This window comes from Trichosurus vulpecula, chromosome 1, assembly GCF_011100635.1.
Source record: "Trichosurus vulpecula isolate mTriVul1 chromosome 1, mTriVul1.pri, whole genome shotgun sequence".
Taxonomy (NCBI): domain Eukaryota; kingdom Metazoa; phylum Chordata; class Mammalia; order Diprotodontia; family Phalangeridae; genus Trichosurus; species Trichosurus vulpecula.
In genome coordinates, this window is record NC_050573.1 from 467995360 (window position 1) to 468067448 (window position 72089).

General features: G+C 40.4%; 1 protein-coding gene across 1 annotated transcript; it reads right to left on the minus strand.

Annotated features, from left to right (window-relative positions):
• Positions 1 to 7338: 7338 nt before the first annotated feature.
• On the minus strand, positions 7339 to 21083 carry GLRX (glutaredoxin). Its single transcript, XM_036767885.1, has 3 exons — positions 20791 to 21083; positions 13254 to 13373; positions 7339 to 9735 (listed from the first exon to the last, which is right to left on the minus strand). Exons 1-2 carry the CDS (start codon positions 20995 to 20997, stop codon positions 13260 to 13262), a joined length of 321 nt encoding a protein of 106 aa, XP_036623780.1. The 5' UTR covers positions 20998 to 21083; the 3' UTR covers positions 7339 to 9735; positions 13254 to 13259.
• Positions 21084 to 72089: the final 51006 nt, after the last annotated feature.

Genomic DNA, 72089 nt, shown 5'->3' on the forward strand with positions numbered 1-72089 from the left:
ATCCAGGAGAGATAATTTAAAAATTATTGGACTGCCTGAAAGTCATGATCAAAAAAAGAGCCTTGATATCATCTTTCAAGAAATTATCAAGGAGAACTTCCCCGATATTCTAGAGCCAGAGGGTAAAATAGAAATTGAAAGAATCCATTGATCACCTCCTCAAAAAGATCCCCAAAAGAAAACTCCTAGGAATATTGTTGCCAAATTCCAGAGCTCCCAGATGAAGGAGAAAATATTACAAGCAGCCAGAAAGAAACAATTTGAGTATTGTGGAAACACAATCAGAATAAGCCAAGATCTAGAAGCTTCTACATTAAGGGATCGAAGGGCTTGGAATATGATATTCCAGAGATCAGTGGAGCTAGGATTAAAACCAAGAATCACCAACCCAGCAAAACTGCGTATCATACTCCAAGGCCAAGTATGTATTTTCAACAAAATAGAGGACTTTCAAGCTTTCTCAGTGAAAAGGCCAGAGCTGAATAGAAAATTTGACTTTCAAACAAAAGAATCAAGAGAAGCATGAAAAGGTAAACAAGAAAGAGAAATCACAAGGGACTTACTAAAGTCGAACTGTTTTGTTTACATTCCTACATGGAAAGATGATGTGTATGATTCATGAGACCTCAGTATTAGGGTAGCTCAAGGGAATATACATATATATATAGACAGAGGGCACAGGGTGAGTTGAATATGAAGGAATGATATCTAAAAAAATAAAATCAAATTAAGGAATGAGAGAGGAATATATTGAGAGAGGGAGAACGGGAGAGATAAAATGGGATAAATTATCTCGCATGAAAGTGGCAAGAAAAAGCAATTCGTTGGAAGGGAAGAGGGAGCAGGTGAGGGGGAATGAGGAGGGAATAACATACACACTCAGTTGGGTATCTTACCCCACAGGAAAGAAGGGGAAGGAGATAAAAAAGGGGGGATGATAGAAGGGAGGGCAGATAGGGGGAGGAGATAATCAAAAGCAAACATTTTTCAAAAGGGAGAGGGCCAAGGGAGAAAATTGAATGAAAGGGGATAGGATAGGAAGGAGCAAAATATAGTTATTCTTTCACAATATGAGTATTGTGGAAGGGTTTTGCATAATGATACACATGTGGCCTATATTGAATTGCTTGCCTTCTTAGGGAGGGTAGGTGGGGAGGGAAGAGGGGAGAGAATTTGGAAGTCAAAGTTTTAAAAACAGATGTTCAAAAAAAAAAGTTTTTGCATGCAACTAGAAAATAAGATATGCAGACAATGGGGCATAGAAATCTATCTTGCCCTACAAAAAAGTAAGGGAAAAGGGGATGAGAGGGGAGTGGGGTGACAAAAGTGAGCTGACTGGGGAACGGGGCAATCAGAATATATGCCATCTTGGAGTGTGGGGGAGGGTAGAAATGGGGAGAAATTTTGTAGTTCAAACTCCTGTGAAAATCAATGCTGAAAACTAAAAATATTAAATAAATAATAATTTTAAAAAAGAAGCTATGACATAAGCAATTTTTAAATTCCACAATAACTTCACTCCTTGATCTCCCTATTAAGCTAAAAAAAAAAGTAGGGGACAGAATCTTGGCTCAAAAAAGAAATCCAAGGAAAGCCCTTGCCATCTTAGTGATAATCTAAGACAGTGTAAGAAACGTGCTCACTCTAGAAAGAACAATACTCATTGTGAAACCAGGAAAGTTCTGACTTTATTTTATGTTACTCTGTATTCCTAGTGAACGGGTAGCTCCCTAATGGAGTACACTTGCTCAGACAAATGCAACACTTTGTATTCTGTTCGCAAGTCGAATTTCCCCCCCGCTTGCCCTCCATTGACTAGATGCAACCTCCTGAGCTGACTGCTTCATGTTCTCTTACTTGATCTGTTCCCCCCAGAAACAGCTCATTAAGCATGTGTACAAGTTTCTGACCTTTTACCTGATCAGAAGCCTGGTTCTGCTAGGTCACAGCTCTGATTAGAACCAGTTACCTCTGACTTACATTCTGTTATCACTTAAAGCTGGAAGTAGTTTTAATCCTGTGGAAACAGAATTCCTTCTTTTGTTTCTGACAATAGTGATGAGATACATACACAGGTAACTATAATACACTGTATTATGTGATGAGAGGCTGAGTGGTACAGATACGAAACTACCCTTAAAACCAGGAATATCTGGGTTCAAGTCTTGCTTCTGACCCAACCTGGCTCATTCCTAGCACTGGTAGTCAGCTCTGGGAAAGAGTTACATTAAGATTATTATTAGGGGGTGGAGCCAATATGGTAGACTGAAAACAGGGACTAGCTTAAGCTGTCCCCCAAATACCTCCAAACACCTATAAAAATGACTCTAAACAAATTCTAGAGCTACAGAACCCATGAAATGACAGAGCAAAACAAGTCTCCAGCCCAAGACAGCCTGGATGGTTGCTGGGAAGGGTCTATCGCACTATATTGGGAGCAGAGCGCAGCCCAGCTTGGGCCGCACTAGGACAGACCAGGCCAGAGTAGACCTCACGGAGCAGGCCTCAGGGCCCTGAATCACTGAGCTGTGGCAATTACCAGATTTCTCAACCCACAAACACCAAAGACAACTTAGAAGATCAGTGGGAAAACTCTGCCGGACCTAGGTGAGAGAAGGGCATGGTCCGACCCCAGCCCTGGGGCAGCAGAGGTGGCTGCAGTGGGGCTGCTTCTGGAGCTCCAGGCCTACAGACAGTGGGGGAAATCAAGCTGCTGATCAGAGCAGTAGTGCAGGGATCCCTTTGCTGGCGCTAAGGCAGGATTCTCTTGCTTTGCCTTGCTTGGATCTGGGTCACAGTCCTGGTTGGCAGTCCTTGGGGGAGGAAGAGTGCTAGTGTGGCAGAGCTGTGGCTATGGGGAGGGAATCCTCCTGGTAGTTTCCAGGCAAAAAAGAGTGCTTGAGATCACTCACAGACCAGAGCATAGGCCAGGAGAGGAGTAGAAACCTCTCATTGGACCATACCAACTCAGAAGAACTAAAAATTTATAGGTGCCTAGAAGCAGCTCTGAAAAAACAGCATAGAACCCCTGAAGCTTGGGACAGAACCCACATCTTTTGCCCTTGAATTTCGGGGTTCCCAGCACCCCTAGACTGCAATAATACCATCCCATTACATCACCCTGTCCAAATCCTTATCATCTACTAACCAAGGGGAACTTCTCTTATCTTCCTCAATGTAACCAGATTACAATATTCTGCTCCACACCAACCCCTGTTATCTTTAGCTATTTCAGTATCTATACTGATAACACTTACTACCCAGGTCACCTCCCTCTCCCACTTCCATAGCCTCTGTATTCACTTTGCCTCAGCCAGATAGGGTTGGTTTTATCTTGGAACTCTCCATCACCTGAAACTACTTTTCCTCAAGATTCTGAACTCAGAAATTCCCTTCTTTTATCACACCCTTTTATTCTTCCACCTGTGCCTCTACCTAGAATTTCAGAAGCATATTTATCCTGACCTCTGGTTCCCCCAATTTCTCCCTTTTCTCCCATTCCATCACCTGTGTTCTGGCCTCTCTTCACAGTCTTAACTGTGTTGACCTTTCCAAGAACTTTTCAAATCCCTTGCTTTTTTCATTCTTAATTTCCAACCCTAGTTTAATTACTTACACCACCCTAAGCCAACTGCTCCTACTCGGGACAAGGTCTATTAGGACACAGGTAGGAACAACATCTGCTTTGCATAAACTGAGATGGTTTCCCTTGAAGGAGATAAGGAGGCCATCCAGGGGAATTGGTTGGCTTAGCTAAGGATTAGAGACAGAACCATGACCATTTCTTTCTTGTTGTTGCCAGAGGTATAAATAAAAAGCCCAGCCTATGGGGGGCTGATGAGCCAAAGGATTAGCAGGATTTCCACTGGCCTGTGGAAAATCTTTTTGATTCAGGGCTGTCGCCATGGTGAATGCAGAGGTGGAGGGTAATTGTATTCTTTTCATTTTCTTTGTACTAGCAGCATTTTTTTCTTGATTTTTTTGTCCATGGGTGTTTTATTGTATTTCACCCCGAAGTTCTGAATTATTGGCCCCTGGACCCATTATAAAATCATGCTACTTAGCCTTAAAGCGAGCCTCACAAGTGCACAGTGATCCCTTTATTCATCTCTAATTGACTGCCTTTCAGACTTTCCATAGCAGCTGTTCCAAACATTCTTTTGTTCTTAGACCCCCACTCTATGCCATCTCCTCTCTTTCTGCAGGGAACCTACTTGGTAAGATAAAGGCCACGTGATTGGAGCTTCTGCCACATCTCAAAACTTTCCTATATCTTCTCTGCTTTCCTTTCAAACTTAGAGGATGAGGTAGCCCTCCTTGAAAAAGCTAATCCATCCAGTTGGACCCTTAACTTAATTCTTTCTTGTCTCCTCTCTTACCTTGCTTTAGCAATCAGCTTATCTCATTTTTAATCTCTTTCTCTCCATAGGCCCTTTCTCCTCTGCATACAAATACTTTCAGGTCTCTCCCACTCTTAACAAACCAAGCGTCCTTTTTCCCTACCACCCTCTCAAGCTATTGACCCGTAAATGTCTTTCATTGTTTCACTTCTAGAAAAAAACATTCAATACTTCCTTTTGGGCCCTCTTCCTTAGACTTCTGTTTAGTGATCTCATTTACTTTTCTGACTTCATATGAATTTTTGTGACTAGCCCCAACTTCTCCCTAGAGTCCTGGTTCTTCATTTCTGATTCCCCATGGAAGTCCCCACTTTGGGGTCACATCAGCATCGCAAACTCAGCATTCTTCAAAAAATCCTTTTTATAAAATTTAATTTTTTAAAAAAGTTTTTCTTTATTTGGGGGGAAGGAAGGCAATCAAGGTTAAGTGACTTGCCCAGGGTCACACAGCTAGTGTCTGAGGTCACATTTGAACTCAGGTCCTTCTTGACTCCAGTGCCAGTTCTCTATCCACTGCACCACCTAGCTGCAACCCCCCCCCCCTTTTTTTTAAGGATGCAAAGGTGAACTATCCATATTACTCTCAAAACCTGCCCCTTCGCACAAATCCCCCCCCTCTTTTTTTTCTGTGGAGGGCTCAAATCCTGTCATCCACGTTTGAAATCTGTGAGTTGCCTTTGACCCTTCCCTCTATAGCACTACCCACCTTCAATCACCAAGTTTTTTTGTCCCACCCTCTCATCTCCTCTTTCCAGTTTTAGGCCCTCATTATGTCTTCCCTATACTATTATAATCACTTCCTATATCATTCTCCTGTTTCTAGTCTCTTCTTTCTCCAATCTGTTCTTCACATACTTGCCAAATTAAATTTCCTAAAGTACATATGACGGTCATTCCTCCTCTCAAAAAATTCTAGTCATTTCCTGTTGCTTTTAAGAGAAACTACAAACTCCTTGGGAGTTTAAGGTCTTTCACATTTAAGTCTTTCACAATCAAATTAGCTAGGGGTTATTTTATTAATTTTTTTCCCCTCCTCACATTTTCTTTCAGATAATTATCTTCTAGTGTAATTAACTCACTATATTGTTTGAAACAAAAACCTATGAAACTACTTTTGTCTTTGGGGTTTTTGACTTTGTTGCTTCTAATTTTTAAAGTTATATTCATTGATCTTTCCCTTCTTTTTGTTGATGATTCTTTCAACAATACAGCATTTTCCCTGAGAATTGCTTTGGCTGCATCTCAAGTTAGTATGTTGTCTCATTGAAAAATCTGGTAAATTTTATAAAATCTACCTTACTTTTCTAATATTATCTATAGAATGGAAGCTCCTTGTGGCCAAGAACTGTGACATTTAAAAATATCTTTTGTATTCTCAACGAATGAATGAATAAAAGACACTTTCAAAGGTTGACCAAACACAGTTCTGAGTGACAAAGGGAAAAAGAGAAACAGTTCCGTTCTCAAAAAGCTCTCATCATAATGGGGAAGGTAGCACATACATAAAAGGAAAATGACCTACTGGGCTACTGTTAGCTTTTCCCAGATCTTATCCTGCCCTCCCCCAGCTTCCAGTATTTACCCAGGCCGTTCCCCACACCTGGAAGGCACTCCTTTCACACCTGCCCTTTGAAGTCCCTTTTTCTTCAAGGCTCAATCCAGGTGTCACCATCTCCTTCCACAGCTGAAAGTGATCTCTTTGCTCCTCGAATTTTCTTACTGAACCATTCAGATCTCTCTTTCATCATCACCACAGGCTGCTTTGTTTCATACTTTTTTGTGTCTGTGTTGAAGCTCCCATTAAATAATAAAACTCTTTAAGGCAAGAGTCTATGACATTCTTCGTTAATTAATTATAAGCACTTAGCACATTTAAATACTTAATACATGTTTGCTGAATTGAATTCACACTGTAGTATAAAAACACTAACCAAATTTTTTCTCTTGGGCCACATATGGGGTTAGGGAAGGGAAAGATACCACAAAATAATACAATTCCAACTTCAGTCTGTGTGTCGTTAGTATCTTCCCATGCACTGACTTTATTAGTAGGTTGATTTTTATACCTCTCTCATTTCAGTGTAGAGAATGAGAGGGGAAAGGGGGGGGGGGAGAGAGAGAGACAGACAGAGAGAGACACACAGAGAGATTTTCAAGGCAAAACCTGACTGCAGGAGTTAACCTGGAGCTCACCGACTTGTTTTTTAAAATAATTTGATTACTATATTTCTGTAATACATTTCCTTTGTAAGCCTGTGTATTTTGTTTTATGGTTTTTTTTTTTTAAGTGATCCCTAGACATCATCAGTGTCATGAAAATTTTTACGTTCCTTCTATTCGTTTTTATTAGGTCAGGGCCATTTCTCTTCGGTTACTGAGCTGACTGAAACCAGTTTTCATGGGATGTGAAAATTGACTGAAGGCCTCAAACATTCCTTAAATAAGAAGCCAAAAAGGGAACCAAGGCTTCCTGAAGTAATTTGACTTGCATTACTTGAGGAAGGATTCCAATTGGCCCTGAATCTGTGAATCACGTAAAGTCTTCCCTCTCAACTAGCCCCTGGTGGACCCTTTAAACATAATTTAATTTGTAACCAGACTTAGTTTACCTATAGTCTGTTTAACTATGTCTGTTTCCTTATGATATTGTTTAACTTTTATGGCTTAAGAGGATGTATGAGATTGCTGTATGTCAAATATTATTTTTCTGACATAATTTTTGTCTATAAAATCCTATAGAATCCTAATCTTTCTTTGGGAGGGGTTTCTTCCTCCTGGACCTGTGTTTAATCATAATAAATCTTAGGTTTTTACCTTTGTAATTTCTGCATTGTGATAAGTGGGAGTTATTTTTCCCACAATACCGCAGTGCCGTAGGTGTCCATGTCACAAAAAAGAGAGAAGAATCTTTCTAATAGAGGGAGAGTCAGACAACAGCTTTTACATCGGGTAAAATTTATCATCAGCATTAGGTTATACATCATTTGCGTAGACTGGTTTCTATTATCCATGTAGTATGACACCAATCATAACATCATGCATTTTGTTGTTCATCCTTTGTTCTTGAAGAGCACATCATGAGGGTGATGTCTTAATTGTGAATTGGATTTAAATGAGGCAGAGCTGTGCAAATGCTATAAATACATCAAATACAGAGGAAGGGCTGGTCACAAGGAGGTGGCAGCCAGGGCCTCTTTTGTGGTGTAGCCCTTCATGTCAAGCACTCCATGTCCACTTGATAAAGCTAAATAAATGAAAAATGTTATCCCCAAATTAAACAAACCTGGGGGAAAAAAAGATTCCTGTACACAAAGGATTCCAAGCACCATCATTAGGCAAGAAAGACAGCCAAGCTTTAAAAACACCAGAAGAATGCAAAGCTACTGAGGGGGAAAAGAGTCTTTTCCCCTCCAGAGTTTCCAAATGCAAAGAAACACTTGGCATGACATGTCAGCGTGAGCTGCAACTTTATAAAACTTGCATTTTCATTGGTCTTCCTCTGCTGCCTTTGCTCCCCACCCCCTCAGCTCTGCCCAAAGCACCAGAAGAGTCACTGAAAGCCAGGAAATAACAAATAGTTTTAAAGAAAACTGCTGTTACCTGGCCAGCATTTTATTTTACTTTTTTGAATTTGACTAGTTGGTCTGGAATTTGGCTCAAGTACAATCTGTACCTTCTTCTCTTGGTAAGTTTGCTGTGAAAAGACAACACTTATTTTAGAACTGTGTAGATGATTGCCTTTGAAAATGCCTAATAAGTTGGACTAGTCAAAATACATCCCCAGACCTACTATTAACTATTGTATGTGGCAAGTGCTAGAGGTTTTCAAGTTCCAGACTCCCAGGCATCAAAATAAACCAAAATCAGTGTTAAGAGTCTAGATTTCTGGATGCATATACAAATGGGGTGCAGGGCCCTTAATCACAAGGTGGCTACTATTAGCGTTTGTGTATTCCTTCCAGACAACCTTGTGTTCCGAGCAAAAGCTGCATTGTACATGGTTTGTGAAGGAGGTAAAGGGCTAGTAGAGACTAACTGAAAGGAATAGTGATGAAAGATATTAAAGCCAGGGCACAAATAGCCATCTTAAAGCTATGAGCTCACTGGAGGTTTGGTTATTAATTGTTTTTCACTATTTTTATTCTTACTCCACTATTGAATGAGTTTTCTAAACTCTCTCTGGCCCACAATTCTTTTTCCTCTTCAATGTTGTACTGGTTTTAAGAGGCATTATTCAATAGGATATAACACCAAGGCAACGTTCTCAATGTATTTTATTTCATGATTATCAAAGATAAAACCTACCCCAAAGCTATTATTTTAGTTGGTGCCTACTGAAATTATACATGACTTCATTTATTTATAATTCTAAATTATACATTTCATTCACCCTTCTATATTTTATATTACAGCTGTGATTTTAGGAACCTGATAGGAATTTGACCCAGCAACGGATCACTTCTAGAACAAGAACCGTGATTTTAGGAACCTGATAGGAATTTGACCCAGCAATTGATCACTTCTAGAACAAGAAGTTCTAGGAAATGAAACCACTTCCTGAGAATTGTAACTAGTATCAGTGCTTGTTAATGCTAGAACAAAAGCAAAATTTTAAGTTGAAGGATTCTCAATTTCCCAAAAGACCTATAGTTACTGAAATAAGGTTGTCAGAATGTTAGGCCATTTACAAGACTGATCTGCTCCCAACACTCAGTTCATCTGTGAAATGAGTGGGATAGGTAGAGCAGATGGCCTCTCAGGTCCTTTCTTCCAACCCTAAATCTATGATCTTATGTAAAGATAGCCTAGGAACCCTAGCAGATGGAAAGAAAATGTGAAGAACAGGAGAAAGCACTCTCAAGAATATCCCAGTCTATCATTTAAATCTCCGAGACCTCTTCCAGCTCCCAAACTATAAATCTCTGATTTTAAACTTGTTCAATCCCAAGTCAAAACCTGGTAAAGGCCTTTAGAAGTGGAAGATTAAACCAGAATAAAATCAAGCATGTCTATGCACTGGAGTCAGCAGATGAGGACAGAAGAAAATAGTGGACTGGAGTAAGGTGCTCTGAACTTCTCCCATAGGATTAGGGGTGAGCTGAATGACCTCTTAATATTGAGCTGGCAAAGAAGTTATAAGATACTAGATCATTTGGGAATGTGAAAGATAATAGGAAAAGTAACATCTCCAGAAGGAAAAAAACAACCCTTTTTCTGGTTTAACATTTTAGAAATTAAAATAAAATGTTCTTGCAGGATAGGATGCGTTGAAAGAGAGTCAAAATCGGTGTGTGTTCCAGCACAACATCGTATAAAATTCCATTTTCCAAGTGCCCTGCAGTAGAACAAAGAAATAAGATTATTTTTGAAATGGTAACTTTTCTCCCCTGTCTTTTCCCCCTCCTCTCCTGAACATTAAAGCATGAAATTCAAACATGATCTGTTATAGAAGGTAACTGAATAATATGCTATCCAAACACTGGTGGTGTGATAGCTGAAAAAGAAACGTCAGCTCCTTAGGCCCCTTTCCTCATTTGCAAAATGAGCCAGCTTGATGACCTCTGCAGTCCCCCCCAGCCAGAACATTATATAGCCTCAGAGGAAGGTATAAAAAGCAGAATAGGGAGGATACAGTTCTGTCATTCTCTCTATCTCCTCTCCACACACACACAATATACGTGTGTGTGTATATATATGTACACACATATATACATGTATACACACACGCAAACATACACAACATATATACACACACATATATATCCATTTCTGCAGACATACGTGTGTAAATCTCTATATAGATGAAAGAATATACGTCCTATGATATGTGTGTGTAATATATAGTCTATATATAAACAATATTGTTGTTGTCATTCAGTTGTGTCCGACTCTTCATGACCCTGAGGCTGGATTTGAACTCAGTTCTTCCTGACTCCAGGCCTGGCACTTCATCTACTGTTCCACCTAATTGCCCTATATATAGACAATACATACTGTCTACATGTGTGTATAGGAAAATAGAAAGAGAGTGAGAGACACAGAGAAACAGAGACAAACGGAGACAGAGAGACACAAACTCTTCATCAGATTGGGTGCTTGATCACCGTTCTAATTCAGGAAGATAGAGTAGTGGAAAGTGTGAAAAGAAAAACCAAGTAATACAGGTTTGAATAATCAGAACACTAAAAACAGGGACATGGCTCTGTTCATGTGACTCCTCTATAAATTCAGATTGTCTCTCTGTTGGGGTTCCTAATCTGGGGTTCACAAACTTAAAAAAATCATTTTAATAACTGATTTTAATATAATTGGCTTCTGATTTGTTTTACATCTAGAAACATTAGAGAAGGGGTCCATAGGCTTCTTCATTGGACTGTCAGAGTCCATGACACAACTGAGCTTAAAAGAATGTCCCCGTCCCCCCACCTTGCTCTACAGGTTGGAGTGGGTGTGGGGGTAGGGGGCTGTGAGGGTTGCAGTACAGCAGGAAGAACAGCAGCTTCAAAGTCAGAGAACCTGGATTCAAATTCCTCTTCTAATGCTGACCACCTGTAAGAACTTGGGAACGTAATCAAACAGTTGGTCTCCGGCCTGTAGTTTCTTCAGCTGTAACATAGTGGAGTTGGATCATGCAGTCTCTGAAATGCTTTCCAATTCTATTTCAGTGTTGTTGTGAGGAAACCACTTGGGAGCCTAGATCTAGGTTCAAAGGGCCCTTTCGAGACCTTCTGTTCCAACCCCTGCCCCATTTTACAGATGAAGAAACTGAGGCACAGCAAGGTTAAATGTGACAAGTCCTGAAATAAATCAGTCATAAGTGGAGAAATAAAGTGTCTTTAATTGAGATGACCGGGTAGCAAAACTGCCATCCCACCAGCAGACTCACAGTAAAAAGTTCTTATACTTTTAGGACAAAAGGAGGAGGGAGGCACATTAGACAGCAAATGCTGGTGATTTTTTGCCAGCCAAGCAAGGAAAACCACGTCACTCTGGCTGTTTTGCCCTTCATGACATGAATCCCAAAGGAAGGGGGCACTTTGGAAACTCTTCTAGTTCAGGCTGGCTTTGTTTAGTGGGTAAGATTCCAGGGTGGGACTTAGGTGTGGCTCAGCTCAACCTAGGAATTCGAGGACATTAATGGAATTCTGATATTGCTAGGATTGTTAAGTGTGACAGATCATTAAGAGTGACAGTTAATATTACATTTGCTACTAACAACTTTCTGTCATTATGTTAACAATTCTATTAACAATTTTTTGTCAAGTGACTTGTCTAAGGTTGCATGAGTTCATGTAGGAGCAGATGTAGAATTTGTACCTAGGATCCCTGACTCAGATCCAGGGCTCTTTCTACTCTTATCAGTGCTACGTAAATGAATCACTGTATTATTAATGTTTTCACTCAGTAATATTCTATGGTTATTTTGCAATCCCCTTTAGAAATTCTTGGAATTGCCTTTGTTTTGTTTCTCTCATCTAGTCATCAGTGACTTAATTGGTGTCACTTTTTTTTTTAATTTTTTGGAGACCATCAGCCTTAACCAACTCACCCAGGGTCACACAGCTAGTAAGTGTCTGAGGTTAGATTTGAACTCTAGTCCTGACTCCAGGGCCAGTGCTCTATCCACTTCACTATCTAGCTGCCTCTCACTTTTTCTTCTTCTTTTGTTTATTTTAAATAAAAAACTGTTCAGCTCTATCCCCAGATTACAATGCTTCCATAAGTCTAAGCATAATACTCACATGTTCACCAGCAACTAGCTTCACATCAGAACCCTAGAGTAAAACTGGAGAGTCAGAACATTTAGGGTTTGTTTTTTTTTTTAAATCATGGAAGACTCTTAACAGTCTTATTTGCATAAGAACAATGGAAGAGCCTGGAGCTATGCTGTTTAGCAGGTTATGTGATGGAAACTTCCTTTCTGAGTTCAAACAGGCTTCATATCTGCCTCACTTGGCCACTGCCAACTTCTTCAAGTTGCCTTAGGCCAGAAATAGTCATCATGCCTGGGAAGGTTTCAAGCTAGACACCAGCTACCACCAATAGGCCCTTTGTTTTTGCCCCGAGCTGTCTTTCCAGTTCTGGAATCATAATCAATACGATTATTGCTATTTTCAGGTTGTGCTACTAGTCTACAGGGGCTACACTCTCACCATTCTCTTAACTTCCCAAAGGACACCACTCCCTTATATATCTATTTTCCTCCAATTGGAATATAAACTCCTAGGGGGCAAGAACTGTCTGGCAATTAGTTCTTGGCACAAAAATAAATTCATTCATTCAAGCAGTTTCTATCCACATTGTGGATAGGTGTCTTTTTACAATTCACCTCTGGTATTTAAAAACCACTGGTCTTGGAGTCAACTGAATGGGAGACAGGGCAAATAGATGGCACAGTGGATGGAGTCTCAGGCCTGAAATCAGGAAGACTCAACTTCCCAAGTTCAAATCTGGCCTCAGACACGTACTAGCTGTGTAACCCCAAGGCAAGCCACTTAACCTTATTTGCCTCAGTTTCCTCATCTGCAAAATGAGCTGGAGAAAGAAATGGAAAACCCCAAATGGGGTCATGAAGAATTGGACACAACTGAACAACAACAAAAAATGAGAGACAAAATATAACCCCATTTACTAGGTCCCAGTGTGACTCACTGTCTGTAAAATGGAAAAGTTCCAGATGACTAATATGCCTAGATGTATTTCATACCCAGATGTCTAAACTACTCACAGACGGTTGGCCTTCTTTGCCCCTCAACCAGGAAGATTACAGAAGACACAATAAACAAGACAAAAAATTCCTGTTCTTTTAAACTTTCCCAGGACCTTATCACTTCTCTGATGACTGCCACTTACTGGAAGTTACTGTAACACTCCAATCTGTCGAAGCTTTGGTAGTAACTGGCCATTCTGCTGCAGGGCTATGAGCTCTGAGCAGCCACCAATACAATCTTTACCAATAAATACCCGAGGCACCTGAAGAAAAAAAAAAACACAAATAGAAGATGTGAAGGGGCTTCAATTATGAGTAGGTTAAAAGAAATTACCTTTTTGTTCAGTCCTAATATTTTTCCATGACCAAAGAACTCTTATTGCAGTAAACATCTGTATGTGTGTACACGTACGTACAGATGTATACAAACACACACACACACCCCTTGTGATAGTGGATAGGGTGCTAGGCCTGGAGTCAGGAAGACTCATCTTCCAGAGTTCAAATCTAGCCTCAGATACTTACTAGCTGTGTGACCCTGGGCATGTCATTTAACCCTGTTTGCCTTAGTTTTCTCATATCTGTAAAACGAGCTGGAGAAGGAAATGGCAAACCACACCAAGAAAACCCCAAATGGGGTCACAAAGAATTGGACAAGACTGAAAGACACCCAAACAACAGCAGCATATATGTATAGGCATATGCATGCAAATACACACGTGTCTACAGATAAATAACTATAGTGTGTAGAAAGAACAACTTTCTGCATGTTGCAAACGTGAGAATTTTTGGCTTTTTTTCAAAGTGATTGTATCATGCAAGGGGGAAAAGGTGTTAGGTGTGATGAAGGGCTAATGAAATTGTACTGAATGTAAAGAAGTATCAATGAGGGTTTTTGTTTTCCATGTTTCAAGTTGCCTGTTATTGTTGCTTAGCAACTAATGCAAAACCATAGTAGAGTTTCCCTCTAAAGAGAAATTAAAAAGTAATTTCATTCTAGTAATGTCATACTCTTAGATGTCTGAGCAAAACATGATTAATTTAGCATGTTTTTTCTAACTTTGGGAGGGGGCTGGATTTGCAGAGGGAAGAGAATTCAAGGCCATAGCTTAGCTAGCCCTGTCTTCTCCACATATACATACACATACTGTCTCTCTCTCTGTCTCATAAACAGAGACCTTCCCAGAAAACTCCCTATTTTATATTTATAGCTATTTGAGAACCATTTCTGCAGGAATAAAACAGGGTTAATAATAAACAGTAACATACACTTATCTCAAAGGGCTATGCCTGTGATTCTGCCAGCTTAGGAAACTTCTGGTATGAAAACTCTTTTCCAAGCTAGATGCAAACAACTATGTCTTAGCAGATAAATCCTAAGGATTTGCCTAAACCAACGGGGAGATTAAGAGATTTTCCTATGTGATCTTATGTGTGTTAAGTGTCAGGTCTTCCTCACTTCCAGGCTAGCACTCTACCTTCTATACCAGGTAATCTGTCTGGATAGACACACATACACACCTAGAAAACTGCTCACAATTAGTTGAAGACATCTTCCATCTGAGAAATGCCCTTCAATCTCACATTTAAGCCAATGAAAGTTATATGGTAAAAGCTAATGTAACAGTTAAAATTAGGGCGGACTAAAGCACAAAATTCCAAGCACGATCAATTTACCAATAAATAGGATCTCAGCTTCCTCAGCTAAGCTAAGACCCCCTGAGCAAGGGGGACAGCTCTTTTTAAAAATAATCTTGGGGAGTATAGAACAAAGAATGGCACCTTGTAGCTGGGAAACAAGCTATGATTGGATAAAAGACATCAACATTATGAATGGCAAAATCATATGATTAGTTACAGAGCTGAGATGTGGGAGACAATATGATAGGTTGGAAATTGAGAATGAGGGGCTGTGAACAGCCCCATCTTTCTCTCCTGTCAGTAATAATTGTTCATTGTTTGAATCCATTTCTTTGGATAACAAACCAGACAGAGATGCTAGAAGAATAGCTTGGTGATAAAGATACTAGAATAGACTCCCTGGCGTCCATCTGCATTCCCTCGAAGATAACAGATTTCCCTGAAGCAAGAAAACTAGCAGGAAAATCAGCAGGAAAACTAGATTTCGAAACTTAACTCATTACAGGACATCTGAATTTCTGAACTAAGTTCAGAGACAAAGTTGTGACTTAGGTGGTAACAGGACAAAATCAATTAACTGGAAATAGGATCAATTAAAGAAAAAGAAACACACATTTGGGATAAAGGTCCTTCTCCACTTTAGCTATATACCTGTGGGTAGACAGTACACTTAAGGCCTCAACTCAAACACTAAACCTGTAATGAATGGGAACATCCGTGATTTCATGGTGGCCTCTGAGCTAAGCCACAGTCATGAGTTTCATTTTAAATAGAGAGGGCACTTTAAGTAGTAAAAGAACATGGGAGCTTCCCTAACCTGAGGTGGTAGCAACCTTCCGGTTGGCGGTTGTTAAATACAAAGGAGGTGAACAAGGAAGAAAGAAACAAACACCGCAATGGTAATGTGGTCAGAGGAGAATGACTCCCACACTGGAGACTGGCCCCACAATCTCACAGTTGAAAGAGCCCAAAGTTTTGTTTTGGTTTTTGTTAGAAAAATCTTTTTAAAATACTATAATCAGTTCCCAACATATTTCCCCACAGAATCCTACTTTGTAACAAAAGAAAAAAGTTTATGAAAATCAAACCAAGGAAGGGGTGATGTTGACATCCTGTGTATTAACTACTGTTTATCTCCCAACTGGTGGCTGCCCCCACCCCACCCTGTCCAGAGAAGAGGAAAAATGATGCAATCTCTGGAATAGCATTGGTCCATCAGTGGCCCTTTAGTATCATTTTCATTTACATTGTTAGAATCATCGTGTGTATTTCCAAGAAATCACCTTAACACTGGTGTCAACTGATGTGAGGATTTTTCATGATTTTGATTAATTTTACTATAATTTCTCTTTTCGGTGTAAATGAACTTTACATATCAATCATTACACATAGATATAATTTTACTTTGAAATAAAAATATTCATCTGACTATTCATATTTGCAGATGCACTGTGTCAATTGATTCAGCTTGGTCTTTTTAAGGTGTTCTAAGATTCTGGTCCTTTTACTGAGGAGGGAAAAAGAGAAAGACAAAAACAAAGAGGAAGTGGAAAAACTTCTGGAGGCTTAGTAACTAAAGAGAGCAGCATAAAACAATGGTTTGAGAGTGAAATCACTGGGTCTGGTGATGGGGTATAGGCCCAGAGACCTTTTCTTCCTAACCCCCCAAAAAGCCCATTTGTCTTTAGGAATTTTCCTTGACTCTTCCCTGCTTGATTCGGTTTTAGCCTGAGGCTATAGCCTCGCATTCTTATTAGGCCCAAATCTCTCCCTCTATTGTTACTTCAGGCATGCATGCCTTCAGTTACTTCCCAACCTTGATATTCCTTCAGGAACTTCCTGCCCTTGATCCCATTCTCTCGGATTCTGAACTCTGACTCCACCTTATCCTCCTTAGACTTCCCCTCAGGACCATCCCAAAAGCCCCCCACCAGTCACCCCAGACAACCCCTCAATCTTTCCCACAATCTTTTATGTATTTAAATCCCATCCAGCTTCCACAAGGCGCTCAGATTCTTTAGGAGTCTAGCCTATGGCGGGGCAGCGGGAGGATCTGGCCAGTGTAGCTGGTCCCTAATAAACTTTGTCTTTTTCTTTGGCTAAGAAGGCTTGAGTCGAATTCTTTCGGCAGGACCCGGTGCGTCAATATTTTGGGGTGTTGAGCACCTCTCAACCTTTCACCTCTTCACTGGGATTCAGTAGTATTTTTATTTAAATCAAGTTGGGCCTTAAAGGTATGTTTTTTCATTAAAGCTGTGGTTATGATAGGAGGAGGGAAAAAGAGAAGAAGAAGAGAAATGGGACAAAAGACAATTAAAAACAAAAAATGACAAAAACCAAAAAGCTTCCCCCCCCCCCCAAAAAAAAAGGCTGAGAGAAAAGTAAGTGGAACTTCTCTGTTTGGCATTTGGTCCTTCCCAATCTGACTCCAGAATGCCCTCACATTACTCCCTCCATCCCCCTCTGCCTCTATATTGCAGCCACATTGGATTGTTCTTGGTTCTCCATAGATGACATTCTATCTCCTCCCAGCTCTCTGCAGGCTTTTCAGCCCAGTGCCTTGAGATAGTCTTTCCTGACCCAGATCAGGTGCCACCTCCTACAGGAGGCTTTTCCTGACCTCCCAAATTATCAGTCCTCTCCTCATCAAACAAGTTTGAATTACTCTGCATGCCTTTTATATTATTTTGCCGCCAGCTCCCCCACGCCCCCATGCAATGTAGGCTCCTTCAAGGAGGAGAAGTGCCCTGTTGCTACTACTTTTTTTTTTTTGTCATCTTTGTATCCTCAGTGCCTAAACACAGTGCCTGGTCCCATAGTAGGTCCTCAATAAATCCTTCTCGATTTCGATTACTGCTGCTTCTTTAATTTTGTGAGAGAGTAAGAAAAACAATCGAGAAAGCAGGGAAGGGAGAAAAAAAGGGGGAGTGATGGGGCCAGAATTTCATAGTTTACACTATGTGTGAAGTGGAGAGACCAGACCGAGAGAGGGATAGGGAGAGATAGAGACCCAGAGTGGCAGAGAAGAGACAGACAGATCTTTAATATAGGTTCCCTTTTAAGTCTACAAGGTAATATATCCAGAGATTCCCCTTTGTCCATTCCCATAGCGTGGTTCATTCAATTACAGGCAACACTCATACAGAATGCAATAAAAAATCAGCTTATCTTTGTCTTCAAACAACCCATTAACAAAAAAATACAAATAGCAGATGAAATAAGATTTAAGGGCAACTAATTGTAGCAAACTCAGTATTGGTGAGGCAGAAGACACTGACTGAGGGGATACATTTATCTGTCCCAGTGCCGTAGCAAATTCATTAGCCCTTCAAGCAGGTCAGTGAGCCAGTTAAGACTCCAACTGCTGTTAGTTTTATTCAGCTTGGGGTAGTAGTGCCCTTCCCTTGCAATCAAATGGCTGCTGCCTCTATCACATGCCATGGCGTGCGATTCTCTGACTTCTTTTCAACTTTTGCCATAGAAGACTACCCTAATCCACCATCATCCATGAACAATCTCCTCTTCCCTTAGCTTTTGTCCTCATTCTTTCTTGGTTCTTTCTTGCTTCCACCTGTGAAATATAGTCCAGTTCCCTTTGGATCATCATTTAGCTTCTGTTCTGGGCTCTCTTCTCTCTCTTGTTGATACTATCAACTCCCATAAATTCAGTTATTATTGACTCGTATGCAATGGTGGGATTCAGCCAGTTCGCACTGGTTCCATAGAACCAGTGCCTAATTTTAGGTTGAGTTTGGCCAACTGGTTGTTAGCAGGGGCAGGGTCTGTGCCCGCTACATCAGCAGCGGTGGTAGTGCCTTGGCTCCGTGGAGAACCAGTTGTTAGTTTCTGTGACTCCCACCACTGCTTATGTGACTTCCAGATCTATTCCTAATAAATGCTTGCTGAATTGAATATCTTCCTAAAAAGTTGCTCTCACTCCCCTAACCATCATCCTTTAAAAAAAAAAAAAAGATTTGGTTCTTATCAGTTTCAGCAGTGTGCAGTGAGTAGAGAAGAACTCCAAAGTTCATAATGTGCTTTTATAGTATTTTTTATTGTCATTATATGATCAAAGTATATCTGCTGATTTTTAAGGAAAGGGTGGCAGTTTGTTCATTCTACAACTTTCATGTCTTCACATAATTGTCTGGACTCATAATTTCATTGATACTGTAAACCCCCAGACGAGGAAATTCCTTCTATACAAGACAGGTGGGCAGCTTCTCTCTAATTTATAGGGAGGGAGTTGCTCAGGATTTACACAGCCATTGTGTCAGAAGTGGGATTTGAATATAGGTTTTCCTGGCTTTCAGCCAACCTTTCATCTATTTCTCATTATCAAAGAGTCACACTGCTAAAAAGGCTTGGCATATACTTAGCTTGCCTTTTCCCAACCGGGGGTGGGGAACCTGGGACCTTGAGACCACATGTGGCCCTCTAGGTCCTCAAGTGCAGCTCTTTGACTGAATCCAAACTCTGATTCAGTCTAAAGGCCACACTTGGGGACCTAGAGGGCCACATGTAACCTCAAGGCCACAGATTCCAAAACTATGGAGCTCCTGAGAACATTTGTCACTCATTACATATGCAGATCTGGGGTCAGCTCCTAGGCAAGGCAGCCTCTCAGAGAGAAAGCAATTTTCTTTATCTTGTGCAGTCCCACATCTTTTTGTAACTCAGGCTTTGGAAGCTGGTCATATCTTTTAGTTGCATGCAACAGAAGCTTCCTCCAGACATTAAAAAAAAACCAAAACAAACCAAGCCAAGTAGTTTCTAGGACAGAGTTGGCACACACTTCTGAAGTGGGCTTGTGGGAACAAAGTCAAGTGTCCCAGAACTGGAAACAGAAAGCTACTTTAACTCACAATGTTCACCTTTAACCCATAATCCATTCCAAGCAGGCCAGGTTGACTAGTTGGCTTCTCATACAGTCTTCCAGAAAGGAGTTGGGAGGCTTGGGTTTGAACCCAAGCTTCTATTTGAATATCAACAGTGACAGGGAGCTCACTACCTTAAACAGCAGCAAATACACCTCCTGTTTATATGTACACCTCCTGTTCAGAGTGTTGAAATTTCTCCTAAATGTACTTCCTTTAAAAACAAGAACAAAAAGATTGACAGAGACTGTGCTCCCCCCGTGTTTGTGACTGGATTCATGATTATTTTTTCATAACTTATGGCTGCATCATCATCCCCCCATACACACACACACATGCACACAGTAAGTGGAAGACTTAAATCCAGGTCATCTTCATACACTAAGTGCCATGGTGCTTTGTTTTTCTTTTACTATATCCCTTTTTGAGGATTTCCTGCATACTGTTGCCTCCCCTCACCTACATGTCTTTCTTGTGATTGTCACACGCAACCGTACAACAGACCTCTCGGTCTCTTCCTTTCAGCACCGTGTTCTCAACCTGGGGGTTGACTACAAACCAGAATGAAATAACTGAACCTCTTTTCGGCCACCTAAGTGTAAATGAGAACAGAGGAAACGAGGCAACAAACCACAGGAAAAGAACTAACAGAAACTTACATTTCTTTCCAGTTTCTTTCCTCTCTAACTTGCCAGATTCTCCACCTGCCCAGAAGCATTATAAGTTGAAGCAATTGTTTACTAGCAAAAAGGACTCACAATAACCTCCGAATTACTCTCACAAAACCCTCTGGAGTCCGTGTGACTGCCCAAATTACTTTGAGCCTGACTAGGGCTGCATGATATGCCTTTTTCACCCATCTCCTTCCTTTTCTCTCAGATTTGAGAGGTCTGGTAGCTGGATTCCAAGTCAGCCATTCAAGTAGGACAGCGAGACCGAACTCCTCTCCTTCCTTAGTAGCAGACAGCCCAGAATCAAGATGTCCTTGTAGCTTATCTGACAGACAGAGTTAGTTGAGGCTTTAAACGTAGTTTTTTCCCCCCTTTTCCTTTTTCTGGTATACAGACAAGGAACAAAAAGCCCCTGATTGCAAAGGGAAAAAAACCTCAACACACCCACAAGACCAACGTCCCCCCAACACCCCCCAAATACAGATACTCACGGTTCTGGCCCCTGTTAGCTGTTGCAAATAATCTTGGATCGCATTTGTATCCCTGTGGGCTGTTATGTCGACAAATTCCAAGCACTCCTGTTTAATAGGCAGTTGCTTGAGAAGCTCCATAGCTTTTCTGCAGTAAGGACAGGTGGGCTTGATGAAGACCACCACCTTATCAGCTTTGATCTTGCTGTTCACAAACTGCTGAGCCATCTTCACCACCTTTGTGATCTCCTAAAGAGTAAATATTTAAGCTGGGGCAATGTTTGGGGCTTTATTTAACTGTCCTGCTGCTCTTAAAAGGAACCACCCTGGGAGGAGGAGTTTGCATTGACCAAGTCTTGCCTTTTTTTTTTTTTAAAGAGACAGTGTCCCAAGGTGGGAATCCCATCTCACACACATCCTTGTATGACTCACTCTTTACAGGTGGAAATGAATGCATAATTGTGATCTTTTGCACGATTTTGTCATGTGTCAGCAGTGCCTTTCCTAGATCTGATGCTATGGGTGTCACCATAAAATCATCTTCCAGGAAAAGATAGGGGTAACTGGGCAGGAATGACAGACACATCCAACTGGCAGCAGAGGTCCAAGGTGGTCTCATCTTGTTGCTCGTTTTAATGAGTGCCTCTTTTAGGATCTATTAGTGACTCTCAAAAGAGATAGTGTGGTGTAGGGGACCATGAACTCCCCTGGAAACCACCCCTGAGACATACTGCTTACGTCCCTTAACCTCTCAGTGTCCTAAGCACATCTCTAAGACTAGAGGTTGCCAAAGGATGCTAATCTGTTGTTGGTACAGGGAAGTTCCCTCTTCTGGGAATGCCCTATACCAATGAAATCCAGATGTTCCAGTCCCTGTCCCCTATTAATGACACTATTATTCCAGCAAAAATAAAGCCTCAGGAATCAACTTGGGGGTGACTCTTTAAAGAAAGAATGTGGAATGATGTATGGACTCATGCCAAAAACAGACTCAAAACAGTGACTAACACGAGAGTAAAGGACTGAAGTAGGTCTATTTGCACAATACTCAAGACCAGGAATTGTTGCTATTTGCAACAGTTCTGCCTCTAAGTTGGCCCCAAGTCTTAAACCCCTTATCTAAATCTGTACCCCCCCCCCCAAGCAACATATAGGTCACATAGTAGGCTTGATAGATGTTTGATTGAAGTCTTCGTTTTAGTTCCTAACCCTGTTGCTTCCTTTACTCTTTCCAATAGGATACAATTTAAGTGAATAGATATCAACTCATCATAAGGAAAAACTCCAGGATAATCAAACTCTGCCCCCAAATATAGTGGCTGTTTTTGACAGGTGGTAGTAGGTTCCTTATAGAAACTTCAAGTGGAAGTTGGCTGTAGAAGGGACTAAGTGGTCTCCGAGGTTGTTTACACTTCTAAGATTCTGTAGATTTATTAAATAAGCAATACAATCTGACCAGTTAGACTGATTTTTTTTTCTTTTAAAAATGCTATTTGTTATATGGAATAGTTTCAGTGAGGGAGAGGAGGAAGGAATGCTGGGAAAAATGATGATGATAAAAACCTGTTTTAAAATAAGCAATACAATCAGTAAACGAAAATCTTTTCAAGGTAAAGTTTTCTCCTCACTGGGAAATGTTGCATTGAAAAGAGATATCTAGGGAGCCACAGAGCCCATGGAATCCCTGGCAAGGCAGAGCGGCAGCCTCTGGCACATTTTAATTGGGAAGGAAAGGAAATTAATTCCAGGAAGTGGTTTTTTGTTCTCCTCATTTCTTTAAAAAAAAAAAAAAGCCACCGTGTTTTTTTATTGGGATTTCTTTTGCCATTAAAATTCCTAAATTAAAACTCAACTCATAAGATGAGAATACAGTTCCAAGATGCCAGTTCATTCTCAGGCACCTGTGACCATGGTAGAGATACCACTGAGAAAAGGGTAGTGTCTGGACTGAGAGGGTGGAATCTGCTTTTTATAATCAGCTCACAGTTCTCCACAAACTCAAGATTTACTTGGAGCAGGGACTACCTCGGGAAAGTTGCTAAGTCAGTATAATTTCTATTAGCTCTTACCCCCTTCTCTTTTCTCAGGCTCTTTCATTCACACCCACATATGCCCCCAACAGGGTTACCACCGTTGGATCTTATTCTTCTCACCCATTAACATTTGCCTACCAGGTGTTCCATTCCCTAAGGATCATCTGAGGCTAGGGCAAGTAGAAGTTATGAGGTTAATCTGGGAAACTAATATGTTCTAATTAGCTGCTATTACCCCTCCCAGGTGACACAATACCTTTATCTAGTAGTTACAAAGCAAAAGATCTCTAAGGAGTGACTTTCATGGCTGGCATTCAGGCAGGCCTGGTGAAGTTATTTTAGAACGGAAGCATTACATAAGATCCTAGATCTAGAGCCAGAGTTCATAAATCCCAACCCCTCATTCATAGTTGAGGAAACTGAGACCCAATGGTGGGCCTTTACTAGGGCCAGCCGAGGCTCCAGGGATTCTAGGAGTGAGGACTGGATCCTGCTGGGGTCTCAGGTTTCAGTACCATCCACTCCATCCCTTTGGCTCTCCTCTTCCCCATCATTAGTTCCAGCCCTACCCCACGATTCCATCCCTGGTTCTCCCTCTTGGTCCACCCTCCAGCACAATACACACACACACACATACACACACACACCAGAAAAGCTATTAAATAATGACAGAAAATTGTTAATACCAAATATAATATTACTTGTCAAGTCCCTTAAATGATCCCACAATTTCTGATCCCTGGGCTACCAACCTGCCAGGCTGTGTGAGGAAACTGAGGCACACAGAAGTGATCACAGAGGTAGTATGTGGCAGAACTAAGATTTGAAATTAGAGCCTCTTACACTAAATTCAGCCCTTTTTTGACTGTATCATGCTGCTCATTGTGAAGAATGTCCTTAATGAGGACTACCATAAAAAGGCACAATGGCTGACTGAGACCCTTCACTATCTATTTGACAGTCGGATATGGAAATGTGCAACTAAGTGTGGGAGACTATGTTCTTGTGGAAGTTGCTAAAACCCAGTGAAAGATACCAAGCCTGTGAACCATGCCCATGGAGCCATTTCTGCCCCCCCATCCCACTCTTCCTTAAATCTCCATTGTGCCATCTTAAGCCTCTGTCCTATTACATCTATAACAACCCAGTGTTAACACACTGCCCTTCATACTAGACCTGTTCTTACCCTAATCTCCACACCCAATTATATATTTTGAATTACAAATATCTATATATCTATATCTTACATTTGTACCCCGAGCCTATTACCTCTCTGGCTGGGGGTGGGTAGCAGTTTTCATCATGACTCCTCTAGAATCATGGTTGATCAGAGTTAATCAGAGTTCTTAAAGAGGCCTTTCAAAAGTTGTTTCCCTTTACATTGTTATCGTTATAGTATAAGTTATTTTTCTGGTTCTGTTCATTTCACTCTGCATCGGTTCATACAAGTCTTACCAGGTTTCTCTACAACTATCCCCTTCATCATTTCTTATAGCACAACAGGATTCTATACCATCCGTATGTAATGTTAATGGTGGGGGGAGAAGTATAAAATCTTCTCTACCTATTAATAGGCCTCATGTGGAGCCCATTAAGGGAAACTTGCTTGTAGGAAGGCTTACACACTTTTTGTTAATTTCTAATTAGGCACTGAATCAGGAGGGTTGTGATGCCTTCTGACTCTGAGCCTATTAGCTGAAAAAGTATGTATTGTGAGAGGTGAGCTTTTGCTTTGGAGGCTTGCTTATGAGACAGATGTTGTGATTCCCTGGTAGAGACTCTGAGTGGCCATATGTTCAGAACACCCCGACTGCTCAGTAGTAACAGCTCTCTTGGGTTCGGAGGTGTCTGTAAAGCTTCGATTCAGGCAGTAGAGCCCTGTCTGTTGGTCTTTATTTCTCTTTGTATTTTTTTCTATGTAATTAAAGAAGATCATTGACCCCTTTTAAGTTGCTTTCCTTAGTAAAGCAGATCTAAGAACCTGCACTAATACCTGTCCTGGGTATGCCAGTGTGGTTGCCGTTACACCATATACCATAATTTGTTCAGCCATTCTGCAATTGATGAGCATACTCCTTAGTTTCTAGCTCTTTGCAACCACAAAGGAACCGCTATAAATATTTTTCCTCATATATATCTTTTTCTTTGATCTCCTTCGATTATAGACTTAGTAAGAGTATTGCTAAGCCAAAAGGTATGCACAGATTAATAATTTTGAAAGCATAATTCCAAATTGCTTTCCAGAATTTCTGGACCAAGTCACAGTTCTCCTAATAGTGTATTAATGTGTCCTTTTCTTGCAGCCCCTCCATTTGTCATTTTCCTTTTTGGGGTCAGCTTTGCTAATTTGAAGGATATAAGATGGTGGCCATGTGATTACTGAACAGGTAACAGAAGCAAGAGATATTGTAGAGGTTAAGAAGAGTAATATTTGGCATTGACTGGATTTGTGGGAGAGTAAAAAATTGAAAATAATACTTGGGTTATAAACCTAGGAGCCTGGAAGAATGGTGGTGCCCTTAATAGAAAAACAAAGAAGTTCAAAAGAGGGCTGTGTTTGTGGAGAAAGATAATGAGTTCTATTTTGGATGTATGGCATTTGAGATGTTTTTAGTACATTTAGTTTGCAATGTCCAATAGATAATGGGTGGGGGGAGGTGTGTGAGAGAGAGGGAGAGAGAAAGAGGGGGAATGGGGAAAGGGAGATGGAGGGGGAGAGAGAGAGAGACAAAGACAGGGACTGAGGCTGAGACTACTGCTAGATATATAGATCTGTAAGTCATCTGCATAGAGATAATAATGCAACTTATGGAAACTGATGAAGTCAGAGAGACCATATATAAAGAGAAGAGGGCACAGGACAGGACCTTGAAGTAGACCCGCAGTAAGGGATGGGATGTGGATGAAAAGCCAGCAAAGGAGACTGAGAGAAATCAGACAGGCAGGAAGAGAACCAAGAAGATGTTTATAAGAAAACCCAAAGAAGAGAAAGTATCTAGGAGGTAAGGGTGGTCAGTAGTGTCAAATACAGCAGAAATGTCAAGGAGCATGAGTACTGGGAAAAGACCATCAGATATGGAACTTGAGAAATCCGTGGTAATTTTGAAGAAAGGAATTTCATTTGAGTGGTGAGCTTGGAAGGCAGATTGCAACAGGCTTGAGAAGTGAGGGAGAGGAAACAGAGCAAATCAGTGTAGGCAGCTTTTCCTGGGGTGTCGGCTGAGGAAAGGATGAGATATAGAACGATACCTTGAGAGCATGGTAGGATCAAGTGAAGGTTTTGTAAGGATGGAGAAGGCTCGAGCATGTTCACAGACAGTAGGAAAGGAACTATTAAATAGGGAGAGTTTGAAGATTAGAGAAAGGGGAAAGATGATGGGGGATATCTGTTGGAGAAGAAGGGGAGAATGGGATTGAGAGAATGTGTAGGGGCTGACCCTGTAAGAGTTACTCCATTATCAGAGACTAAGAGGATAGAGCGGGAGATTACATCAAGGGGGTTTGAGATGGAGAAAAAAGGGAGGAGAGGGAGTTAATGGCTTCAATTTTTATGATAGAATATGGAAGTCCTTAACTGAGAGGATTATGGGGAGGAGATGTGGGAGGTGTGAGGAGAGAAAATAGGTTTCAAAAAGCTTCTGTGGGGAGTAGGATAGAGAATCAGGATAAAAAAATTTGCCTTGCTGCATCAAAGGCCCTGTTGAGTTTAGATAACACAAATAACCATTTAGCTCAGTTGATTTCTTCTGTTATGCAGCAAGTGAGTAGGAGCACAGGTTGCAGATGGTGGGACCAAATTAGGGATGGGGATTGACAGGTGTAAGCAATAATCGAACAGGCAAGCTATGGATTTGAGAATAGAGGTCAGCATAGAGGAGAAGTGGTTAACTATAGTGTTGAATATATAATCTATAGTGTTGAAATTAAGAAAGCAGGAAATATATTTGATTGCTTACCATTTCAGGGAGGGAACTCTAAACTTTAAAAAAAGTAAATGTTAAAAAATTTCTTCAACATTTAATTGAGAAAAATAAAGTATTATACATTAACAAAAAGAGGAGGAAAGTTAGGTCATAGCCAGAGGTCATAGAGTGAGAAAATACTGAGAGATGGAGGGATTAAAGGTCATGATGAGGATGAAGATTAGGTTTAAGAGGGCTAAGGCATAGGGAATAAATAAATGAAAAGACATTATTAAGCATGTACACTGTTCTAAATGTTTGGGATACAAATAGAAAAACAAGACAGTGCCTGCTCTCAAGAAACTCATGATCTAAAATGGAGAGACAACATGTATGGGAAATATCAGCTGCATATAGGAAGCGTTAGCTGCAACTCAGATGGAAAAACCCAGGGATCTTTATGGTTTAGAAGCAAAGCAGGTAGGAATACATCTTCTTTAGTGTCAATTACATTGATGAATTCGTATGTTTCTGATGTTGAACCTTTCAAAAGGGCCAAGGACTTTGGTGGCAAAACCTTCCTTTTTCTAATCTTTATTATTGGTGATTTTTTAGGAGGTGGGGGCTTCAAAGACTATGCTGGAAGCATAGTTGTCAGGGCTCTTGGTCTCACATGCTTGTCAATAGCAGTTGATTGGCAATCAGTATTGGTGGTGGCAGGAATGTTGGCCCCGTTCTTCACATTTTACCCTCTATGATAGCTGCTTGGCCACTTGGAACCAGCTGGTCCAGGGAGGCTGCCCTTCTCAGGACTCTTCAGTGCAAGGTCCTGGGCCACCTTCAATGGGATACATGGGGTGGTGGGGATGGTTTGACTTGTGTGACACATGTTGCTTCTTGTCTTTCCCTCAGGGTGCCTTAGTGCTTTAACTAGGAGAGGTTAGTATTGATAGGACTCTTCTTCACATAGGAAATGGAATCTTTGGAGGGTTTGATTAGATAGAAGAAAGTTAGGGTTTGGAGATCATGGAATGTTTGTGGATGATGGTGACATCTGGGGTATCAGTCAAAATCCTTTTTGTGCTGAGCACAGAGGATACAAAGCAAGGCAAATCCCTGCCCTCAAGGAGTTTATATTCTAATTGGGGAGGCAACATGCAAACAGCTGTATACATAAAAGGTATAGCTAGATAGTGATAGCTACATATATATCTTCATATAAGCAAGGATTTGCCTTGCTGTATAAGCAATATCTATCTAAGATATATATATATATATATATATATATATATATATATATATCTCTTTATAGATCCCTCTCTGTGTGTCTCTCTCTCTGTCTCTCTCTGTGTCTCTCTCTCTGTCTCTGTGTGTGTGTGTCTCTCTGTCTCTGTCTGTCGGTCTCTCTCTCTTTCTCTGTGTCTGTGTGTGTGTGTGTCTCTGTGTCTGTCTCTGTGTGTGTGTCTCTCTCTGTGTGTCTCTGTGTGTGTGTCTGTGTATCTGTGTGTGTGTGTGTCTCTGTGTCTCTCTCTCTGTCTCTGTCTCTCTGCATGTCTCTGTGTGCGTGTCTCTCTCTCTCTGTGTCTCTCTCTTTCTGTGTGTGTGTGTCTCTCTCTATGTCTCTCTGTGTCTGTGTGTGTGTGTATGTCTCTGTGTGTGTGTCTCTCTCTGTGTCTGTGTGTGTGTGTGTCTCTGTGTCTCTCTCTCTCTCTCTGTGTCTCTCTCTGTGTCTCTGTGTGTGTGTATCTGTCTCTCTCTGTCTCTCTGTCTCTCTCTGTCTCTCTCTTTCTCTGTGTCTCTGTCTCTGTGTGTGTGTGTGTGTGTCTCTCTCTTCCTCTGTCTCTCTCTCTGTGTCCGTGTGTGTGTATCTCTGTGTCTGTCTGTGTGTCTCTGTGTGTGTATCTCTCTGTCTCTCTCTGTCGGTCTCTCTCTCTGTGTCTCTGTGTGTGTGTGTGTCTCTCTCTCTGTCTCTGTGTCTCTCTCTCTCTGTGTCTCTCTCTCCATGTCTCTCTGTGTGTGTGTGTCTCTGTGTGTCTCTCTGTGTGTGTGTGTCTCTCTCTTTATCTCTCTGTCTCTCTCCCTCTCTATGTCTCTCTCTCTGTCTGTCTCTGTGTGTGTGTGTGTCTCTCTCTCTGTGTCTCTCTCTCTGTGTGTGTCTCTCTCTGTTTCTCTCTCTCTCTCTCTCTGTGTCTCTCTCTCTCTCTGTGTCTCTCTCTGTGTGTGTGTGCCTCTCTGTCTCTCTGTCTCTCTCTCTGTCTCTGTCTGTGTCTCTCTCTTTGTGTGTCTCTCTCTGTGTCTCTCTGTCTCTTTCTCTGTGTCTCTCTCTCTCCCTGTGTCTCTGTGTGTGTGTCTGTGTGTGTCTCTCTCCCTGTGTGTGTGTGTGTGTGTGTCTCTGTGTGTGTGTCTCTCTCTCTGGGTCTCTCTCTCCATCTATCTCTGTGTGTGTGTGTCTCTGTGTGTGTGTCTCTGTGTGTGTGTGTGTCTCTGTGTGTGTCTCTCTGTCTCTCTGTGTCTCTCTGTCTCTCTGTGTCTCTCTCTGTCTCTCTCTCTGTCTCTCTGTGTCTCTGTATCTCTCTCTCTGTGTCTCTGTGTGTATGTGTGTCTGTCTCTCTCTTTCTCTGTCTCTCTCTCTGTGTGTGTCTCTCTTCCTCTGTCTGTCTGTCTCTCTCTCTGTGTCCGTGTGTGTTTATCTCTCTGTCTGTGTGTGTGTTTCTTTCTGTGTGTCTCTGCGTGTGTGTCTCTGTCTGTGTGTGTGTGTCTCTCTCTGTGTATCTTTGTGTGTGTGTGTGTCTCTGTGTGTGCGTGTCTCTCTCCCTCTCTGTCTCTCTGTCTCTCTCTCTCTGTGTCTCTGTCTCTGTGTGTGTGTATGTCTGTCTCTCTCTGTGTCTCTCTCTGTCTTTCTCTCTCTCTCTGTGTATCTTTGTGTGTGTGTGTGTCTTTCTGTGTGTGTCTCTCTTGCTCTCTCTGTGTCTCTCTTGCTCTCTCTGTCTCTCTCTCTCTCCCTCTCTGTCTCTGTGCGTGCGTGCATGTGTGTGTGTGTGTGTGTGTGTGTGTCTGTGTCTCTGTGTGTCTGTCTCTGTCTCTCTCTCTCTCTGTGTATCTTTGTGTGTGTGTGTGTGTGTGTGTTTCTGTGTATGTGTCTCTCTTGCTCTCTCTCTTGCTGTCTCTCTTGCTCTCTCTGTGTCTCTCTCTCTGTCTCTGTCTCTCTGCCTCTCTGTGTGTATATACCTCTTCTTCTCAAGGTGCTTCCATCATCTAGAATTCAAAGAACTGACTTCTCCAACATGGTCTTGCTTCCCTAGCTAGCTGTCTTCTCCAGCACTTTCTGCATCTTCCCTCCTACCCTACTTTTCATTGATCCCAGAGGGGAAGTTAGAGGGTCACAGGGAAAGGGAGCTTGCTAGCAATGATAGAGGAATTCCCAAGGGCCCAATGGAAAGAGGTGGTCTGGATGGACTGGGTAAGGTTGAGGAGAATGGAAATGAGATCATGAAGGGTGGTAATTGGAAACAGGGGTGGTTTACCGTCAGGCAGGCAGCAATTAAGTATCACAGGGATTGGGAGAGTAACTGTAGCTCTTTTTAAAAGTTTCTTATTTGTTCTATGTTACAAACTAATTAGAGCCACTATATACTTCTCCGTTGCTCTGTGCGATACTTAATTTTAAGTTTTTGGAGACTCTAGTGTTGTATGATTTGTGACCACACACTAGGCATTAGAAAGGTAGGGCCTTTAGTTCTGAGAGCTCAGGGGCAATTAATGAAGCTTTGCAGTTTCCTGAAGGCAATGCAGACTGCTTTCCTCTTATTTAATTCAGGACAGTCTGTACCCTTCAGCCCCTTGGTTTTTCCTCTGTGTGTAGTAAGGTTATGGATTTCTTCCAGAAGTCTCTGCAGTGTTCAGTATGATGCCATCTGCAAACGGGACCATCTAGAGAACCACCATCCACAGTCATTCCCTCTTTAACTTGGTTTCTATATTGGATCTCATTTGTCATAGTGGCTAATGCCTTTGTTGAGCTTATAGCTCCATGTTATGCCTCACCTGGCATTTATTGTACAAGCAGAGGCATTGGATGGGGTCACCTCTGCTTATTTATCTTTCAGAAAGTAGCCAATGATTTTGGGGTATAGATGGAGATGACTTGTTGAAACAGAGCCTTTAAGGTGGTATTTTTTCTATTGAATCATATGCTTTTGTAACAAATAAACAGTAAACATAGTGGGCACCCTTATCATAACTTAATGAACCAAATGCTTATATCAAACACAAAGCTTATTATAGTAAATTAAACATTTCTGCTTTTATTCAGCTAGGTTAAAAAGTGTAGGCAGACCTGCCTGGTGTCAGGAAGAATTTGGGCTGAATCTATAAAGAAGATCAGGTTACAGGTTAGCAGGAATTTTGACCAAAATTGAAAGCACATCGAAGGCTGCAGTACTTTACTACTTTAGTTTCCTCATGCTCACAGCCATCGGTAAACTCCTAAAGTTTTTGAATATTTCATAACTTGGAGCTATTTCTTAGATAATATTTGTAAAAGCACTTAGCACAGTGCCTAACAGTAGGTATTTAATAAATGCTTATTTCTTTTTTAATAAGTAGGGGAAGGGAATAAACTTTTATATAGGACCCACTAGATGCCTGGCACTTCGCTAAGTGTTTTTTACAAATGTTATCTAAGTAATAGCTCAAAGTTGTAAAACCACAGCATTCAGATCAAAAGAAAAGCTGATAGATTGATGAGACAAAAACATTACACGCTGGGTACCATCCCACAAATGAATAGCACTTTGATACAATTATTTCCCAAAGATCACAACCCAGGAAACGTAACACTAACATAAAACCAAATCATGGACTTAAAACATTGCCAGTAGAAGTATCAACAACCTCAGATATGCAGACAATACCACTCTGATGGCAGAAAGTAAAGAATTGAGAAGCCTCTTGATGAGGGTGAAAGAGGAGACAGTAAAAGCTGGCTTGTAGCTTAACATAAGAAACAAAACCAAAACCTAAGATCATGGTAACTGATCCCATGACTTCCTGGCAAACAGAGGGTGAAGAAATGGAAGCAGTGTCAGATTTCATTCTTGGGCTGTAGCCATGACATTAAAAGATGCTTGCTCCTTGGAAGGAAAGCTATGGCAAATCGAGTCAGTGTACTAAAAAGCAGAGACGTCACCTCGCTGGCAAAGGTCCATATAATCGGAGCTGTGGTTTTTCCACTAGCAATGTATGGTTGTGAGTGTGTATTATAAGGAAAGCGGAGCCCTGCAGAATCTATGCTTTTGAACTGTGGTACTAGAGATGACTTGAGTCCCTTGGACAGCAAGGAGATGAAATCCGTCAATATTTAAATTAATTGAGGCCATTCACTGTGTTGAGGTTTAGGGGTGCTCAAGACTCCAAAATACCAATGTGCAGGGTCCTGCTCGACTGAATTCGACTCAAGCCTTTTTACAGCCAAAGAGAAAAAAAAAGTTTATTAAAGATTCTCCATATTGGGTAGAGTCTTAAGAAATCTCACCATTCATTTATGACTCATTTTCACAAGCTGTTGAGCTAGATTGAATCTGAGCACCTTCATGGAAGCAAGATGAGATTTATATAGAGAAAGGCTGTGGGAGGGATCTAGGGGTGGTTCTGGGGGGATGGGAGGAAGGGTTTAGGGAAGGTCTTGATGTGACTGGGGTAAGGAGAGGTCAAACTCCAGGAAAGGGATTAAGGGTGGGAAGTAGTTGAAGGCTACCTGGAGATGACAGACAAGGGAGGGCTAGGCTAGGTTAAGAGTAACAAAGATTGGGCCTAGTGATAATGAAAGGCTTATGGCCTCAGGCAAATGTCTCATCAAGTGGGAAGATTCAAAGTGGGTTTAAGGGGGCTCCCAGAGACTGTACCCCATCAACTGGAAGGTCAAATACTGAAGCTTAAATACTCTGGCCACACAATGAGAAGACAAGACTCATTGGAAAAGACCCTGATGCTGGGAAAGATTGAAGGCAAAAAAGAAAGGAATGGCAGTGGATGAGATCGATAAATAGTATCTGGAAGCAATAAAAATGAACTTGGGATAGACTTTGGGAGATCATGGAGGAGAAGGGCCTGGCATGCATTGGTCCATGGGGTCATGAAGAGTCAGACATGACTGAACAACTGAACAGCAACTTTTTCATTTAATCTCCTTGATCAGAAATGATCTTATCTAAGTTAACAATCTATGTCCAACTCATTTCTAGTTGAGAGAGGAGATATCCAAACTGTAGTTCTCCATGTCTTCTAATTGTACCCTCTACTTTAAGATAATTTGAGGTAACATTTATAGGATTCTTGAATGAGGAAAAGTTCATAAAATATTAAAATACAGTAACATTCTGGAATAGTCATCACTGAATTCCTTCTGGGATTGCTTCCCCCAAAGGACTAAAAAGAGTTCCTTCTCCTGATATAAGTCTTAACCTTGAATGAAAAGAGGGCATAGACCTCTGCTGGGTCTTGGCTGTAATGTCTTCTGAAGCTATGATCTTATCTGGAGGCGAATGAAATTTGTTTATCATCCTTATTCCATTTCAAAAGAAGGCCTTAGCTTTTGTTCTTCAAACTTTCCTAAAGGGAAAAGTCTGGAAAGAGCTGTAGGCTAGAGAAAAATTCTTTTTTTTTTTTTTTTTTTTTTTTTGCTCTTTGGCAGGGCAGTTGAGGTTAAGTGACTCACCCAAGATCACACAGCTAGTAAGTGTATCAAGTGTCTGAGGCCGGATTTGAACTCAGGTCCGCCTGACTCCAGGGCCGGTGCTCTACTCACTGAGCCACCTGGCTGCCCCAGAAAAATTATTTCTTAATATTTCCAGGGAAACTAAAAAGGTATTTTAAGATATGCTTCCACACAAGCATAGCAATCTCCTTATTTTCCTCTTATTCAGGAGTTTGCTGGAGGTAGCTGGAACCCCTTTGTGAGCAGATTGTTGAATATTCTATGTGAGCATTTATGTCTCAGCAATTTACAAATCAGGGCTTGATTTCTGGTTTTGTTGATTGTCTAGACTTAAGAAAGTGTTAATAATGCAGATTAAATTTAAAAGTGTGTTTGCATATCCCTAACTCCCACACCCAGCCAGGTTCTTAAACTCACACATCCGGATTCTTATCTCAATTAGATCTAAAGCTTTCTCAAACTTTTTGAAATCCTGGGCTTCCCTTTTAGCCCAGGCTAAAGATTCTGATAGCTGGCAAAGGTGAGGACCTTGTATCATCCCTGTTTGGATAAAAAAAAAAATAATAAATTCTATTTTCTTGCTTTAGGGAAATAAAAATTGGGTTGCATTTTAAAATTTTTATACTTTTAAGAGGACTTTTATATACTGTACTTTTCTTTGTCTTTTAATTGACTTTCAACTATATACTGTCAGTGTATGCTATACTTAATTTTTTTTTAATTCTCTCTTTTTGGACTCAGATTAACCCAGACTATGTCTTGAAAATTCCAGAACTGCATTTTTCCTTGTATTGATTCAGTATTTAATTTTCTTTCTGATACTGTTAATTTCTTTTTTCTTTTAACTTTTAAAAATTGTTTTAAAATTGTATTTTATTTTATTTTCACATTTATATTCTCTCCCTCCCTTTACCTTCTTTTGACAACTGAGAAAGTAAACAAAACCAAACCCTTGTTACAAATATATATGTGTATGTGTGTGTATATACGACATATATATATATATACATACATGTGTATATTATATATATATAAAATAGTGTTAATTTCTTAACATCATACTTCTGTTTTTAACTCATATTTCAAATTGTTTTCAGATCTAGTTTCCTTTTATTCTATGGAATATCATCTTCAAATTCGCACTATTTTCTTGTGCATCTCAAACTAATTGCAAAACTTTACTTTCTGGTGAGCAGGGCTAAAACTCCAAGGTTTGCAGGCATCATCTCACTTTACCAGGTAAAACATTTCCAATTTGGTTTCTTACTTAAGAACTTACAAGTGTATGGCCTATTTTAATTTTTTTAGATGCCAGCTTCTAATTTATTTAGACAATTAAATTCTGCCAAATCATTCAGAGATACTCATCATGAGTAAGTAAATCAACCTCTTAAAATGAAATTTTGTGGGTTTTTTTCTCCCAAAATATTATTATCATTATTTTTTGAAGACTGCTTCCTTTCCAAACTGGAGAAATGAGTTAAGAGTACCATAGCTGCATTAAGAGGCTCATAAGTACCTGAAGAGACTTCAAACTACAAAAAACTGCACTTTTTTTTTTCTTCTTCCCAGCTTTTGGAGTCACTGGAGGGAAAAAAAAAACCTGACTTTATTTCTATTTAGGACTGAGCATTCTATGGTAGACAAAACCACTCTCTTTCTCTAACAATAAAATCTTTTATTCTTCAGAGAAGGAAGAGAATGAGAGAGGGGTCTGAGTGGGTTGGTATAACATTTGCACAAAGTCTAAACTTCTGTGAAACCTAGGGAGCTACAACAAAGACAAACAAACAAAAAAACCTTCTAGAGCATTTCGGAATCTATAAAAAAACATTCAAACCACACTTCCATCATTATTTGTAAGTCGGCCTTGAACAGCTCATAATTCAGTCACAAAGCTAGATTCAATTTCCTAGTCATCTTATGTACTATATATACCTAACTTTGTCTATATTTGTTTGCATGCCATCTCCTCCATTAGATTGTAAACTCCCTGAAGGCAGACTAGTTTTTTGACTCTTTGTATCTTTGGTGCTTAGCACTTAATTTTTAGTGATCTTTCTGTTTTATTTGTCTTTCTGCATTCCCAAATTGGGCAGAATTAGCAATGGAGAGACTATATCCTTTGAAAGCTTTAAAATTTTAGGTGGAAAAGTTCTCATTCTTTCTTCCTTTTTTCCCTTGGTAGGTCAGGCCACGGGAAAAAAATGACAACTGAATTTATTGAGGACAAGATACAGACGTTACTGAAGCATATACTGTTGTTGTTTCTCCTTGAAGAGGACCATGACATCAAGAAGAAGATGTCATGACTTGGAAGTGAATTGGATTCAAGTGAGGAAAGGCTATGCAAAGACACCAGTCTCTGTCTTTTCTCTGGAGCTGTCTGGGTCCCATGGCAAGATATAGATCAGGAAGACTGGAGATGGCCCCAGAAGTGGGAGACCTTGGTCTTTTTGAGCTAAAGTCTTTCCCAGATCTCAGTTTTTCTGAGGCAATGCCCATTCAGTGATTAAGACTAGGTAAAAATGAGGCAAAGAATGGCCTTTTTTACGTAGTCAAAAAAAAATGGTTGGTTGTTGTCCTTTGTTTTCTAAGAGGACCAAAATGCCATCACTATGCTAGAGTCAAGTTTCAATGTGTGCAACTGTGGCTGATTAGACCAACACGAGCTTGGAATGCTCTACCACAGGTCGGGCACAAATAGTCTGTGAACATTTGGGGTGGATACTGTAAATCTGCAAATCCTGTGTTTCCTTTGAGCTATTTCAATTCTGCTTTGCTCATAGAGCACAGCACCTTCTCTGATGTGGGCACGCCATAGTGGGTGGTCCTGTGACAGTTTCTCCCATGTTACACAATCAATTCCAAAGTTCTCAAGAGAGACCCTGAGAGTCTTTGTGTCGCTTCTTCTGACCACCATGTGAGCACTTGCCCTGTGTGTGTTATAGATAAAAGAGTCTTTTAGGCAAGCCCACGTTTGGCATTCAAACAATGTGGCCAGCCCAATTGTAGTTGTGCTCTCTGCAGTAGAGTTTTAATGTTTGGCAGTTTATTTCCAGAAAGGACCTCAGCTGAAAATCAACAGAGCCATTGTGCTGTCCTCATTGCTGTATGCCTATGAAACATGGACAAAACTGAATCTCTTCCATTTGAATTGTCTTAGGAAGATTCTGAAGATCACCTGGCAAGATAAGGTACCAATAAATGAATGAAGGAATGAAATCAATCCGGGAGGGGAAGACCCTCAGGGTTTCTGGCCAAAAGAGAAACAATTGCCACTTGTACTCTGAGCCATCAGAATCCAAAAAATGACCAAGTGAGGCTTGTGCTGGGACCCATTGTTGGCCAATCAATGAGAGCTAGAATGATTTGGGTTTAAGGCATGGTCCATAAAAAAGAAATCTAGCCCCCAAGCCCCAAGATATCTTTGCTAGGTTTCAGCAATTAAAATTTATATTCCTTTAGGCAGAGTACCTGCAGGTAAGGGTATGATTCCCTATGTAGACAGAGGGAGAGGAAGGAAGGGAGAAAGGAAGAGGCACACACCGTACATAACAAATAAACAGACTGTCTAGAGATACTGAAAGCAAAAGGGCTTTATTTGGCTTATATTAACTCATGCAAAGGATGGCTTGAGGGTACATCTGAGGGTGGGAATGGTGTGGGGAAGCCGGGGGCAATGATGAAAGGTTAAAACCAAAGCGATCTGCACAGAGATTGCTCTCTGACATTGGCGTACCTGGCTTCAGTTCTCTTGGTTGTGTGCTGTGGATGTGGGTGGGGGGATTGTCTTGTCTTCTCTACCAAAGCAGTGTGTACTCCATCAATATATATCAGTAGCCACACCTCAAAAACTAGGGTAGCAAGAAACAGTGAGGGGGGTAGGTTCCACATGTATACCAAGATGTCTGCCATGCTTGCAGGTGCTTAAGTGGACTGCGATAAAAACCTGGACCACATAATTTATAGGGAAGGGTAGGTTTAGTTGATGGATCTCTGCTAATCAGGCACTAGCAGGGAGATGCTGGGATTGACTAATGAGTATGGGGCATGAAGAACCCTATCAAGGATGATTGCAGATATGGACAATTCTAGAAAAAGGGGATGAGGATAGAGGCTGGGTACTAGGCAGGAGAAAAGAGTCTGTCTAGAGCAAAGACAGCCTATTAACAGAAAGATTAGACCCAGTTAAGGAAAGCAAAGACATTTTCCGAAATATCCCAAACTTTTAAGGTTCTAGCACAGTGGATGGCTCTCCTGTGAAGGAACTATAAAAGGATATGGAAAAATATCACTTATGAAGATAAAGACCAAAGAGTGACCAAAAGAGTCATTACTTCCTGAGGAACTCTTTTATTTGGCATTTAAAACCCTTCATGAACTGGTTCCAGGCTAACATTCCAAGCTTATCATACATTCTTTTCCTCTACCCACTCGTTTATCCAACCAAATTGTCTTTTTTTTTTCTTTTTCCTTTTCCTCATACACAGCATGCCTCAGTGCCTTTCATAGGTTGTCCCTCAGGCCTGGAATGAACTCACTCCTCCCTTCCCTCTTTTAGAATCCTTAATTTCCTTCAAAGTTCAAATCAAAAGTCACCATAAAGCAATTTTGATTCACCCAACTACAAGTATCTTATACCCCAAATTATCTTGTACTTATTGATTATATATTTATTTGGTAGGTACTTAAATCATTACATGTTGTTTCTCCCAATGGAATCGAAGGTTTTTTATTTGTTGTTGGTATTATACCTCCTATTTCCAAATATTCAGTCTTGTATTTGTTGAGTGTCTGCCATATGCCTTGAAACAATTCTTACTCAATAAAGGGAAAGGCTATATTAAAAATAAAAATGCCCTTAGTAGACAATTGAATAGCAGTTGAATCAGTCATTAATGTCAATATAAACAGCACAGAAGCGTACCCAGAAAATACACATTGTGTGAATTCACTTCCTCTTGTTCAATTAAATTTTCTTAATTCATCTGGAAAATGAGGCTGGTCACCTGTTGAAGGATGGAGTAGAGGAAAGATTTTCTTGTGTTTTGTTTTACAGTGAACATTAGTCAGCTGCTCAGCTGATTTTGTACCTTAGCTTGATAAAGAACATAGCCTAATTGTTAAATTATCTTTCAAAATACCAAAGAAGTGACAGATATATCCCTTATTACATGACTATGGAGGCATAAGGGAATACCCAGGAATGTTCTGGGATCCTTGTTCTATTGAGGTAGCCTTTCTTCTTCTTTTCCCCCCACTTAATTATATATATATTTTTCCAATTACACGTAAAGATAGTTTTCAACATTCACTTTTGTGAGATTTTGAATTCTAACTTTTTTTCTCTTTCCCTCCCCTTCCCCCTCCCTAAGATGGCATGCAATCTGATATAGGCTATACATGTACAATCATATTAAACATATTTCCACATTTATCCTGTTGTAAAAGAAGAAAAAAGGGAAGACCCATGAGAAAGAAAAAAGAGACAAAATAGTATGCTTTGATTTGCATTCAGACTCCATAGTTCTTTCTTTGGATGTGGGTAGCATTTTCTATTCTGTATCTTTTGAAATTGTCTTAGATCATGTATTGATGAGAAGAGTTAAGTCTATCAAAGCTGGTTACCACACAGCGTTGCTGTTACTGTGTACATGTTCTCCTGGTTCTGCTCACTTCACTTGGAGTAGGTTCATGTAAGTTTTCCAGACTTTTCTGAAATCTGCCTGCTCATCATTTCTTATAGAACAATAGTATTCCATTACATTCACATACCACAACTTGTTTAGCCATTCCCCAATGGATGGGCATCCCATCAATTTCCAATTCTTAGAGTGGCCTTTCTTCTGACATTGATGAAATCTTCATATTTAAGGTATAATTGATTTCATCTGCCTCACTGATGAGGAGTTTGATGAGGATGTTAAGTATGTCTCCTTGATATGTGTGAATTTTTTACCTTGTCCTGTGTTACTCTATTAATTACATGTTGTGGATGATTGATTAATGATGGATTTGTGGCTAATTCATATGCCTGGGCTAAACAACCTTGGTCTTTGCCTTTAATGAACAGAGTTTCCTATTCCGACGGTGATAGACCAGTTGGCCACACATGCAGGTTTGGTTCCTTGAAGGGAACCCTTCACACTACACATATCTTCCAGGGAACCATTGGCATCAGGGGACCACATGCATTGAGAAGGAATAACTGTCAAACAAAGAGAACCAAGAGAAAGGGATCCTGGGCCATTGGAAATTTATGCTTTCTGGTCTTAGTTGGGCTCTCACTGCTGCATGGCAATTCTCTCATTTTATCACACTAAACATAGTGACTGTTCCAAACATATACTCTTTCCTTAAGCCCCCATGACATTTGTAACCCCTCTTATTCATCGATGACTTTGCCTCCTCCTTTCCTGAGAAAGCTGAGATCATTGGTCCTAATCTGATTCAACTCCCAAACTTCACACTTCAAAATCCCTCTGTATTTTCACTCATCCTCCTCACTTCACCATAGCATTTCATCATGGGAGCTGACCATAAGAGCTACTATTAGAAGAACAATAGAGGACTGAAAATTTTACTTCTGGCAAGGACAGAGAACAATTTCCCAAAAATCTGTATAGAGTGTGTCATGTCTGTTTTTTTGCCATGCTTAATTTCAGGAATCATGTTTTTACCTTTGTATCCTCAGAGTTTAGTATAGTGCTTGGCACACAGTAAATACTTAATAAATGCTTGTGACTGCTTAATTAATTGCTGTCTATTATCAAAGTAGGATCATAGATTTAGAGCTGGAAGGGACCTTAAGGGCCTTTGAATCTAACACACTCATTTTGCTCTTGAGGAAACTGAGGCATAGAGAAGTTAATTGACTTGCTCAGAGTTACATAGATAGAGTCTGCGGTTCTATTTGCTCTCAGATATTCTCACTCCAAGTCTAATGCCCTATCTACTATGCCACAGGTCTCCCTCCTAAAAAGGAAAGTAAAGCATATTGAGAAATATCTTTCTCTAGTTTATCAGGGTCAATAAAATGTTCCTATAAAATATAGCAGAAGGAAATAATAATTTTTTAAATACCTACTGTGCTAAGCATTTTATAAATACTATCTCATTTAATCCTTACAACAAGCCTGAGAGATAGGTTCTATTATTGTCTTCATTTTATAGAGGAGGAAACTGAGGCATTAGGGAGGTTAAATGACTTGCCCAGGATCACACTCGCCCAGCCTAGTGTCTAAGGCTGGATTTGAATTCAGGTCTTCCTGACTCCAGGTCTAGTGCTCAGGGAAAACACAAACAGAATAGATATGAAAAGTATTGATAATCCTGACCCATGTCAGAAAGTTGAAGAGAAGAAGAATATGATATAAAAAAAGAGTGGAAGAAGGACCACTAATGTAAGGAGCCAAATAATAGATATTAGACTTTTCCTATAGAACATGGAATTAAATCCTGTGAGGAGAAAGCAGCTGCTTGCCCTTTAAGATATGATGTTGTGGACCCATGGGTGTCATAAAGAGAATGGTCATCAAGTCAGGGTCAGAGTAAGAACAGATGGCTTATGGGAGTTGATGACTCATAAGAGCAAAGATTTTAGAGCTGAAGGATCCTTAGAGTCTATCAAGTCTTTGTCCTTTCGTTTTACAAATGAGGGAACTGAAACATAGAGTAGTGCAGGGTCACACAGGTAGTCAGTGTCTGAGGTGGGATTTGAACTGAGGTCTTCCTCACTTCCCGTTCTTTTCACTCTTCACTACATACACCAGAGGTGTGAAGTACAGGGCCCTGGCACCTTGGGGCCAGCAGTATTCCCTGGTGTGGCCAAAACCAGATTAAAATGGAATTAGGAGATAGTTAATAAAATAAATAAAATATAACATAACATAGATAATGTTAGTAAGTGGTTTTCCAAGTCAATATTTGGCTTCCTACAGGATCCCTACGTATGATTTAGTGTCCTCCATTCTATTTGAGTTCAACACCATCACAGTACACCATGCTGTCTCCCTGGTGAGTGTTATTAAGAAAGCTATTTGTCAACCTTGCATTAAGGATAAAGAGATCTGCTGTCTTCCTCCTTCTGCAGGTGTCTGGCAGGTGGTAGAAAACCTCCAATGACACCTAATGACTACTAAATACTTGTGCTAATTCACGTGGGAGAGAAATGATACTACCAGAAGGAATCCAGAAAAACATTGCTAGGGTTTGTGAAAGGCTGGGCAAGAAACTGAGGACCGAGGGGAACAGATGACATTTTCATCAGTCTTGTCAATAGAAGGCAAGGACTTTAGAAGAGAATTGGGGTAGACTTGGGAAGGAGACAGCTAGTTAAGATGCTAGTGTCTGAGAATGGGATTTGAATGTCTGGATCTAATCTAAGATGGTTGGATTAATTTAAAATAATCTTGAACTTTCCACCAGGGTAGGAGGGCACTAAACAAGAGTAGGTTTAAAAAAATGTACCTAGAGTAGTTCAAATCTATTCAAAAAGGCTTTAAACTGAAAGAGAAAGTAGAGGGAGGAAACTGTCTGTGGTATCTACTCAGCCAGAGACCATAAAGAGAATCGTTTTTATTCCTTCTTTATTTCTCCCTTGCTAAAGTCAGTGAGTTTCATATTGGGAAAGACTAATTCACAGGGAGTAGAAATTCAACATAAATGAGGTGGTAGTAAAAGAGTCCCTGGCTATTCTTGATGAGGTCGGTTATCAGGTCCAAATGAAGACATGCAAGGGGACTGGTGAACATGATTACTGAATATTCAAATGTTATTTATCTATGAAAGATTGTGTTGGATGGCAGATGTTCTACAGAACTGGAGAAGGACAGAAGGACCGACTTTCAGAATAGGAAAGTGGGGTATGGTGAGTGTCTTCAAAGTATAGGCTTACTAGGCCAATCCAATGGTTCAGATTAAGGATTGAGTTACATTTAGCAATTAACAAGGGACAGCTAGGTGGCTCAGTGGATAGAGTACCAGGCCTGGAGTGAGGAAGATGGAGTCCAAATCTGGCCTCAGACAATTACTAGCTGTGTGACCTTGGGCAAGTCACTTAACCCTATTTGCATCTTTAAAATAGGGACACACTGGAGAAGGAAGTGACAAACCACTCCAGTATCCCTGCCAAGAAAACCCCAAATGGGGTCACAAAGAGTTGCACTAGTCTGAAATGATTAAACAACAACAAAAGCAATTAACAAATGAACAAAATTGACTAATTCTGATGGCAGAAATCGAAGAGGAATTGAGAAGCCTCTTGGTGAGGGTGAAAGAGAAGAGAGTAAAAGCTGGCTTGAAGCTTAAAATCAAAAAAACCTAAGATCTTAGCAACTGGTCCCATCACTTCCTGGCAAACAGTGGGAGAAGAAATGGAAGCAGAGTCGGATGTTATGTTTTTGGACTCAAAGATCACTGCAGACGGTGACTGCAGCCATGAAGTCAAAAGACACTTGTTCCTTAGGAGGAAAGCTATGGCAAATCTGGTCAGTGTACTAAAAAGCAGAGACATCCCCTTGCCGACAAAGGTCCATATAGTCAAAGCTGTGGTTTTTCCAGTAGCAATGTATGACTGTGAGAGGTGGATTGTAAGGGAAGCTGAGCACTGCAAAATCGATGCTTTTGAATTGTGCTGGAGACGACTTTTGAGAGTCCCTTGGACATTAAGGAGATCAAATTAGTCAATATTTAAATAAATTAATTCAGGCTATTCATTGAAAGGTCAGATACTCATGCTGAAGCTGAAATGCTTTGGTCACCTAATAAGAAGACAGGACTCACTGGAAGAGACTCTGATGTTGGGGAGGATTGAAGGCAAAGGGAGAAGGGGATTGCAGAGGATGAGATGGATAGATAGCATCATTGAAACAGTGAACATGCACTTGGACAGACTTTGGGAGACAGTGGAGGACAGAAGAGCCTGGTGTGCTATCATCCATGGGGTCACAAAGAGATGGCCACAACTGAATAACAGCAACAATTAACAAAAGGAGATTTGCTAAAACATAGCATGGAAAGGGAAAAAAAAATCAATCTCTTTTGAGAAGCAAGCCTGAGGGTCTTCCCCTCCTAGTTTGATTTTTTTCCCCTTTTTTTCTAAGTAAAGGGGCCATCTCTTGACTCTCTTCTTTTTTTTAAAATTTAATTTATTTAATATATTTAGTTTTCAGCACTGATTTTCACAAGAGTTTGAATTACAAATTTTTTCCCCATTTCTACCCTCCCGCCCACTCCAAGATGGCATATATTCTGGTTGCCCTGTTCCCCAGTCAGCCCTCCCTTCTGTCACCCCACTCCCCTCCCATCCCCCTTTCCCTTCTTCTCTTGTAGGGCAAGATAAATTTCTACATCCCATTGCCCGTGTATCTTATTTCCTAGTTGCATGCAAAACTTTTTTTTTGTTTGTTTTCGAACATCTGTTTTTAAAACTTTGACTTCCAAATTCTCTCCCTTCTTCCCTCCCCACCCATCCTCCCTAAGAAGGCAAGCAATTCAACATAGGCCACATGCATATCATTATGTAAAACCCTTCCACAATACTCATGTTGTGAAAGACAAACTATGTTTTGCTCCTTCCTAACTTATCCCCCTTTATTGAATTTTCTCCCTTGACCCTGTCCCTTTTTGAAAGTGTTTGTTTTTGATTACCTCCTCCTCCTATCTGCCCTCCCTTCTATCATCCCCCCTTTTTTATCTTCTTCCTCCTTCTTTCCTGTGGGGTATGATACCCAATTGAGTGTGTATGGTATTCCCTCCTCAGGCCCTGACTCACTTCTTAAAGAGGCCTATTCACTGAATGGACATTACCTCACTCTAAGTGAGTACATGAAAAGGCCTGAGCCTAAAAGGGCCAGCGTCTCCCATTTCATCCTGGGTCATTTCCAGTCATCCTGGTGAATATCTGGTCACTGGACCCAGATGGCTCTGGAGGAGAAAGTGAGGCTGGTGACCTTGCACAGCCCTCTCTCACTCATATCAAAGTCAACTGCAAGTCCTGTCATCATTTCCCTGATGTCATGGTCCTCTTTGAAAATGAAGGACAAACACAACAATACAACACAAGTATGGAAAGGATATTCAGCAAGGATATGTCGTTGATTCAGCTAGGCACAGCTTTCCTGGGCCTAATTTGACCACATAGGTTCACTGGTGTATTAGCAATTTTGATTTGAAGATCTTTCCCACCTATTAATGGGCCATGTGACTTGCTTACATCACAGGAAGCCTAAGTTACATGGTAGGAGGAGCTTCCTGACAGGAAAAGGAAGTTATGACTCAGAAAATGCTGCGAGAGAGAGAGAGAAAGATGTTATAGCTGCTGGTGGCTGCTAAGGGCTGCCCTCATGATTGTTAGAACTGAAAGGCTGACTTAGCTGTACTGTGAGTTTGTTTGGGGAAGACCCCAGCAGGGGTCTTGGAGGGGTTTTGGGGTGGTTAGCCTCTAGGCTGTTATATGGTATTTTAAGTTCCTTGCTGTTATGATAAAGTAGACTGACTGGCTGTGGGAGCTGAACATTTGGTTATGGGATATGGTTCTCTGGTGTCTGAGTAAATGGTTTATGTCTTCTACCTTCTATGTGGAGAGTCTCATATACAGAACCACATAGGCATTTTGACAGTTACCATCTACATTGTTATTATTGCCTCACTGTTTCAAACTGGTCAAGCCTGAGGAAGAAATTCCTCATTCTTCCTAAGGCTTTTGTCCTTAGGCAGTGGTAATGGAAGAGATCTCAGTGTCCTTTAGGGAGCTGAGTGGTACAGTGGGTAAAAAACTGAGCGTGGAGTCAGGACGACCTGGGTTCATATTCTGCCTTTGCATTTACTAGCTGCAGGACCTTGGGCAAGTTGCTTAACCTCTTGTGCCTCAGTTTCCTCATCTGTAAATTGAAAAGATTAGCACCAACGGCTTCTGAGGTCCTTTCTGGCTCTAAATCTGTATTCTACGATCCTTTCTCAGACTTATTGTCATGGACAAGGCCCTTTCCAGAGGCTGGCCCTGCATTTATATATATGTAACTCCCTACCCAAATAAAACATAGTGACAAACTCCCAGGTTCACTTGTCTTGGTCACACTATCTGAGTCCTACTGTCTGCCTGCAGGACTTGCACTGGAATGATTTAGGACTGTGTGGAAAGAGTTCTCAGCTGGTATTGCTGTCTGCCGGTGTAGATACTTGGAATCCACGCAGCATTTATCCAGACCTGGTGGCCAAGCTTTCCAAGTTGGTACAGGTAGTGAAGACAAAAGAGGTAATGAGCCAAATTCTTCTAGTTTCTAAGTCAAATGGCCTTGCTCTCTCTTATCTGGGAGATAGTAATGGTTCATTCAACTTGGTTCATTTTCCCAAGGATTTTCTGCCTCTTTGGAACGGCAATAAGGTCCTTCAAGGAGTTAACCTTTGTCACTGTTAGAGGAGATGAACTACACACATCAATCAATAAGCATTTGTTAATGCCAGGCACACTGCTAGTTGCTGGGGAAACAAATACAAAAGTAAGTTGGTAGCTGATGAGGATACAACATATTCGTCGATAAGTAAAGAGGGGACTTGTGTAGTAAGTACAAAGAGATGTCGGGGGAGCCCTAACAAATGAGAGAATGAATCTTGAAGGAGGCCAAACTTATGCTGAGTCTTCAAGGGACTTGGGGATAACAGTAGATAGAGGAGCTGAGGGCATTCCAGACATGGAACGTGCTAAGATATGGATATGAGAGATGAAGGGTTGTGTATAGAGATCAGAAGGTAGGCTGGCCTAGTCACTGAATCAGACAGTCCATAAACAATTATTAAGTACCTACAGTGCCAAGCATTGTGTTAAGTGCTAGCCTAGGTGGAGCTAGACTGTGTGAGAGGGATTCTTGGATAATCAGCCTGGAAAGGTAGTAGTCTGGACCCAGATTGTGGGAGGACTTTAAATGCCAAACAAGGGCGACTGTATTTTATGCTAGAGGCAATGGGGAGCCACTGACTCTTTTTTGGTGGGGAGATCTGTGGGATTCCCATTTCACTCAGGCTGGAAGTACAATGGCCACTTGCCAACCCAACCCCACTACTGATTAGCTTGAGAGTTTTGACCTGCTCCATTTACAACCTGTGCTGGTGCATCCCTCCTTAGGCAGCCTAGGAACTTTGATCCCAGGGCTCACCATATTGGTACAGGACCTAGTGCAGACACCTAATCAGCTTAACTCACTACAGTTCAGAACTCCCAAGTGATCCACCAGCCACATTCTTCCAGGTAGCAGGGGTTATAGACATGTACCACCCAACCTAGCTCCACTGAAACTGCTCGAACAAGAGAGTAACAAGTCTGATCTGTTCCTTTAGGAATATCAGTTTGGCAGCACATGAAATGATCAGAATTTGTAACATGGTCCATAAATGATATAGGAGCTTCAAAAGGAAAAGAGACCAGGGGCAAAAAAAAAGTTTAGGATGATTTTATTTAGAAGTTGAACCTTTCTCTCTCTGTCTCTGCCTCTCTCTGTCTTTCCCCCTCTCCCTCCCCCACCTCCCTTCCCCTCTCTTTCTCCTCTTCCCCTCCCTCCCTCCCTCTCTCTGTTACATTTATATAAAGGCTGCTAGTTCTAAAGCTCTGGCCCAGTGTAGAGTTACAGCTATCAGAATATTCATCTCCATTCACCAGATGGGTCTTTCTGTCTTTAGACTCATTGTTTTCCTTGCTCCCAGAACAACTGCAATTCAATTAAAAGAGGAGAAAGGCTAACTCTCAGGGCAAAGTAGGTGACTGTATCTCCTCAGTCATCAGCACCCATCCAGTCTCAGCTGCTAACTCACTGCAGACCTGTAGCAAACCATTTAACTACCTCTTTAGTAGGTCTCTATGTGCTTCTCACATAACAAAATAGAGAGGTAAACATCCAGACCTGCCTCGAGGACTTAGGGTAGAACATAATTAATCGAATCTCACCTGAGCCTTCAGTGTAGTAAAGTAATCTTTTTTCTCTTCACTAATTGATTCCATCCCATTCCCCATACAGGCTGTTGCAAACTTCTGTTCTCAAATCCCCGACACTTCCCTTTTCCAGTGAAACCTTCCCAGATAAGGGAGAATTGAGGCCATTCAGTGTATGCTCCTCTTCCCACTTTCTCTTCCTTTCAAAACCTCTTCCCATTATCCCTCCTTCTCTCTTCTTTTACTCCAGTCTCTGATAATGAGGTGGCCTTTCTCCATGTTAAGATTCCCCTCCCCTCTCAGCATGCACATGTACTTTTATTAAAAATTTTATTTATTTTTAGTTTTCAACATTCACTCTTATAAGATCATGTGTTCCAAAATTTCTCCCTCCCCTCCTCTCCCCACTTCCCAAGATGGCATGTAATCTGATATAGGCTATGCATGTACAATCAGATTAAATATTTCCACATTTGTCATGTTGTGAAAGAAGAATCAGAACAAAAGGGAAAAATCACGAGAAAGAAGAAAAAAGAAAAAATAGTATTCTGTGATCGGCATTCAGATTCCATAGTTCTTTCTCTAGATGTGGATAGCATTTTCCATCATGAGTCTTTTGGAATTGTCTTAGATTAGGGTTGTCCAAAATGCAGCCTGCAGTGCAATTTATGCAGCCTGCCTACCAGCATAGAAATTTACATAAATGCTTTAGTAAACTGAAGCTGAGCTACTGCAGAGCTCTCACTAAAATGGCAAATCAAAATATATTGTCTCGTTTCAATAAAAACCCAAGGTTGGACAGCCCTTGTCTTAGATAATTGTATTGCTGAGAAGAGCTAAGTCTATCAAAGTTGATCATTGCACAATGTTCCTGTTGCTGTGTACAATGTTCTCCTAGTTCTGTTCATTTCATTCAGCATCAGTTCACAGAAGTCTGTCCAGGTTTTTCTGAAATCCACCGCACGTACTCTTATGTTAATAATTAGAGCTGTTCCAAAGTGGAATGGCCACGGTGGGTCTCCTCTACCACTTTAACATTCTTAGGATAATTTTCACTTTTATTATGAATTTTGCAAACATGATCATTTCAATGTACCAAGAAAAGAAAAAGAGGATTGATACTAAGAACGTCTGATATGAATAATTTATTTTTGTTTTTTTTCAAAAGAGATTATTAAATTTAACATGATAGCAACAAAATTTCCCTTCTGTGGATCCATTTCTAAACTTCCTTCTGCTCTCTCTGGCTTCACCTGTATTCTTTTCTTTTTCTTCTTCTCTCTCTTTCTTTGATTCCTAATTGCCAGATCAGTCCTGCAACCACAGCTCATTCTCCCTCCCCAAAGAAACTCTCCTTGTAACACATAAGTATAATCAAACCAAAAAAATCCACACGTTGTCAGTGTCCGAAGAAGTATTTTGTACTTCCTGTCAATCCCCTCTCTGCCAAGACGTGGGAAGTTTGCTTTGTCATCATTCTTCTGATGTTAGGATTGGTCATTTCATTGATCAGCGTTCTTAAATCTTTCAAAGTTATTTTCCCATGCATTTTTATAGTCATTGTATGATTTATTCTCCTGGTCCCATTCACTTCTCTCTGCATCATGTTATACAAGTGCTATGAGGTTTCTCTAAATCTGTCCCCTTTGTCATTTATTCCAGTGTAATAATATTCATTGCATTTATGTATTATAATTTGTTCAGCTATTCCCCAGTGGATGGGTACCCACTGTGTTCCCAGTTCTTTGCTACAACAAAGAGTGCTGCTATAAGTACTTTTGTATGAACAGATATTTTGACTTTTCTGGGTCAAAGGGTGTGCACAGTTTAGTGACTTTTAGGGTATGATTATAAAACTTTTTCCAGAATGGTGGGATGATTATCTGGGTTATTGTGCTTATACTCCCACAGCCCCACCAACCATGTCTTCTTTGCTAATCTGATGAAAAGGAACCTCAGAGTTATTTTAATTTCAATTTCTCTTATTATTAGTGATTACAAACTTTTTTTCACATTTCTTGACAGTTTACATGGAATATTACTGATAAATACAGAGAAGCATGGAGAGAGGCTTGAACTGATAGAGTAAAGTAAGCAGAGCCAAGAAAAAAAGATCCATATTGACTACAACAAATAAACAGAAAGAACAACCACACACACAAACTCAAAAGGAAACATTTCAATGTTATAAAGAATAAGCATGTTTCTTTATCTTTTTTTGTGATTTTTTTTTCCTTTTGGTCTATTTCTTATTTCACAACATGACTAATAGGGAAATGTGTTTTACATGCTTCCACAAATATGACCAATTTAAAATTCTTACCTTTTTAGGGACGGGAGAAGGGAGGGAGAAAATTTGAAACTCAAAATCTTTTCAAAATGAGTGTTAAAAGTTGTCTTTACACGTAAATGGGAAAAATAAAATATTATTAAAAATAAACTTAAAAAAGAAAGAAAGAAAAAAGGAATAAGCATGATTCAAGAGAAATGAGAAGATACCACCGCTCTATTCCTTTGCAGATTTGGGAGGTCCACAAATGTTGTATACTACATCTATTTTCAGGGACTTTTTAAAAGATTGATCAGTTATCCTGAATTTTTTCCCTCTTCCTCTTCTCTCTCTTTTTTTTTTTTGTTTCACATACAATATTTATTGATTAAATTCACCATCTTATATAAGCTCTATTTCATGGAGCCCCACAACAATTACGAGTCACATCAAAGATCACTGATAACAATCACCAATCACAAATCACCATAAGAGTAATAATAATGAAAAAGTTTTAAATTTTGCAAGAATTACCAAAATGTGACACAGACACAGAATGTGAGCACATACTGTTGGAAAAACGTCACTGATAGATTTGCTCGGTGCAAGGTTGAAACACATTTTCAATTTTCAAAAATGCAATATCTGTGAAACACAATAAAGTGAAGTGCAATACAAAATGAGATATGCCCGAAATCCCCTAATCTGAGGGACCTCAGAGGCTTCCCAGAACAATCCAGACATAATTGTGTAACTTCACTATCACACTTCCTACAAGTGATCATCCAGTTTTTACACTTGGCCGCTAATTAAGAAATAAATGACTCATGAGGCAGCTCATTTTGGCTTCTTTTACAACTTCGTTAGGAAATTTTTTTTAAAAATTTAATTGAATTTTATTTTACCAGAACACAAATACAAAATAAAGAAAAGAAACAAAAACATATCATAAACTTAAATATTGAAACTTAAATATAAAGTAAAAAAAAGATAAAAAGCATGTCATGTGCATAGCAGAACATAGGAGAGGATTCAAAATATTTAACAATAAATTTTCATTTCAAGAAAGCGTGTATGATAAATAATACTCCTTGTGTTGAGAATTGTCCATCTTTTCTTTGCTTCCTTGTGTTTTCTTTTGTTCTCTGCTGTGCACTATTTAACTTTGTTCTTTTTTTCCCTGCCCCCTGCCCCCCAGAAAGCTACAATATAATTTAGATATTTCTTGATATATACATACACACAGATATACGTACACTTATACATATACACACGTGTGTAGACATATACTTTCCCAAACATAACATATTCCTGATCTTTGTTTTTTACGTTTGTACATATCTTTTGTTTCCTATCCTTCCTGCCTCCTCTACTTTACTTCTACCCGCTACACTGCCTTCTTATTACTTGCCTACCCACCTCCTCCAGCAACCACCCTGCCCTCCTATTACTTGCCTTCCCTCCTCTAAGGATCCCTTCCCTATCCCCCCATTCCCATTAATCTAAACTCTCTTTACCTATTCCCTAGTCCTCTCCTCTAGAAATCCCTCCCTTGTCCTAATCCCTCCCTTGTCCTCTCCCCCCTCACTAAATCCCTACCATTTTATTTCTTCTAAATTTAGAAGACTTTTATACTCTTCTAAATATATATGTAATGTTCCCTCAAACCCATTCCCAGTGAAAGTAGGCCACCAGAACTACCAGCCCTCCTCCCCCATCTTAATTCTCTGTATCCTTTCTTCTTCTTGTACCTCTCTTGTATAAATAGTTACTCTTTTTAGCTGTTTCTAAATGGTTTTACTTTTTAAATTCATATCATAATCAGGTTTGTCCCCCTCTTTCTTATAAGCTCAACAATTATTAATAAGAATGTTAGACATAAATTTTACATGTTATGTTATATAAAAGGTAAGCAGTCTGTTCTTGTAAATCCCTTATAGTCAGTCTTTGGTATGTACCTTGTGTGTCTCTTAGTTCTTGTATGTCGAATCTTCTATTAAGTTGAGGATTTTTTTAACAAAGTCTTGAAAGTCTGGTGGTTTGTCGAATGTCCACTTTTTTCATTCAAAATAATACTGAAATTTGAAGGGTATGATATTTTTGGCCAGAGCCCCAGGTCTTTTGCTCTTCAATATATTGTGTTCCAAGACCTGTGGTCCTTTAATGTCTCTGCTGCTAGGTCTTGGGTAATTCTAATTGTGGCACCATCATATTTAAATTGTTTTAATCTTGATGCTTTTAATATTTTGTCCTTGATCTGGGAGTTTCGGAATTTGACTATGATATTGCTATGAGTTTTCCTCATAGGATCTCTTTTAAGTGGTGTTCGATGGATTTTTTCTATTTCTACTTCCCTGCCTTGTTCTAATGCTTCAGGACAATTTTCTTAAATTATTTCTTGTATTATTGTATCAAGATTCCTTTTTTTATCATAACATTGTTAGTCTGATTATTTTTATATTGTCTCTCCTTGATCTGTTCTCCAAATCTGTTGCTTTTCTTATAAGATGTTTCACTTTCTCTTCTAGTTTTTCATTATTCATGTTTTGTTTAGTTATTTCTTGATCTCTTATAATTTCAGTGGCTTCACTTTGTCCAATTCTAATTTTCAAGGTGTCATTTTCCTCCTTGAGATTCTGAATCTCCTTTTCTAATTGGTTGATTTTCCTTTCATAACCTTCTTGTTTTTCTTGGATTATTTTTATTTTTATTTTTTTCTTTTTCCTCCATCTCTATCATTTGATTTTTAAAGTCTTTTTTTAAGATCTTCTATAAATTCTTTTTGGGCAAGTGACCATTTAACATTACTCTTGGGGATTTTTTTACTTCAATGTCCTCCTCTGAAGATGAACCCCAGTCATCTCTATTCCCATAATAGGTTTCTATGGTTGGATTCTTTCTCCTTCGCTATGCATTTTTTTGGGGGGGGTAATAATTTGATTTTTTATAATCACCTCTAGCCCTGGGGTATGGGGAATGGTGCCTCTCGCCCCAGATCTTCAGTTCCCTCTAGCCTGGAACCAAAGCCAAACCTCCAACCTCCTGTAAGTGCCCGCAGCCAGGGCCTTTGTGCCCCACTGCTTTTGCACTCAACAGGCCTGTGTTGGTTCCTTCTTGCCCCCACTGCTCTTCACGGCACATCTGGGTCTGGCGTTCCTCGTCAGGAAAGGTTCCCACAATCTGCCTGGGCTCAAAGGCATGACTCCCCCCACTATCCTGGGGTAAAAAGTTCCAGTGGCTGGGGCCCAGGCAGCCTCTCAAACCAACTAACCCTAGGGCTTACCGCTTGTTGTTAAAACGGAACTAGCCTGGAGGTGCGTACTCCTCACCAGGACTACATCCAGTCCTGGGGTTCTACTTCAGATCTTCTCAGACTGTCCGTGGAAAATCCTGGTTGTGCCCCTATTGTTCTTTGTCTCCACCGCACTTTGTTCTCCCTAAGGTGCTATTTTAACTTTTATGGGGGAAAATCTAGAGAGCTGGGAATTTTCTGACCTACTCTGCCATCTTCCTAGAATCCTCTCCCTTCTCTTTCTTTAAAAAAACAACAACAAAACTTTTAAAAATACTATTTGTCACATGGGATGATAGAGAAGGATGAGAGAAATTGAAGAAAATTATGGTGATGTGAAAAAAAAGATCAATAAAAAATTAAAACAAAATGAAAAAACAAACAATATGCCTGTTTGTATCCTCTAACCACTGGTCTATTAGGAAATGACTCTTGTTCTTATATATTTATATTATTTTCCTATATATCAAGAGGCAATATGGTATGGTAGTTCGATTTTTGAAGTTGAAGTCAGGAAGACCTGGGTTCAAATCATGCCTCTGATAATTACTGGCTATGATTAATTATGGGCAAGTTGTTTAACTTCTATGAGCCTCTGTTTCCTCATCTGTAAAATAAAGGGTTGCACTAAATGGCCTCTAAGGTCCCTTCCAACTCAAAATCTATGACCCTATGGTATCTTGTAAAGCAGGTATTTTTTCAATATATTGATTAATTTTGCTGAACTGTTTTTCTTCTTTAAAAAATTTCTTTTGATCATATATGGTGTTGTGGGGATCAAGGATACAAATGGAAAAGGGAGGTAATTTTTTTTAAAAAAAGCAAAAGATAACAATAAGAAATTAAAAAAAAACTATTCCATACTGATATAAAATCTAATTTCTGCCAGATTATTTTGCAGTTTTAGAGGTAGCTAGGTAACACAGGGGACAGAGTACTTGACCTGAAATCAGGAAGACCTGAGTTCAAATCTAGGCTCAGATACTTAGCACCTGTATAACCTTAGGCAGGTCATTTAACTTTTATCTGCCTCAGTTTTCTTATCTATAAAATGTGGATAATAGCAGGACTTACCTACCAGAGTTTTTGTTAACATAAAATGTATTACTATTTGCAAATCAGTTTGCAGACCTCAATGAACTATATAAATGCTATTTACTATTGTTATTCCCAAAAGTTTGGGTTGAAAGAGGAGTCCTTACTCCAGAAGTTGGCCTGCTTGGAGTTATCAGACACTATACTCTTCTGTGCAATTGCTTATAGGTCTTTCTTATTTAATATCTTCCACATTTAAACTTTCCTATTTTTTTTTATTGTTGAGGGTGAAAAGAACCCAAGGATTCAGGAATCCCAAACTAAAGTTCCCAGGGCAAAGTCATCTGGAATGAATTCACGGACCCAAGCAATCTTTGAGTCAAGTTGGCAAAAGTTTATTGTTACACTTTACAGCAGGCAATAGTTCTTAGGGAACCTGCAAGCTAAAGGGGACACAATTATATCTTATATAGGGTATTTGGTGGGGAAACACGTGTCAAGTGTCTTGATTAGTTGTTTTGGAGTGGGATTAGGGAGTGGTTAAGGCATGGTTAGTTCTTAAAGGAACAAGCACATTTAGTATCTACTACGCAGACATATTACCCAGAGTTCACTGAGAAATAGCCCAAGGGGAAAGTGTGATTTTGACTGTGAAACATCACTAAGTCAACTAGTGGTCAGGGCTGGCTGGAGATATCAAATGTCTTGTTGGTCAAGGTTAATGTAAGGGAGTATACATTTAACTATGTCTAGGATACATATCAGTAAGGTCAGTAGGCAGTAAATATTGTTATGTCCCAGTGCACAGCCAATTAGCAATACACAGGGAGTTGGACCAATAAATTCTATAGGTGCAGCTGGCTGCAGTATCAGGAGGAGAGATAAGTGTTTGGTTAAGGCATGCTGCCCTTGAACTGGAGAGAAACTGGAGGGCCAATGCTTTGAAGCTAAGGAGAGAAGTGATTTTAGAACTGGATGTGGTTTTGGAATTGGGGTTCAGGCACAGGTATCCAAGCAGAGGCTGTTAGAATTAGGGTCCAAGCACAGGCACCCAAGCACCCCATCATTATCAGTGTGAAAAAGTTTTTAAAAATTCTTATTGTTAATTTTTGCTTTAAAAAAAATGACTGGGGGCAGAGCCAAGATGGAGGCTGGAAAGCAGGGGCTTGCTTAAGCTTTCCCCCAAATCCCTCCAAACACCTGTAAAAAATAGCTCTGTACAAATTCTAGAGCTGCGGAACCCACAAAATAGCAGAGGAAAACAAGTCTCCAGCCCAGGAGAGCCTGGATGGTCACTGTGAAAGGTCTATCACATGGTGCTGGGAGGAGAACGCAGCCCAGTGTGGGCCATGCCAGGACAGACCAGACCGGGAGTAAGCCAGCTGGAACAGGCCTTATGGCCATGATCATTGAGCTGTGGCAGTTACCAGACTTCTCAACCTACAAACACCAAAGAGCAGGTTAGTGGGAAACTTCATATTTGAGTTGAGAGTGGTCTGGGCCCATCCCTGGGGGTGGCGGAGGTGGTGCAGCAGTGGCGGTGGCAGCAGGAAGTTCCTGAGGCTGCTTCCAGAGCTCCAGCGTCAGCTGCTTCCTGAATCTCTGGCTCCCATGGTGGGAGGAATTTAATAGCAGATTAGAGCCGGAATGCAGGAAGTGTTTGTGGGCACAGAGGCAGGTTCTCTTGCTGTGCCCCACTTGGATCTGTATTTCGGTCCTGGTTGGTGGTTCTTGGGGGAGGAGGAGCACTGCTGGGACAGAGCCTGGGGTGACAGTGGAGTCAATAAAATCAAAAGCTACCAAAAAAAATGATCTTTCTTTTTCATTTGTATTTCTACTCCCCCCAAAGTCATAAATGATCAAAAGAAATTTTTAAAGGAGAAAAAACTAACCAATATATTGAAAAACTTGGACATTATATATAACATTCTGCACACATAGTCCTCCAACTTTGTAAAGCAACAGGGGAGGAAAGTGTGTCCTAGTATTCTTTGAAGCCAAGCTTGGCCATTCTAATTCCACAGCATTCAGTTGTTTGCTGTTGTTCTTCCCATTTATGTTACATTATCATAGATTTAAAATTGGAAGGGACCTGAGATCGTTGAGTCCAACTCCTCCAGAACTGAGGCATAGGGAAATTAAGTGACTTCCTACAGTAACAGAATTGTGTCTGAGGCAGATTTGAACTCAGGTCTTCCTGATTCCAAGTTCTTTTCACTATATCATGCTGCCTCAAAATCAGGTTTACCCGTTTTTGCCTAGTTAGAGCTGATCTGGGGTAAATTTGGGCTCTTTGAATTACAAGGATGAATTAGAGAGATTTTCTATCAGGGACTCTCAGTTTGGGGTACCCTAATTTTCAAGTTTTACCAAAGGAAAATGAGCATTTTTTCCCTCCTTTATTTTAGATTGTAATTGTAACAGTCAGTTTTAAGATACATTGGCCTTAAACATCAGTCAAACTTTTCTATAACAGATGAGTTCTATAACTGATGGCATATAAGGCCACCTCGAAAGAATTTGCTCAGGCTGCCTCCAAATCAAGTATAGACTTTTACTGGGATAATACAATACACCAAGCAGGCTCCTCTACAGGAGGAGAGTCAGCTAAAGGGAAACCCCACCTTGAGAGGGGTGGCAGCCCCCCAAGGGAGAGGGCCACTTAAGGGAGATGGGTCCTTAATTGAGATAATGGTCTTCTCACTGACCACTCTATTTGAATCTCATCATAAACCTTTGATCATTTGAAAGCTTACATAAAAGGAATTTTTAATTTACTTTCATTCCTTGTGCAACTTTTGGTTAACTGAAAGCCTGTCTTCTGTTAATATTGACTTCACCTAACCAAAACTTGTCTCATGGGATGTGAAAATTCAGTATTGAAATATTCAGTAAGAAGCCAGAAAGAGATTCTTAGCTGCCCCCATTTCCTTGGCAACATGTAACTCCCTTCTTCCTTTTAAAATTGTGTGTGTGTGTGTATGTGTGTGTGTGTGTGTGTGTTATCTAAATATAGTTTAATCTATAACCTAACTTAGTTCCCTTATAGTGTTTGTTTGACAAAATTTGTTTCCTTACGGGATATATGAGATTATGACTATTTAACTAAGTTTGTTCAACTTTTATGACATTGAAGAAAGTATGCTATTATGAGTCTGTCTTTTCTTTAACTTTTGTGGCCTAAGTGGAAAGTACAAGATTGCAATATGTAAAAGAATTATTTCTCTGTCACTCTGATATAATTTTGCTTATGAGAGGCCTTGTTATAATCCTGATGATGGTTTGGGTTTATTGTTCTCTCTGAGGCCTGAACCTAAGCTTGAGAGTAACAATAAAACCTAGGTTTTTACCTTTACAATTTCTGCATTGCGGTAAACAAATTTTGGTCACAGGTAACTCAGAGGATTTACTTTTCCTATAACACTTATATAGTATCTGCTGTAGTATTGATACTTGGGTTGGTCACTATATGCTTAAGTATACTTCTGTTTTTCTTGTTTCTAGTTATGCTTGTTTGCTTTTATTGGTATTATGTCTGGTATTGATATTGTAGCTACAGTAGCTTGTTAACTTTTACTAGTTTTCGTTAGTTGCTCTATGTGCATAGTTTTTGCTGTTTTGTTTATTTTGCAAGCCTACTCATTTTTATGGCTTAAGTTTGCTGTTTTGCAATGTGTTCTGAATGTATTCACTGAAGCAATCTGCCAAGGGATGTGTTACACTGTGCTAGATTTTGTCTCATTTTTGAGGAACTGATTGTAATAAACTCTAAAGTGCTTAATCTCTTTTGTGAACTCCAGTTAGTCGACAGACATTTATTAGGTACTAGCAATGTTCCAGGCACCACGCTAAGCACTAAGAAAACAAATACTGTACAAATGGAAAGAAAGATAGTCCCAGACCTCAAGGACAATACATAAAAGGAAGCTAAAAAGGGGATGGGGGAAGATAAATTTGGCCAGCACAGAGGCATGGTAGAGAAAATACAGGAAAACTAAAAGTACAGCTTGGAGAAGGAATGAGACGTAGCTGGCTTGCTCCTTAGGTTCTGGGAAGAACCATTCAATCAGAAGGAAAAATCTCAGGGCAGTAGGCTACTTTCATTGTGTGAATTCTAGGGTTGGAGGGAAATTCCAGGATGGAGAGTTTTCTGGGGCATGATAGAGAAAATCTGGGAGAATCAAGAGTGTAACCTGGAGAGATATGATCCTCCAAACAGGGCTTGACCGACTCTATTTCCTCTTTTTTTTTGAACTGAGCCAGCTGTTCTTAGTATTGAGAGATTTAAAAACTCCTTTAAGATAGCCCTTGTAGTGGTAGGGATACTTTGGGAATATTTTGGTGCTCTACAGGGAGCCAGAGGAAATTTTTGTGTAGACCTCCAGGGGCATGCCTTGTGTGAGAAGGGAGACCTGGAGAGATTTGTCCAAATCTCCATTTGTGTCTCCATTCGTGGCAGAGTTTTCAGTCAGGGCAGTTTGGTTCCAACCTGAAGGGAAGTGATTTCTAGTTGACTCAAGATCCCTAATCCTTTCAGGGAGAGTTCAGGATTTTCTGGGAAGGTCTGTAGGGACAAATTTTTCCTTCTGAGATAGGAAGCTTGATTTTCAGTACTCAGCCAAAAGTAACCTCTGTTAACAGAAACATGTATAAAATGTTTCTTGTTAAACTTCATGACTTCAATTGGAGATGACTAGGGTTTCTATCTGTAATTTTGGATCAGTATAAGAGTCATAGCACTTAGACTTTTCTACAATTTGTTAGTACAAGAAACCGTGGAAGGTATTAAGGACAATGCTTAAACTTCCTCTGGACCTCAGAGAACTTTTCTGAGGTGAGGATATGAAAAATGAGTTCAAAATGTTTATCCAATTTACAGAGGATAGCATTTTTTTAAAATGGGAGGTAAGACAAAGGGAGGGGATGGAAGCTCTTGTTGTTAAGTCATTTTTCAGTTGTGTCCTACTCTCTGTGACCTTATTTGGGGGTTTCTTGGCAAAGATACTGGAATGGTTTGCCATTTTCTCTTCCATCTCATTTTACAGATGAGGAAACTGAGGCAAACAGGGTGAAGTGACTTGCCCAGGGTCACATAGCTAGTAAGTGTCTGAGGTCAGATTTGAACCCGGGAAGAGTTTTCCTGGATCCGGGCCCAGCACTCCATCCACTGAATCATCTAGCTGTTCCTGAAATGGATTAGAGGGGAGTATAACAGAATAACTGGACAATGATATCCAAGTTCTTAGAGACTACTTGGATTTGTCTTTACTGATGGGTATGAAGAGTATGCACAGATAATCTCTGCCTACTGCCAGCACAACATGTGGAACTTGGGAATCTGGTTTTGGTCATGCTGACTCAAGGTTAGTATTATATGCTGACGAAAGCCTTCTCATTAGATAAAGAGCCAGAAGGGCTCAATGACCCAGGAGAAGGTGGCCTGGAACTGAATGTACATACAAAAGATTTAAGTGGATGAACTAGCACTCTTTTACCTGACTGCTTTCAAGTTTATATATAGATATAGATATACACACACATATATGTATACATAGATATAGATATATAGATTGGTATATAGATAGTTTCCTTGTTCTACTTACTTCCCTTTGATTCAGTTCAAATAAATCTTTCCATGCTTCTCTGAACTCATATTCATAATTTCTTATAGCATAGTAATATTCTATTATGTTTATATGCCAAAATTTGTATAGCCATTCTCTAATTGATGGGCACCAAATTTATTTTCAATTCTTTGCTAATATGAAAAGTACTGCTACAAATAGATTGTTGTATATGGCCATTTCTCCACCCTGCCCCTTCCCCCCCCCCACTTCCTGTCTTTTTCTCTCTTTGGGATATAGTATATCCCTGGCAGTAGTATCTCTGGGTCAAAGAGCATGAATTTTTTTGTCTCTTTCTTCTCATAACTCCAAACTGTTTTCCAGAATCTTGGACCAATTCACAGATCTACCAACAAATGCTTTGATAATGCCTGTCTTTCCACAATCCCTCTAAGACAGATTATTCTGACCTTTTCCCATCTTTGTCAGTTTTATGAGTGTACAGTGAAACCTCGGAGTTGTTTTGATTTGTATTTCTCTCTGGATTGTTGATTTGGATCATTCTTTCATATGCTTGCTAATTATTTGACATGGTCAAATCTGGGCCTTAGGAATATCACTTTGAATGGAGAATGGATTAGAGATGAGGGAAGATTGAAGGGAGGGAGAGCAAACAGGCTGTTGAGGAATCTCTCCAGGAGGAGAGTCTGATCTAGGCTGGTGGCCGCACAAGAGGAGAGAAGGAGATGGATATGAGGAAGCATAGGGAAGCCAGGAGGCAGCCGTGAGGAGGGAGAACATTCCAGAGCTTGGGGACAGCCAGGAAAAAGGCAGGGAGTCAGGAGATGCCTCTCCCTTTGAGGACATATCGGCTGCACAGGGCCTGGGAGGGGGCACCTAGGGACCCTGAGCAGGTGCTCCTGGGATGTAGGGGAAGCAAAGACAGTCACATCTTACCTTCACTAGGGTAGGGCTGGCCACAGAACGTATGTCCTTGTGAAGATCAAGAATGCAAGTGGAACCCAGGCTATCTAAGGGTGTGCATGGTGGAAGTGTACACTATCAGGCCTGGGTGGAGCATGGCAAAGCAGGTCTTGAAAAGGGGAGGCACTGATGACCCTGCCTATGTTTGTAACAACCTCTGGCGAGGGGACTAAGTGTAGTGAACTAGACTCTAGGAGGAGTTGTGGGATACAACCTTTTTATAGGAAACCTAACATTAATTATCATTATAATAATAACTCCCATTAAACAGTGTTTTAAGGTTGGCCAAGTACCTCCATCATAACAGCCTTGTGAGGGGGGCAAGCAATATCACCTCCATTTTTACTGGAGCTTTTGGAAGTGCAATGACTTGCCTAAAGTCACACATACAGTATCAGAGCTGTGAAGGAAGGAAACAAGCATGTGTTAAGCACCTACTATGTGCTGAGCCCTTTACAAATATTATCTCATTCGATCCTCATGACAACGCTGGGACATTAAGTGCTATTGGTGTACCCATTTTACAGTTGAGGAAACTGAGGCAGACAGTAGTAAAGTGGCTTATCCAGAGTCACACAGCTAGTATCTGAGGTTGTGTGTGAGGATCATAGGATCATAACCTAACTCCTCATTTTACAATGGAGGAACCACACCTCTTTGCTTTTAAACAATTTTTTAAAAATATAAATTTATAGATTTTTTTTTCACTTATGTGCTTTCAAAAGGTTCAAAATTAAGCCTTAAGTAAAGCAGCAGGAAGGTTAGAGGGGATGAAATGGGACCATTTTTTTTCCATTTCAAGAGCTCCTGTGAGCACAAGGGGCAAGGGCAAGGGGGCAGCATGCTCACTGACCATGCACACTTGCCCCTGTATACAGACCCAACTGCTAGGCATCTGATCAGTTAAGGGGGATTGGGAATATGGCTCTCAACAACCCAGCTGGCTCTGAGAAAGTTACCTCTCACCCCTGTCCATGGTAGACCCAGTGTTAACCCATGGACAGCAAGGAGACTGTCTTAGCACAATTAGGCAAAACTGGAAAACTTTGAATATCTACCTTCTACAGTAAATCTTTCAAACCCTCAGATAAAGCTCACTTATAAAATGAGAGGGTGGAGGAGGATGATTGCCAAGGCCCCTTCTTTCTCCAACATGGTATTATTTTATGAATACTGACTGTGCTTGCGCTTTGCGGTTGTACATCATAACACCTAGTGGCAAAGACATGGGGCATGCCTGGTTTTTTGGAGGTTATTAAGGCTGAAGTAATGATAATAACAATTCTCCTCCTCCTCCTTTTCCTCCTTCTTCTCCCCTGATCCTTCTGTACATGTGGGGAGTGATACTCTTACATGTCGCTGCTCTGCCCAAAGGAAAATAAATTTTGATTGCTTATACTTTGCAAGTTATCTTGGGGCTTGGGGGGGGGTAGATTTTTTTTCTTCACTAATTATTTATTCTATCATTTTTAAAAATTGGGACAATTAACTCTTTTGTCTCGTGTAGTTTTTATTTACGATTTCTTGAAATATAGCTCTGGAAAACCAGGCTTTGATGAAGCCCATTGGGATTCAAATGGAGCTTCTTGACTATGCCTTTGAACCCAAATGACTCTGGCTTTCACTGATTGACCAATAATAGGTCCAAGTGAGATCCAAGTCTCACTTGCTCATTGTTTGGGTTTTGATGGCTCCAAAATGAGTGTAAATAGCAATTGTTTCTGTTCTGGCCAGAAACTCTGGGGATCTTCCCCTCCCTGATCGATTCTTTTGTGAAGGCAAACTAGGGCATCTTTCGCCTCAATTCTCACCTAGCCTTTAATCACCGAATGGGTGTTGCCTCAGACAAACTGATACCTGGCAAAGACCTTAGCTTAAAAAGGTCTCCCACTGCACCCTGGGCCATTGCCAGTTGTCCTGACCTACGTCTTGCCACTGGACCTTGATGAGTCTGGAGGAAAGAGTAGGCTGATGACTTTGCCCAGCTCTGCCTCACTTAAATCCAATTCACTTGCAAGTCAAGACATCACCCTCCTGATGTCATTGGTCCTCTTTGAGAATGAGGGATGAACAACAGTGATAATAATAATCATCATAGTAATAGTCAGCATTTGGATAGTACCTACTATGTGCCAGGCACTGTGCTAAGCGCTTTACAAATATTATCTCATTGGATTCTCACAAAACCTTGAGAAGTAGGTGGTATCATTATCCCAATTTTATAGATAAGGAAACAGAGGCAAAAGAGGTTAAATGACTTTCCCAGAGTCCTTTAGTAAGGAGGAGGCTGAGCAGGCTTTTAAACTCCTGACTCCATGTCCAGCACGCTATCCATTGCTGACACCTGGTGAGCTCCCATTTATCCAGTGTTTTGTTTAGCTGCAAAAGTAAGAATATGAGGATTAGCAGTTTACTAAAATGGATGCTAAAATAAAATAGACAGAATGTAATGTAATTTTTTTCTCCTGATTCTTAAAAATTTTTTTCTTGGATATCCTAAAAGCATTTTAATATCTCAGGGTTATCTGGTGAATATTAATTCTCATTGAATTAATGAATAAAAAAGCATTTATTAAGCACTTATAAGCATTGCGCTGAATGGGGGTGGTGGTGGAAAAAAAGAGAAAAGGTGGGAAGATCTTGGCCTTCTTTGTATCCCCAGTGTCTGGCACAATGCCTGGCACATAGTAGGGCTTATAAATCCTGGTTACCTGACTGACTGACTGCTCTTAAGGAGCTCACATTCTCATTGGTGGAGGAAGCCCAAATAAGGGGGTTCAGCTGCAGGACAGATATAAAGGCCTGAGAGACCTGGTGCACAGTGTCAGTGTAGCTGGCAGGGACCAGATATCTTTAGGCTTTGTTGGCAGTGCTTGGGGACCTGGAGGGCATAGTGGCAGTCTAGATGGTAAGGTTCAGAGGACCTCAGGATGCGGTAGCACAGCAGATAGCAAAACATTGTGGTCCTCCATTTTATCAGAAGAATTGTAGCTGGTGACTCCCGGGTTCATCCAAGCTATGTGAGCAGCCATGTTCTTTCTGCAACCATACGAAGAGGGGCTCTGCCCATCACCACTGGGAAGCTAGGAGGGGATCTGAGGGATCAAATGGAAAGAAGATTCTGGGATCCCTCCACAGGAACGGAGAAAGAGAATCAGGAGAGGGCACCCATCCTGCAGTAAATGTTCAAGATGGAGGAGATAGGGGTGAAATGATCAGGCCCCCATACTGAACTGATCCTTGTTAGGAACATGGCACCAGGAAGGGATTGGGGTATATAGTGGACTCCCCTTCCTACGCAACATTTTTTGGGGTCTTTAGGAAATGCCTAAGAGACTATATTCCATTCCATAACGAGAAATTACTTTGTTGAAGAAAAAAGGAGACATGTTTCCCGAGGACTTGTACACACATAGACTTGCAGGGAAATTTCTAACTAGTACAAACATGCAAATCCATCAAAAATCACTTCTAAGAAGTTGAGGACATTTTTTTTAAGCTATCATTCTTAATGGCAGTCCTAAAGATAGACTCACAAGATTTTTTTTTTTGTACATAGGGTAGAATTGGATTGCAGATCAATCCCTTTCTTAGAACTAACTGTACCTTGATGTGAAGCCAAGAAGTTTCAAAGAGAAACAGAGACAGAGACCAAGACAGTCTGACAGGAAGCCAGGCAGACAGAGAAGAAGAGATTTGTCGAGCAGTTTTATCTGGTTCTATGCACCAGAGAACATAGAAAGTGCAAAAGAGGAAAGAAAGAATTTTAAGTGCCATCTACACTGTCTTTACCTCCCTTCTTTGCCTCTTCTAGTCTGCTTTCCTTTTGCTAGCATCTTTATAGTTTATCCTCCAACTCCCTCTAAGGGTTTCAATCCAAACTGTAACTTCTGCATCTTTAATGAGATTTGATGGTCATTGGGGCATGTTTGCCTCATGGAAAGGTCAATCTAGGACATAGGGAAGACCCATCTTGTTGACTATAGAAAGCAGTTTCCTTGGTCATGCGGTCTCAAGGTTGTTGGGCAGACAGAATTAGATAATATTTGTAGAGAACTTTGTAAGCCTTAAAACACCATATAAATACCAGTTATTATCATTATGTGTTTCCACATCAGTTTTGTCCTTTAGAAGGGTCATCACTAGGCTGTAGCTCAAAACAGCTACATAGAAATGCCTTTGTACCTATGTCACAATGATCATGCCAATAATAATATTTTAAAATTTTTTTTTTGTTTGCTTTTTGGCAGAGTAATTGCCCAAGGTCACACAGCTAGTACATGTGTCAAGTGTCTGAGTCCAGATTTGAACTCAGGTCCTCCTTGTGAGAAAACAGATACATAAGCTCTGTGGTTAATGAGCCCATGCGATTTAAATGACAGATATGAAAATGTTTACATTTTGTTAGTTGTTCAGTCGTGTCCAACTCTCTGTGATCCTGTTTGGGGTTTTCTTAGCAAAGATACTGGAGTGGTTTGCCATTTCCTTTTCCAGTTCATTTTGCGGATGAGGAAACTGAGGCAAACAGGGTTAAGTGACTTGCCCAGGGTCACACAGCTACTAAGTGTCTGAGGTCAGATTTCAACTCAGGAAGATGAGTCTTCCTTACCTCCAAGACCTGTCACCATGTCCATTGCGCCACCTAGCGGCCACATTTTACTAGTAGAGCTTGTTAAATGCCTACTATGTTCAGGGTACCATGCATCAAACAGTAGCCAATGTAGTTCTTGCCCTCAGAGAATTTGCACTAGTCTTTACAGCCAATTTTTAAACATTAGTATTGAACACTTTCAAGAATTTAAGCAATAAATAGAAACAGAGGCCAACAGGGAGACCTAAGCACAACTCCGTGTAGGCTTTCCCAGACAAAAGCCTTTTGTCGAAGTATTTGAAGCTTGTGCCTGACTGGGTGAGGTCAGGCTTCTGTGGCCGCCCTGTTCTCCGGAGGGCACAGGGCTTCCTTCAGGGCTAGACCAGCTGTGTGGAGGGAGTGTGCTGGCAGACAGGAAGCTGCTTCTGCTCCCGTAGTGGAGAGCTTCTGCACATACTGCCTTTCCCTTTCTAGCTCATTGGCTGCTAAAGATAGTCTTCGTGGCAATAGAGGATCTGTTACCTTTGGGACTGAGACTGAGTATCCTTTATGAGGCAATGATGCTGATTTTAATTCAGGTGAACTTAGGTTTTCTTTTAGGAAAATTACTTGCAAAAACCACATTTTTAAAAAAATTTAATGTGGTAGTCCTCAATTTGATTCAGAATGAGGGAGTTTTCATCAAGGCAAAGACCAAAAGGCTGTATCTCTTATCTATTAGAATTTGCTAATGCAAAAAGAAAAGGAAAAGGGAGGAAGTGTCAGTATAATCTGGCCCCCATCCCAGAGCCAAGCAGCTATATGTGCTCTTAGGGTTCCAGGAGTACTCTAGAACAGTGATGCCAAGCTCAAATGAAAATGGGAGTCACTATGCTGTACATAAGGATCCCTGGGGGCTACATATTAACTTAGAAAATGAAACCTACTTACATATTTTTATTTTATTAATACAATAATTAGTACATATAATTAATGCATAATAATAATTAATACATTCAAATGAGGAGCTACATTTTAATCTGGTTTGGGGTACACTTGGGAGTGTATGCCTGATACCTCTGCACTAGAGGCCTGTATCTCTTCTCTAGGGTAATCTGCTCAGGCCCCCACTGGTTCTTTTCTCCTTGCTCTTATGTGCCAGTACCTTGTGCCTCAGTTCCAGTTAACTGCTTATAATCAATATGTTTTTACAAAGGGATATTTACTTTGAAAGTATAGCTGTAAGAAAAGTATGAATATTTCTCCTCTAAACCTTGAAAGCACTATCTCCTTCATCCCACTTCTCTGGAGAGAATGAACTCAGATTTAACTCAGTTCCTCCATAGCATTGATTTCACCAAGTTTATGTCCAAATGTGGCATGATTGCCAGATGAGTCTTTGCTTCAGTTACCCCTTGGCTGGGTCCTGAAAGTCAATCATGAAGTTTACTCTTTGATTATCAGGCCACGGATGCAGCTTGTTGCAAAACCTGAACTCTGGAAAGCCAGATGCCTCATGACCTTTAGAAACTTACAATGTTGGAATCTTCCATCCTTCCACCTAAAATGGAAGAACAAATGCTCAGGCAGACAAAGAATCAGGTTTATATTCACAGGTCGAATGTCAGCCTCAATGGCAGGGGGCCCAGGCCTTTTTCTTTATATAGTTGTCTCTTACTGAATGCTGTCAGTGAAGGAGTTAAACGAAGAGTAAAGCAGTCAAAGAGAATTGGTGAGGCTTACTCAGACCTTTTATGAATGGCTTAGAAGCCAATCAAAGGGCTGCTTATTCACGACATAGTTGGCTGACTACAATCAGAATGTCTATGGATGCTATACCGTTTCTCCAGGACACTTCCATTATAGTCATCAATACTATTCCCAAAGCAGGTTCCTTAATCTTTACCATATGGGGAATTTATATCTGCCAAGAGTATTGATGCACTCTGTACACGTATCAGTCCCCATCATAGAGAGAAGGAAGGAAGGCAAGATGGAAGGAAGGAAGGAAGGAAGGAGAGAGGGAAGGAAAGAAGGAGAAAAGGAAGGAAAAAGGGCTGGGGGAGAGGAGACAAATATTTCACTGAATTTAATGGTTTTGATGATATGCTAATGTGGAATTACTAATTATCATATTTTTGATGGATAGCTAAAAACAAAGGTATAGACATTTATATTTGAGACCAACTTTCACACCATGTGAATGATCTTTATTGACAACCAGTGATTCCCAAATCATGCTTAGAGAATTTCTGTTAGAATGGACAGCTTTTCTTTTGTTTTTTTGTTTTTATTTATTAATTAATTTACTTTTAGTTTTCAACATTCATTTCTACAAGATTTTGAGTTCCAAGTTTTCTCCCTCCACCCCAAGACTACCTGCATTCTGATTATCCCTTCCCCCAAACTGCCCTCCCCTCTATCACCCTGCCCCCCTCTTCTCTTTTTCCCCTTCCCCTTCTATTTTCCTGTAGGGCAAGATAGATTTTTATACCCTATTGCCTGTATATCACATTCCCTAGTTGCATGTAAAAATAATTTTTCACATTTATTTTTAAAACTTTGAGTTCTATATTCTCTCTCTTCCTCCCTCCCTCCTCACCCACCCTCATTGAGAAGGCAAGCAATTCAATATAGGATATACATGTATAGTCATGCAAGACACTCCCATAACAGTCATGTTGTGAAAGACTATATTCCCCTTCATCCCATCCCACCCCCTGTTTATTCTATTTTCTCCTTTTACCCTGTCCCTCCTCAAAAGTGTTTGCTTCTGATTACTGCATCCCCTAATCTGCCCTCCCTTCTACCTTCTCCCACTCTCTTATTCCCTTCCCCCTATTTTCCTGTAGGGTAAGACAGATTTTCATACCCAATTGAGTAAGCCAAATTTGATGAGAATGAGGTTCTGTAAAAGCTTCTTCTCGCCTCTTTTATGTGAGATAATTTATCCCATTCTACTTCTCCCTTTCTCCTTCTCCCAGTACATTCCTCTCTCACCCCTTAATTTTATTTTTTAGATATCATCCCTTTATATTCAACTCATCCTGTGCCCTCTGTCTGTATATATATATATTCCCTCCCACTACCCTAATACTGAGAAAGGTCTCATGAGTTACAAATATCATCTTTCCATGTAGGAATGTAAACAGTTCAATTTTAATAAATCCTTTATGATTTCTCTTTCCTATGTACCTTTTCATGCTTCTCTTGAGTCTTGTATTTGAAAGTCAAATTTTCTATTCAGCTCTGTTCTTTTTTTTTTATCAAGAATGCTTGAAAGTCCTCTATTTCATTGAATGTCCATTTTTTCCCCCAGAAGGATTATACTTTGTTTTGCTGGGTAGATGATTCTTGGTTTTAATCCTAGCTCCTTTGACCTCTGGAGTATCATATTCCAAGCCCTCTGATCACTTAACGTAGAAGCTGCTAAATCTTGTGATATCCTGATTGTGTTTCCACAATATTCAAATCATTTCTTTCTGGCTGCTTGCAATATTGTATTCTTGATCTGGGAACTCTGAAATTTGGCTATAATATTCTTAAGAGCTTTGGGATCTCTTTCAGGAGGTGATCAGTGGATTCTTTCAATTCCTATTTTACCCTCTAGTTCTAAAATATCAGGGCAATTTTCTTTGATAATTTCTTGAAAGATGATGTCTAGGCTTTTTTATTTTTGATCATGGCTTTCAGGTAGCCCAATGATTTTAAAATTATTTCTCTTGGATCTATTTTCCAGGTCAGTGGTTTTTCCAATGAGATATTTTTTCATTTGGTTGGTTCTGTTTTATAATGTCTTTATTTCTCATTAAGTCATCAGCTTCCATTTGCTCCATTCTAATTTTTAAGGAATTATTTTCTTCAGTAATCTTTTGGACCTCCTTTTCCATTTGGCCAATTCTGCTTTTTAAGGCATTCTTCTCCTCATTTGCTTTTTGGAGCTCTTTTGCCATTTGGGTTAGTCTATTTTTTAAGGTGTAATTTTCTTCAGTAATTTTTTGGTTCTCCTTTAGCAATCTCTTGACTCATTTTTCATGATTTTCATGCATCACTCTTGTTTCTCTTCCCAATTTTTCCTCTACTTCTCTTACTTGATTTTCCAAATTCTTTTTGAGCTCTTCCATGGCCTGAGACCAATTCATATTTTTTCTTAGAGGCTTTGGATGTAGGAGCTTTGACTTTGTTGTCTTTTTCTGGTTGTATATTATGATCTTCTTTGTCACCAAAGTAAGATTCTATAGTCTTGAGGTTTTTTTTTCTGTTTGATCATTTTCCCAGCCAATTACTTGACTTTTTAACTCTTTGTTAAGGTAGGGCCCTGCTTCCAGTGTGGAGCAAGCTTCAGGGGTTTTGTGTAGCTGTTTTCAGAGATACTTCTAGGGATCTGTACATTTTAAGTTCTTCCAAGGTGGTATGATCAAAGGAGAAGTGTCTACTTCTCTCCTAGCCTGTGCTCTAGTCTGTGAGTGACCACAAGCACTCTTTTTTACCTTGGAACTGTGAGGAGAATTCTCTCTCTGCTGCTGCCACAAGCTCCACCACACCAGCACTCCTCCTTGCTCCAGGATCACTAGATCCAAGCACCGGCAAAGCAAGAGAATCCTGATTCAGCACCAGTAAAGAGATCCCTGCAATCCCCCTCTGATCAGCTGCTCAATTCCCCCACTGTCTGTGGGCCAAGAGCTCTGGAAGCAACCACTGCTACCATAGTCACCGCTGCTCCAGGGCTGGGGCTAGACTGTGTTCCTCTCTCACCCAAATTCAACAGACCTTTCCTACTGACCTTTTAGGTTGTCTTTGGTGTTTGTGGGTTGAGAATTCTGGAAACCACCACAGCTGCCAGTGATTCAGGCCCCTGAGGCCTACTCTGGGTTCACTGGAACCAGGTCTGTGTTGGCGTATTTTGTGCTGGACTATGCTCCTCTCTCAGCCTGGTGCAACAAACCTTTCATGTCAACCTTCTAGGTTGTGTTGATCTGGAAACTTGTTTCACTCTATCATTTTGTGGGTCCTGCTGCTCTAGAATTTTTTAGAGTCATTTCTTACAGGTATTTGGATAGGTTTGGGGGAAAGCTCAAGTAAGTCCCTGAATTTACTCTGCCATTTAGGCTCCACCCCCTGGATTGACTTATTCTTACATCAGATGTTACAACCACTTCTCATTTGCTAACTTTGCTCCAGAACAGAATGAATTTAACTTATTCTCCCCTTACCTACTTCCAAACCCATTTAATTCATTTCATTCAGTGCTGTGTATCAGATTTCTTTGTGTCCACAAAACATTCATCTGGCAGGAGGATGACAGAGTCTCAGAAAAGTGATTTGAATTATAAGAGGTCTAGTGGGTCAGTTATGGATTTCATGTTGAACCAACCCAGGATTCATATTCTGAAGATGATGATTCCTTAATACAACATATTTGTCAAATATCTTGGTCCTTCACAGTTCTCCAGCTTCGACAAATGCTTTTAATCCATTCCCAAGTATATCAATAAAGTCTTTTACCTCTCACAGTTATAACACTAACATATATCTAGAACAATGGTCTCTATGGTTTTTTCTTATTGTATACCACTATCCGTAAAAAAATTTTGAGTACCCACCTCCAAAGAGCATATATTTAAGTATTTATAATGTAATATAGGATTGTATTAATAATTTTATATATTACAAAACTCATATAAAATGGAAATTTTAAAAAGATGAGATAAAGATGATGTCATATTTGATCTCAGTCAATAGGGGGCCACTGGAGTTTGTTGAATAGAAAGTAATACATTCCAATCTACACTTCAGGAAAATCACTTTGGCAGGAAAGATTGGAGGGGAGAGAGATTTGAGTCAGGGAAAGTAATTAGGAGGATGTGGTAATAGCCAAGGTGATGAAAGTTTGAATCAGGGTGGTGGCTATGTGAATAGGGAGAAGGCGATATAAAGGTGAGATGTTATAGAGGAAGAAACGAGAAGATTTATTATAATAGTATATATTATTAGGGCAGCTAGGTGGTACAGTGGATAAAGTGCTGGGCGTGGAGTCAGGAAGTCTCATATTCCTGAGTTAGAATCCCAGCTTCAGACACTTACTAGCTGTGTGACCCTGTTTGCCTCAGTTCCCTTATCTGTAAAATGAGCTGGAGAGGGAAATGACAAACCATTCCAGTATCTTTGTCAAGAAAACCCCAAATTGGGATCATGAAAAGACTCAGACATGACTGAAAAGCGACTGAATGACCATTATTATCAACCTTATTATATACATAGAGTGAGGGAGCTGAAGATGCCAATGAAGATGGTACCAGAGTTGTGAACCTGGGTGACTAGCAGGATGGTGATCCTATAGATAGGAATAGGCAAGTTTGCAAGGGATATGGGTTGGAGGATGGGAAGATAGTGCATTGAGATCTACAATGAAGATCCCAACCCATCCATTCCTCTTCAATCTCTGATACTCTCTGTCTCACCCAAAATGAAAAGAGGGAGAGTCCTTATTCTTTTGCTGTTGCCTCAGAGCAAGAAGCTTGCCCTCTAGGGATACTGAAGATTTGAAGGGGAGAGGGTGGGCAGGCTGGGGACAGGAATTTTATCAATGACACCTCTGTAGCTGCTGCTGTAGATGCCCTGATAGGGGAATGTTTGCTTCTAATTGCCTGAAGGGCTCAGAAGGAAGGTGTGGAATGAGAGCCTGTGATGGGAGAAGAGTAGATGTGGTTGTGTTTGCAGCAAGCCTCACAACTGGCTATCATTAAAGATAGTGGGAATTCAACTAGTCTTCCCATCATCTGATTGGCTGATTACATTCCCCTCGGGATCAGGGAAAAGTCAGCTACAACAGCTTTTTCTTTCTAGAAGATCACCCTGATCCTGACATTTATCAGGGTCCCTTATCAACCTCAGCAGTGAAGGGATAGAGATGAAATCTGAAAAGTTCTCTAGATCTTTTCCTCTGATTCCTTGTATCATCCCTTTTATAGTTTAGCCAATCCTAAATTACGATGGAGTCTGGTGGGAGGATTCTGGTGAACACGATGG

What these genes read in the sequence shown, in the direction of transcription:
- GLRX (XM_036767885.1), bottom strand. Translation starts at nt 20,997, where the DNA reads ATGGCTCAGCAGTTTGTGAACAGCAAGATCAAAGCTGATAAGGTGGTG. An exon ending in AGCTAACAGGGGCCAGAACC is followed by an intron (nt 13,374 to 20,790) that starts GTGAGTATCTGT and finishes TTTTTTCTTCAG; the next exon opens with GTGCCTCGGGTATTTATTGG.